Source organism: Mytilus edulis, chromosome 3 (assembly GCF_963676685.1).
Source record: "Mytilus edulis chromosome 3, xbMytEdul2.2, whole genome shotgun sequence".
NCBI classification, from domain to species: domain Eukaryota; kingdom Metazoa; phylum Mollusca; class Bivalvia; order Mytilida; family Mytilidae; genus Mytilus; species Mytilus edulis.
Genome location: NC_092346.1, coordinates 23,567,104 through 23,639,192, shown reverse-complemented (window position 1 = coordinate 23,639,192; position 72,089 = coordinate 23,567,104). Strand labels below are relative to the sequence as shown.

Here is a 72,089-nt window from a genome sequence, read left to right as displayed (position 1 = left end):
ATAATGAACCCCTACTATAAACCTCTCATGTCAAAAATTCAAGCTATTCTAACTCCTTTAAATAGTAATTATACTATAATAAGTAGTTTGTATGTTTTTTACTTGATTGAAAAGATATCATGAAAATTTTACTTGCCATGTTTTGACCCCTCTACCATGGTATATTGAACCCCCTACTATGACCTTGGATTTCAAAAAATCTAGCTGTTATAACTTTTTAACATAGTAATTATATCCCAATAAGTAGTTTGTATGTATTTGCTTGAAAAGATGTTTTGAAAATTTTACTTACCCATGGTATTTTGACCTACCTGCAGTATATTGAACCCCCTATTAACCTCTCTTATTAAAAATTCTAGCTATTCTTACTCCTTTCTATAGTAATTATACGCCAGTAGGTTTTTTGTATGTATTTAACATGATGGAAAAGATGATTTGAAAATTTTACTTTACCATGGTATTTTGACGCCCCTACCATGGTATAATGAACCCCCTACTATAAACCTCTCATGTTAAAAGTTCTTGCTATTCTTACTCCTTTACATAGTAATTATACTCCAATAAGAAGTTTGTATGTATTTTACTTGCTTAAAAAGATATTTTGGAAATTTTACTTTGGCATGGTATTTTGAACCCCCTATTTACTTTGGATTTCAAAAAAATCTAGCTGTTATAACTCTTTAACATAGTAATTATTTTCCAATAAGTAGTTTGTATGTATTTTACTTGATTGAAAAGATTGGAAAATTTTACTTATATAGCCATGGTATTTTGACCCCCCTGCAGAATATTGAACCCCCTACTAAAAACCTCCAATAAATTGCAAATTAGATTATCTGCAATACTATTTATCAAAAACAGAAGGGTCAATATACCGCAGGGGGGTTCAAAATACCATATGGGGAAAATGACCCCGGGTTTATTTTACCGCATTGTTTTTTGACCCCGGGTTAACTTTTTAGGGGGTTCAAAATACCATATGACACTGGTCGCAAACCCAAATAAAAAAGGAAGGAAGTCATTTTTCTTTTGATTGACGCAATCGTATATTTTATTTTTGGCACAAATGATACTACGTTATTCTTAAACAGTGGCGCAAATGTAGTATTAGAGAAACCAGATGCTCCACAGGGCGCAGCTTTATATGACTGCAGAGGTCAAACCCTGAACAGTGGGGCAAATGTTTCTGACACAGAGTGAATGTGGTCTAATGAACTTTAAAAAAAATGTTTTGCTTTTACGCAATACACTGTGCTGGTGAATGTTGATCCTTTCAAAAAAATATTTGAAGAAAAATTCTTTTTATAATTTCTGAAATTTGAAATGAGAAATTTTTACCTCCACCCCCCCAACCACACACGTATTCTTATTTACCCCCCTCCCACTTGTTCACATCACCCTTTCCCTTACTACAAAAAAAAAATAACCTCAATTCAAATTCAAGCAGTGTAAGGGAGGTAATCAAGTAATAAACATATACAAAACAGTATTCTTTAAATTTTAATTGGATTACCTCCCTTACGCTGCTTTTAAATTGTTTAAATTGTGATTTAACCAGAAAAAATTATTGCTCCTAATTGCTCAATGATTTTAGCCATAACCTCCCATAACCATCCCTTTGTAGGAGGGAAATTTGTGGTATAATTTCAGAGTGATTTATACAATTAAACACAAGTTATTGAGTGAAAACTACAAAATAACTTGGGCCCCTTTTTTGCCCCCCCCCCCCCCCCCATTCCTAAACCTTCGGGACCATATTATCCGGAAAACATCTGTCTGTGGACAACACTGACGACGACGACGACATGATACCAATATACGACCAACAAAATTTTAATTTTTGCGGTCGTATAAAAAGTTATGGCGCAACAGGTTGCATTATATCGCAAACGGATTTCTATCATTCATTGAATGTTGCCAATGTTACAAGTGCTACATAGGAGCATATTCTCCTAAGACGTAGTGCATCAGATCAACCAAACTGGTGATTAAAATAAGAAACATGTCTAGACTTTGATAACGATTCTACCAGACAACAGTTATCAAGTTCAGATATAATGTTATCAATAATTGTTATGCCAGTTCAGTGTGACTATTCAGAGTTCAAATTCACCAGTTTAATAATTGCAATAAATGTCTATATCGCACCATCTGCAGATAAACGTGAAACTGAATTAAAATCATTAAATCCGACAATTAAGTATAAATTTCATATTGTTTTAGATTTTCCGTCCTGAAATTTTAAAATTAAGTTAGCAAGTGTTTAAGTGAAAAAAAACAACATATTCTATTATCTGTGAAAGGGAATGCAAATATATGAGTAATAGCATGAAGATTATTTAGCATAAGATTATGCATGAATGAAATCACAGAGGTCTTTGAAAATGACTTGTGTTATCCTCTAAAAATACTAGACTCAAAACTAAGTTGCCTGCTTTTTGCAGATGACTTGTTAACTTTTTCAGAAACTAAAACAGGGCTACAGAATAGTCTCAATAATTTAGCTTTATACTGTGATAAATGGCAGATAGAATTGAATATTAAAAAGACAAAATCTATGATATTTAATAGGACATGCTCTAAACTAGAAAAAAGATTTTTAAATTTTAAAAACAGTAACATTGATAACACTCATTTTTAGGCTTATTAATTAAATGCAATGGCAACATGTCTCATAGTACTAAAGAACTTGTCAAAAAAGCCCAAAAAGCTTTATTTGGGTTGAAAGCTTACACAAAGTCTTTGAATAATTTACCAGTCATGCCACCTCTTTGATTCCCTCATAAAACCAATAATGATATATAACTCTGAAGTAACATATTTAGACACATATATGTCTCTTTTAAGGGCAAAAAACAGAGCTTTAAATTCTGGAAAAGAAGTAGATATTTTAAGTTTTGCAGAAAAAAGTCCAATTGAAAAATTACACTTGAAATTTTGTAAATTTTTACTAGGAACTAGAAAGAATGCATCTAATCTTGCAACTAGTGCTGAATTGGGGAGGCTCCCTATAGAATTTAATATTAAAACACAAACTTTATTATATTTGAAGACATTTGAATGCTGCAAGTTAAATCCTCTTTTGAAACAAGCTTACACGCTTAGTAAAAACTTAGACACAGAAGGAGTATACTCCTGGTTTACCTATGTAAAAAATATTTTAAGTGAACTTAATTTAGATATAGCACAAATTCAACTTAATACCAGTTCAGACAAAAAAAGAAATGATCTATTTAGAGTTTATATAAAAACAAGCTCTAAAAACTACTTTGAAAATTTGATACAAAATAAGATGCAAAACATCGATGAAAAAAGTAAACTTTATTTATATAAGAACCTTAAACAAAATTTATGCTTTGAAGACTATTTAAGAACATCAAACTTTACATATAGAAAATTGATAACAAAACTAAGAATTAGTGACCATAATTTAAATATAGAAAAAGGCAGACATTGTAATATTCCTAGAGAGCAGAGATTATGCCTGTAAAAACATTAGAAAACGAAAAACATTTTATATTAGATTGTAAATTAAATAGGGAACTGAGAAACAACTTTTAAAACAATTTGGATTTAAATGTTCTGTTCAAGATTTATCTGATGAATAAAAGTTGATTTTTATACTCAAACCATCAACACCTTCACACGTAAATAAATTGGGGTCCTACATCAAAAGGTCATTAGAACTGACAGGGGACACTGGAATATTTACTGTAAATAAATGATTGTGTATATATATTATATATGTGAATTATAGTTATCTTGTTTACTTATTTTGTATGTCACAAACTTCATGTTTAAAGTTTATATGGCAATAAATATTTGAATTTGAATTTGAATATAAAATGTAACGAAAAAATTCCCCAAGTAACACCTTTTAGATATTTTTTCAGTTAAACCATCATGACATTGTGTATATCATTTTTGGCTTAAAAAATGTTTAAAAAGAAGAAATCAAATCAGCCTAAAACACGTTTACTGTTGTTCTTTATCTTGAACGTTATTACTCATATTCCTCTTCAAGGTACTCTAATAACTGGGACTAGTATAGTAGTCCAAACTAATATGGACGTCAGTTTTGTTTCCCCACATACAAACAAAAGATGATATTCTAATATGACGACCTATTATCGTTATACTAATCACTATATATCTACCTTTAGCGCAAAAGCAAGAAATAATTCATTGCAGCCGTAGATTTGTTTTCATTTAAGAATTGATTGCTTCTTTTTGTAACTTCATATGGTTGTAAAAGCGTTGACCGTGCGCACATTTTGAAATGTACTTCGGTCAACGCTTTTACACCCCAGTGAAGTTTCAAAAACAAGCAATCAATTCTTAAATGAAAACAAATCTACGGCTGCCATGAATTATTTCTTAATGATACCATATGACCTATATACATATTGGATTTTGGTCCCCAATGCTCTTCAACTTCGTTCTTTATTTGGCCTTTTTACTTTTTTAAATTCGAGCGTAACCTTTTGTAGACGAAACGCGCGTCTGGCGTTTGTACAAAATTAAATCCTGGTATCTATGATGAGATTATTTACAACCACTGGGTCGATGCCACTGCTGTTGGAGTTTCACTTCTGTGTTGACACGAATTATCCTTGATATGGTCAGATTTATAAATGAACTGATTACAAAACTTTTGAATTTTTGAAATACTAAGGCTTTTCTATCTCAGGAATAGATTACATAAGCTGTATTTGGCAAAACTTTCAGGAATTTTGGTCCTCAATGCTATTCAACTACGTACTTTATTTGGCCTTTTTACCTTTTTGGATTCGAGCGTCACTGATGATACTTTTGTAGACGAAACGCGCGTCTTGAGTAAATACGAAATTTAATCCTGGTATCTATGATAAGTTTATTTTAAGTAATTGTTCAGTGAAATACAAATGTTAAATTTTTACTCCTCTGGTTCTCTGTCGCTATCATCAATAACTTCCGGCTGATTAGCATCAAGGACGTAGTCACTTCATTGCTTTGCTTGATTTCCTCCAACGTTGATGCCGTTAAAAACTTAGAAACCATATCACTGAGGAAATATGACTACAAGTACCAACAATCCGAGCACCGGTGGCCTTGCAAGTACAGTACCAATTAAGCATGTATACAGCAATCATCATATGTAATCCATAGATTTTGCGATTTGTTGCTTATATGTCGGCTAGCAATTGTAACACTCATGAGTTAATGTCCATGTTACATGACTTATATCCCTAATATCTGATAGTTTCGGGAAATCTTCAACTGCATCGTTCCCATCTATTTTTGTCACCTACCACTTCTGGGATGTAATTTTTTGTTTGATATCAGTTTCATGAGCTCATTTTTCTTCTTTGATATGTGAACCATCTTTGTACATAAGAGAAGATCTTCAGTCTCATTACCAGCATTCAGTGGTGGTCTAAATTTATTACAAATGGCACTGACAAATCCTTAATATTTACTAGCATACGGTATATTAGGGAATTGGGTAATACTTTGTCAAGCAGTCGCCACTGCTTGATTTTGCCATTTACGGACTCTCTTACCCAGCGGATCTTTGTTACCAGAATGTGTTGTGCTACCGTCTTCAACCGAAAGGAGTAGGTTCAGTAAGACCCTTTTTTGGCCTCAAAATATAGCAGTTTTAGAAAATTGTGAAAATGTAATCGTTTAGATATTTATTGCAAAGTAGAATGCTTCTGCTACATAAATATGGGCTGTTTTTGACAAAACAATGCACATATATCGGGTACTAGCATCATTAAGTCATGCTAAATTACTGAAATCTTCACAATTGTAGCATTTTAGTTAAATTTTAGACGGTTTCCGTCTGAATTGAAAGTGGCCGCATTCGTGTTCATTCATAATATTGTTATGTAAGTTGTATTTGATGATAATATATAAAGGTTGAGGATGAACACGGATGCGGCCACTTTCATTTTTGACAAAAAACATCTGAAAAGTGACGATTTTTGGCATATTTGATAGATTTTTCATATTTAAGCTTGAATCGGGGCGTTTTAAATGACTTATTAAGTTAAAATCTTCCCCATTAACTAATTGAATCAATTGAAATAGACACTTAAGTGTTTAGAAAGTGTCTAAAATCTTTCGTTAGATGAACTTGAAAATTGAGGCCGAAATCGGCCCTTACCGGACCTACTCCTTTGCTTCTCGTTATGTTTAAGAAAGCATGACATTTTAATTTGAAATCCAATTTCTTTTTATGAGATCGATACCGTATCGGAATCACCGATCAACAACCACAACTTAATCATTTTGTTCCAACCATTTCTTTTTTTCCTCCAAGTATTTTCCGAAAATTGTGTTAAAAATGTTGGCATCATCAATTACGAGTGTAGCAGTTGTCGTTTGTGATATCACCAAAAGAGTTTGTGCCAATTGACGAGTGTGGTTTTGTATAACATTTTCTCGGGATACCAATTTAAAACCTATATATTTTGGTGTAAAGTACTGCTTGACTGCATCTCTTGCGGATGATATAGCTTTCCTGATTATCTTTGCTTACATTAAACATGGTTGGTAATATCTTATTCAATACACATCGCGGAACGAAGTTTTGTCAAAAAGATTCCAATACATGTTATCATGCTTCGTACTCGGGTATCTCGAATAGCTGAGTTTGGTATGTGAGAACATAAGTCTCAAAAATCAGTTATTGTCAAGCCAGTCAAATTTAGAAATCTGTGTCATTTAAGGAAAAAGATTTATCAAAGTTGATCTTGTATTTTAGTTTTTTTAATGCAGTTTTTTTTCTTATTTTATCGTTCAATTCAACCAGTCTGCTGCGATTGAAGTCAAGTCGTGTTATCAATTTAATCTCACCTGGTCAAATTTAAAAGGACCAAGTGAGCTTTTCTCACCAACAATCATATTTTGGACTTTACATTAGGGCAACAGTAGTATACAGCTGTTCAAAAGTCATATATCGATTGAGAGAAAACAAATCAGGGTTACAAACTAAAACCGATCGAATCACATCAACTATTAGAGGAAAACAACGGAACAACAGAAACAATCGCCAATGCAACATTCATATAGAAACGAACTATTTGATAACAATTGACATTTTCCTGACTTAATACAGAACATTTTAAGAAAAAAATGGTGGATTGAACCTGGTTTTATGGCTAGCTAATCCATCCGCTAGTATGACAATGTTAAGAAATACCGCATACATGACAGGAATTATACAGCACAAACAAACACAAGAACACTCAGCACAACGAAAATATATTAATACTTCTCCGAAGATCGAAAATAGAGCAGCCATGTCAATGAAATAACAGTAAAGCAAGTTGTAGTCCCCATGTTTTATCAGAAGAATGCCTAAATGGTGACAAACAATTAGCATATATAATTATATTATCCTAGGATCCACACACTTCTAAAGATATTAAAATGATAGAAGAAATTCCAAAAACGTGCTGCTAGATTTAAGACAAGACTACAGATCTCGAGGAGCAGGGTGCATCTATCAAATCTGAAACCTCTATAAGACCGAAGGAAGCAACAACGCTGGTCATGTTCTACAAAGAGGTCGGGTGACTGATGCCGGCCATACATCAACCGATTAAGTGAAATCAGTAGAGACAGATTAAAGCAAAAACAGTTGGTGACTTCATGAGATTAAACATTGTGAAAAGATTAGAAACAAACAAGAGTGAATACGCTGAAATGTCCTGCATGTTTTACATGATTGAATTCATGTTGAAAGTGTGTATTATGTAGGTTTTATAGTACTACAAGTATTACATAGGATAAACTTAATCAATCATCACAAAAATCAAGTCACGGTCAGATGAAACATGCCAGACATGTATGTACACCTAACTATCATTGTATTCATCAAATATAGTGGTCCTATCACTTACAGTACACGAGAAACCAATCAGACCAAAAAATATTTTCATTGACCATGAACAATGAAAACGAGGTCAAGGTCGGATGATACCTGCAAGTCGGACATGAACACCTAACAATCATTCCATACACCATATGGTGGCCTTATTGTACTAGAATCAGAGAAATAGACCAAACTACAAAAATTAAACTTAGTCCAATGAACCATGAAATTGAGGTCAAGGTCAGATTACACCTACCAATCGGACATTAACGTATAACACTCATTGCATACACCAAGCCTTCTGCTTTTAGTATCCGAGAAACGGACTTGACTACGTAATTTTTACCTTGATCACTGATCCATGAAATGACGTCACCGTCAGGTGAACCCCACCTGACAGACATGTAGACCTTGAAATTAAGGAACCCATTTACCAAATGCAGTCATTCTATTACTCATAAGATACTATTTTACTTTTCTAAAAATAGTTATTTTTTCAAGCAATCACTGCACCATGAAAATGAGACCAAGGAAAATGGACATATGTCAGAGGAAAACTTTGAAGCATTCGGTGTGAATCATCCTAGTCTTTAAGCTAATAAATTACAATCCTTTAAACTAGCAGAATAATCTGCCCCAGGATTTTAATCCCTGTTTTGCATACTACATCTTTCATTACAGGAGATACAAATAAAATGCTTCGTTGAGCGTTGCCTGATACGACTGCAGAGGTTGGACCCTGAACATTTGGGCGAATTTGGCCACAATATTCACGCTTGATACTGTCTGCATTTGGATTGTGATCAAATTTTTGGTCTAATATAGGTTTCTGACACAAAGTAAATGTGGTCAAAGATCTTAAATATTTATTGAACAGTACTGTGCAATTGAAGATTTCTTCTTGAAGCTTTTCAAAAGTTCGAAATTTGAAAAAAATATATAAATCCCTTAAAAAAATTGGAAAAAAAATCTTTTTGAATTCCCCCATTAAGCAATTATACCGAAACTCAATTCCAGCCTTTCCTTTGTAGTATGGAACCTTATAATACAATTTTAAAGAGATCCATACACTTAAACACAAGTTATCGTCTGGAAACTAAAACAATGCTTGTTTTTTTGCCTCTAATTTCTGCATGATTGGGGCATTTATCCCGAAACTCAATCCCAGCCTTCCCTTTGTGATATGGAACCTTGTGGTACAATATCAGAGAGATCCATACACTTAAACACAAGGTATTGTACAGAAACTACAAAAATGTTTGTTTTTGGCCCCACTTAGGCCCTTAATTCCTAACCTGTTGACACCATAACCCCCAAAAATGAATCCCAACTTGGCTTCAACTTGTGGTCTTAAACATTGTAGTACAATTTCAGAGCAATCGAAATACTTATACACAAGTTATTATCCTGAAACTAGAAAAATGCTCGTTTTAGGTCCCTTTTAGGCCCCTAATTCCTAAACTGTTGGGGCCATCATCCCTAACATCAGCCTTATTTTTTGTGGCATTAATCCTTCTTAAAACCAGATGCTCCGCATGGCGTAGCTTTATACGACCGCAGAGGTTGAACCCTGAACGGTTGGGGCAAGTATGGACACAACATTCAAGCTGGATTCAGCTCTAAATTTGGATTGTGATTAAATAGTTGACACATCATAGGTTTCTGACACAGAATGAATGTGTTCTAATGAACTTAAAATTTTTGTTTTCTCTTAGAGCAATTCACTATGCTGTTGAATATTAATCCTCTCAAAAAAATGTTTGAAGAAATTTTCTTTTTTATTTATGAAATTTCAAATGAGAAAAATTGAACCCAATTTTTTTAATCACATCCCCCTTTCCCTTATTCCAAAACTAATCTCAATTAAAATTTCTAATGGAGTTTGCAACAATAACTACTCATTTAAATACATCATAAAATATTAAGATGTAAAAAAACTGCTTGTTATCACTGAATGGTAAAGATTATTTTAATTTATCAGTTGGTAGTAAAAAGTGAATATACATTGTATATTGTATATAACAAAGATTTAAGTTGATTCTGGACAAAGAAAGATTAACTCCAATTAAAAAAAAATCTTGCTATTGCACAATATTTTGCAATTAGATATTTCTTGCTTACTATTCTGGACAAAGAAAGATAACTCTAATTAAATTTTTTTTTGCTATTTCACAATATTGTGCAATTAGATATTTCTTGCCATTGCGCAATACTGTGCAATTGAAAAGACTTGCTATTGCACAATACTTAATATAATAATTTTAGATCCTGATTTGGACCAACTTGAAAACTGGGCCCATAATAAAAAATCTAAGTACATTTTTGGATTCAGCATATCAAAGAACCCCAAGATTTCAATTTTTGTTAAAATCAGACTAAGTTTAATTTTGGACCCTTTGGACTTTAGTGTAGAACAATTTGAAACAGGACCAAAAATGAAGAATCTACATACACAGTTAGATTTGGTATATCAAAGAACCCCATTTATTCAATTTTTGATGAAATCAAACAAAGTTTAATTTTGGACCCCGATTTGGACCAACTTGAAAACTGGGCCAATAATCAAGAATCTAAGTACATTTTTAGATTCAGCATATCAAAGAACCTAACTGATTCATTTTTTGTCAAAATCAAACTAAGTTTAATTTTGGACCCTTTGGACCTTAATGTAGACCAATTTGAAAATAGGACCAAAAGTTAAGAATCTACATACACAGTCATGACAGTTAGATTCGGCATATCAAAGAACCCCAATTATTCAATTTTGATGAAATCAAACAAAGTTTAATTTTGGACCCTTTGGGCCCCTTATTCTGTTGGGACCAAAACTCCCAAAATCAATACCAACTTCCTTTTATGGTCATAAACCTTGTGTTTAAATTTCATAGATTTCTATTTACTTATACTAACGTTATGGTGCGAAAACCAAGAAAAATGCTTATTTGGGTCCCTTTTTGGCCCCTAATTCCTAAACTATTGGGACCTAAACTCCCAAAATCAATACCAACCTTCCTTTTGTAGTCATTAACATTGTGTTTAAATTTCATTGATTTCTATTTACTTAATGCTTATTTGGGCCCTTTTTTGGCCCCTAATTCCTAAACTGTTGAAACCAAAACCCCCAAAATCAATCCCAACCGTTCTTTTGTGGTCATAAACCTTGTGTCAAAATTTCATAGATTTCTATTAACTTAAACTAAAGTTATAGTGCGAAAACCAAGAAAATGCTTATTTGGGCCCTTTTTGGCCCCTAATTCCTAAAATGTTGGGACCAAAACTCCCAAAATCAATACCAACCTTCCTTTTGTGGTCATAAACCTTGTGTTAAAATTTCATAGATTTCCATTCACTTTTAATAAAGTTAGAGTGCGAAAACTAAAAGTATTCGGACAACGACGACTACGCAGACGACGACGCCAACGTGATAGCAATATACGACGAAAAAATTTTCAAATTTTGCGATCGTATAAAAATTCATAGAGATCCATTCACTTAAACTAAAGTTATTGTCTGGAAACCAAATGTGTCTTCAGATGCAGAAGACGCTGACATCATAGCATTATACGAACCCATAAAAATGTTTGCGGTTGTATAAAAACTGAGGCTTATCAAACTATCAAGTGCAACTCCAACATAGAGACACTATTTTTAATCAGTGGGACAGTTGCATCAGTATATGAAAATATGTGTAGACAAGCTGCAACAAAAACATTACCCAAAAAACAAAAACAAAATTAATGTGACGAGTTTTGTCATAAAAGAAGACACATCTTGGCCTTTATTAATTATTAATCAACAGTGTGAAAACTTATAAAAAGAAGATAATCCTATGGTTATTTTCAATTATGTCAATATTTAAATAGTTGGTATACAGTTAGTAGCATATTATAATTTTTAACAGAAAACCTCCCATATAGGTATCCACTATTTTAAATTACTATCTTAATTTTATTGCACATTTTTTTAAAGGTGGGGCCTATGTGGTCGAGCGAGTTGAACTGTATCCCTAGCCAGTCAACACTGAGGTTGTGAGTCGAATACAGTTCATGGCAAGTGCAGTCAATTCCAATATTAATCGACTAGGATTATTAATAAAAACTGACCGCCATGAATTAGCACAATAGTGTTGAGTGTGGCATTACACAACTATCAATTAAATCAAATTGTTTGCACATTCTTTCATCACGTTATTGAGGGGCCTGATCGGGGGTCTTATCGTGATTCACGAGTTGATTTTTTTGTCAATCACGATTCATAGAAAATAAATTTCCATGATCAAGGATCCCGAAGATATAAAACAAAATCTGTAGAAAAACGGATCACGACAGCGAAAATGCACTGATCACGAAGAACGAAAATATCCCATCAGGCCCCCTGTTACTTATCTCATACTTGGGCTGGCATGCCTTTAAGGCAAACATATAGTATACAAACACACAATCAAGCAAATCAATGACATCAAATATTCTTTTAAAATGTATTTAATTCTTAAAATTGTATATTTAATAAATGCATGTCTGAATGGTTTACACAGCTACAGTTAAATAAATAAAATATCATATCTACACATAATGAAAAGTTTATCAGATTTATTATAAAATTGTATTTAAAATGAAATATGATTAAACTCAGAGCATGTATAACCCTGCTTGTTAAGCTTAGCAAACAGTACAACAACTGCATGTAACAAAATAAATATTGTGATACCATTCTCATATACATGTATGGCATGCAAATAGGAAAACATGCAAAAGTATGGTATTGGTCATACAAATGAATATCATTTATGACAGTTAAATAGACAGTGTACGTCGTTCCCTCCCGACTGGTACTAAAGTGGTTCAAACATATGCTTTGTAAAGTCACTAAATATAAATAAGTTAGCTCAGCTACAGCCATTAATGCTACAAATTCAAATATTAAATAACAGTTAATGCTGAATTCACCAAAGATTTATTTGATCAAATTCAAGAGTAACTGCATGAAGATGATCTTTTCTGTCAAAAACACATAATAAATAAGGCTCAACATGACCAGATGGACATCCAGTTTAATTGTATTAATAGTTTTAAAGTAGCGTCAACTAATCAACACAATATAAATATTCCAAACTCAGTCTATACTACTTTTCATAAGTTGTTGAAGTTTACTAAGTCTAGCATCAATTTCAGAAATCTCAGCAGATCCATTATAGTAGTCACTATCTTCACCTACAATACATTATAAAAATGAGAGTGAAATATCAAAACATTAACACATTGGATCGTATGGGAGAGTAGAGAAAATTAGTGTTGATAACAAAATGTCTTAAAAATTTAAGTAGCTTAAAGTTTGCTATCCTTTATGCACTTTGGTAATGACTTCGATGGTTTCATTTAACAACCATCTGCATTAAGGTATTTGAGTTTATAGTTAGATCTTTGCATAAACATTATCCTACCATTTAAAGATTGCATGTTCACCACAAAATGTATTTGATTCATGTGATTACTTTCTCATTGCCATTTACCCATTACCTGGCTTTAACCTTATGGATTACCCTTAAGACAAAAAGACATTTATATAAACTATATAGGTAAACTAGGGGGAGGGTTGGGATCCCCCTAACATGTTTAACCCTGCTACATTCTGTATGTATGTGCCAGTCTCAAGTCAGGAGCCTTTAATTCAGTAGTTTTCTCGTTTGAATTCTTTTTCATTTGTAATTTCAGGGTCTTTTATAGCTGACTATGCATTATGGCATTTGAAGGCTGTAAGGTGACCAATAGCTGTGTAATTTGGTCTCTTGTGGAGAGTTGTATTATTGGCAATCACACCACATCTTCTTTTTTATAAAAGTCAACAAATTGAATTTCAAAATATAAGATTATATACACGTTTTGTAAATAAAATGTATTTGTTCAAAGATCCTTGCACACATTCATGCATGATGTTATTTATGCATTAATTGTTTAACAGAATAATGCCATAATATGGTCACTGAATATGTAACTTCTATCAAAGTGTAAGTTTTCAACAGCCAAATATAATGTGAAATAAATGACTTTCGAAATATATACCTGCACTATCTACATAGTTTTCCTTGTTCTTGACACTTCTCTTTCTTTTTGTTCTGTAATCATTGTCTGGTGTACTTGATAATGGAGTGTATAGTTAAGGCAAAGTTAATACATCAACAAACAAACATTTTATTGACAATACAGATCACCAGATTGGATATGAATAAACCTTACACTTAAAACAAATTACAGGCAACAACTGATTTCTGTTCATTTTATATTAGTTGGTCTGTATCCTATACAGAGACCAGAACACTTCATTGCCATAAAAAAAAATCTCTAGTTTTAAGAGTTTATGAAAGTAATGTAATTAGTCTGAAAAATCCCTAAAAGTGATGACAAACGATAACACATTAATTAATTGTGATCAACAAATTAGTTAAACAGCAATGTCAGAAAGAAATCATTTGCTGCAGTTGACTTTTCACTTCTTCTTGACGCAGCTATGTAAGCAACTCCACAAATCAACTTCCCATCCCACCACTTTTTCTAACTTTAAACTTGGATATTCATGACAATACCTCATTAACCCTTATTTCCTTCTTTCACATTATAACAAAGTCGGGACATGTATAAAGAATAGTTGAATGTTCACTACTAATCCTAATATGTCTGCAAAATAACCTTTAAAACTAGTGCAAATGTAATCACAGTCATCAAAGCTAAAATAGTTGAAGAAATTATTTATTTTTATCTATATTGAAATCAAAACTTTAGAAAACAGCAATGTAAACCATTGCACAGTGATGATTCATGTGAGTCAATTGCAAATAAATAAAAAAAAAACATTATGTTTGAATAGCAGAACCAAATCATTCCATTATTTGACTAAAAATACTTAAAAAGGATATTCTTTCACATTATTCTTTGTCCTGCTTACTGTTTTCTGTGGCTGTAAAATAATTTAGAAATAGTTACATACTATTGATATACATTTACTCACCTTTTTGTAAATTGAACTAAATCATCAATTAGTCATAACTAACAAAAACAGACTGTAGTGACAACTAAAGATAGTTTGAATGTAAGAACAAAAGGAATTAAAATAGTTACATAACAGTTGTCAAATAAAGCTTTCCAACATATAAAAAGTATCACAAATAAATAGGGAATGTTTTTGATTGACACAGATGATGGATTGTATAATTATTATATAAAGTTATAAAAGTGATGCCACCCAAATTCAAACTTGATCTGAGTTTGGTGGTAATAAGTATAGTGTATAAGTATCATAACATTTGGTTGATGCAAACTAAAGTTACAGAACAAAAACGAAAAATTCAGCATTTTTTCTGCTTGAATTGAGGGCACAACTCTAAAACGGTTATGGTGATGGTGATGCCACGAAAAATCAAACTTGACCTTTTTTTGTTTAAATAAGCATTGTATATAAGTTTCATTACATTTGGTTGAGGCAAACTAAAGATAAAAAACGGAAACAAAATTTGGGATGTAACCATGGACGTACAAACTTACAAGGGTAAAAATTGTTACCCCCTTTGCTACGACAGGGGCATAAAAACTAAACATTATCAATGCAGTGTTCTCCCTAGGCTGTTTTAGCCTCGCGGCCGCGACAAATGACATTGGAAAAAAAAACCAGTTTATTTCTTTTTACGCCAAATGTGATGCTATCCAAAATTTCTGGGAAGAACACTGCAATGATCCATGAAAATAAAGTCAACATCAGTTAAATCATGCCAGGCAGACATGCACACCTTATAATCATTCCATACACATAATATAGTTGACCTATTGCTTATAGCATCTTAGCAGTGGACCTTAACTTAGTCTGGATACTGTCCTTTTATCAAAAATTTGTAAGGGTTCCGCGGAACCCAGTGTCTCGCCTATTTTTGCTGTAAATCACAGGCTCAACAACAATGAGGAAAAAAATCAATAAAAATATTCCTCTTGTTACTATTTTATGATTGTAAGAAAATCTAAGTCCATTTGAAAGTAAATTACAGAAAAAAACAGAGTAATCTTTTTACAAACTTTACTTCTGGATACAATCTTATGATCATAAATAAGGTTATTTCCAAGTTTGGTACAAACCCAGGATAGTTTAAGAAAGTTATTTAAATTTTAAAAACTTTAACCACAGAGTGAATGTAATGGTTCCCTGCAGAAAAAACTAAGTCCATTTATAAGTAAAATACGGAAAAAATTGAATTTTATTTTTACAAAATTTTCTTCTGGATACTATCTTATGATCATAAACAAGCTTCTGTCCAAGTTTGGTACAAACCCAGGATAGTTAAAGAAAGTTATTAAAATTCTAAAAACTTTAACCACAGAGTGAATGTAATGTTTCCCCGCAGAAAAAACTAAGTCCATTTATAAGTAAAATACGGAAAAAATGGAATTTTATTTTTACAAAATTTACTTCTGGATATTATCTTATGATCATAAACAAGCTTCTGTCCAAGTTTGGTACAAACCCAGGATAGTTTGAGAAAGTTATTAAAATTCTAAAAACTTTAACCACAGAGTGAATGTTTTGTTTCCCCGCAGAAAAAACTAAGTCCATTTATAGTAAAATACGGAAAAAATGGAATTTTATTTTTACAAAATTTACTTCTGGATACTATCTTATGATCATAAACAAGCTTCTGTCCAAGTTTGGTACAAACCCAGGATAGTTAAAGAAAGTTATTAAAATTCTAAAAACTTTAACCACAGAGTGAATGTAATGTTTCCCCGCAGAAAAAACTAAGTCCATTTATAAGTAAAATACGGAAAAAATGGAATTTTATTTTTACAAAATTTACTTCTGGATATTATCTTATGATCATAAACAAGCTTCTGTCCAAGTTTGGTACAAACCCAGGATAGTTTGAGAAAGTTATTAAAATTCTAAAAACTTTAACCACAGAGTGAATGTTTTGTTTCCCCGCAGAAAAAACTAAGTCCATTTATAGTAAAATACGGAAAAAATGGAATTTTATTTTTACAAAATTTACTTCTGGATACTATCTTATGATCATAAACAAGCTTCTGTCAAAGTTTGGTAGAAATCCAGTATAGTTTAAGAAAGTTATTAAAATTTCAAAAACTTTAACCACAGAGTGAATATTTGTTGACGCCGCCGACGACGCCGACGACGACGGAATGTAGGATCGCTTAGTCTCGCTTTTTCGACTAAAGTCGAAGGCTCGACAAAAACAGACATCTGTCTAAGTATCATTAATTTCTAAGAAGGTTTTAGAAAGTAATTGATGGCCCAAAAAAACTTAAACCACAGACAAAACAAAAATGTTTAAACTCTGACAACAAAATATAAGATCACTAAGTGTTGATTCCATAATAAATGTTATAGGCTCTACTGAAACAATAAATGTTACCAATTGATATTTTATCGTGTGTTTTTCTATGTTGTGATGTTAAACTATGTCTCAGTAAAAGGGAGAAGGTTTGGTACAATTAAAACGTTTAATCCCGCTGCAAATGTTTGCACCTGTCCTAAGTCAGGAATCTGATGTACAGTAGTTGCCGTTTGTTTATGTTATTTATACATGTTTCTCGTTTCTTGTTTTTTTATATAGATTAAACAGTTGGTTTTCCCGTTTGAATGGTTTTACACTTGTAATTTTGGGGCCCTTTATAGCTTGTTGTTCGGTGTGAGCTAAGGCTCCGTGTTGAAGGCCGTATCTTGACCTATAATTGTTTACTTTAATAAATTGTTATTTGGATGGAGAGTTGTCTCATTGGCACTCATACCTCATCTTCCTATACCTTTATAAGTAGGTTATTAATACATTACTTATTGATCTCAGGTTAATCTTACTTACAACATCTGGACTTGACATATAAGAGTTTGATGATCGATTGTTCCTGTTTGACCGAACTGAATTTCTGTTGTAAGTTCTCAGTCTTGAATAAGATGAGTCCGAGTATCCTCCATCACTGTATTCACCTTGACTGCCAACTGAAATGACATACATGTGTAATAGAAAATCTAAAAGCAAGTGCGACACTAAATTGGGGATCAGACCATTACAGTAAAGCAATTGTCCTCATAGTATACATAAAATCATATCTTTATGAATGGAACTTTTCTCAATGAATGTTTCAGATTTTTTTTTACACATATTTTATTGTATTTTAATTGTTAGCTAATAATCTTAGAAATAATGAAAAATTAGGTAACAATTAATTGTAAAATACTGATATGTTATTGCAGAATTTTATATCACTCAGTAGCCAGTGTCTTTGTACTGGCATGTTTTAAATGATAAACCAAGAGTGAAAATGTTCAAGAAAAAATTGTGTAACTACCAGAACTTAAACTAAGTTTGCAACTTTTACAGTTGCCCTTCATCAGATTGTGAATTTGGATTCCTAAAGTTTTGGTCTTCAGCATATCTGATGAAACTTACCCTAGAAACATTTCAACTGAAATTTCAATTAGCATTTATGTTACAAAGTGTTTTATGTAATTTTATATATCTATTCCAAAATATCAAACTTACATGATGACGTCCGAGATCTATTTCTACTGCCCCCTAGAATAAGAATATACATTTTATTTCATTTAAAGCAAAGTTAAGAGACAATTGACCAATACATGTACCTCAATTACAAATATGATGAAGGAGGTAGTCAATGACTTTTATAAGTCATTAAAATTGAGAAAGGAAAAGGAAATGGGGAATATGTCAAAGCAACAACAACCCGACCATAGAGCAGACAACAGCCGAAGGCCACCAATGGGTCTTCAATGTAGCGAGAAATTCCCGCATCCGGAGGCGTCCTTCAGTTGGCCCCTTAAAAAAATGTATACTAGTACAGTGATAATGGACGTCATACTAAACTCCGAATCATACACAAGAAACTAAAATTAACAAGAGGCTCTCAAGAGCCTGAATCGCTCAACTTAAATTTTTTGCTTAAATCTTCCATCAATGATTATTTTGGGTTTTCAATTTATATAAATGGTTCTTCGATTTTGTCATATCTTCTTTAAAAGCAAAAACAAGAGTGGACACACTGAAATGTCTCGTTTGTCTCGTGTTCATAATATGATTTATGATGAAAGTATAAAAAAAACATTGTATACCCCAAGCATTACATTAAATTAACTGTACTTGAGATGAAGGCGAGATAAACCCTTTCAGACATAAATGTAGTTCATACACTCATTCCATACAACAAATCGAGTTTACCTATTGCTTGGTTATTATGCTTTGCTAATTGTTGAAGGCTGTACAGTAACCTATAGTTGTTAATTTCTGTGTCAGCTGATGGATCTTGACATAATAAACATTTTCACACCTGTCAAATTTGCTATAAAAGCATTAGTTTTTGAGATATAAGCCCAAAACTGCATTTTACCCCTATGCTCTATTTTTAGCTATGGCAACCATATTTTTTGACAAAACAGAAAATAAAACACAAACTTTATTCCAGACACCTGAATGATAATTCAGCTTAAGTTTGGTGGAAATTGGTTCAGTAGATTCAGGAGAAGATTTTTTAAAGTTAGCAAATATGATGAACAAATTGTGTAAAATTGTTATTAAAGGACAATAACTCCTTAAGGGGTCAATTGACAATTTTGGTCATGGAACTTATTTGTAGATCTTACTTTGCTGAACATTTTTGCTGTTTACAGTTTCTCTTTATCTATAATAATATTCAAGATAATGACCAAAAACTGCAAAATTTCCTAAAAATTACCAATTAAGTGGCAGCAACCTAACAATGGGTTTTTGATTCTTCTGAAAATTTCAGGGATGATAGATCTTGACCTATTGAACATTTTTACCCCATGTCAGATTTTCTCTAAATGCTTTAGTTTTTGAGATATAAGCCAAAAACTGCATTTTACACCTATGTTCTATTTTTAGCCATGGCAGCCATGTTTTTTGATGAAATGGGAATTAAAACACAAACTTTATTCTAAATACCCTAGGAATCAATCAGATGAAGTTTGGTATGAATTGGTTCAGTAGTTTCAGAGGAGAAGATCTTTGAAATAGTTTACGACGACGACGGACAACGACGGACGCTGGTGATGGCAAAAGCTCACATTTCCTTTTTGGAAAGGTGAGCTAAAAATCATACAAGACTAACAAAGGCCAGAGGCTCCTGACTTGGGACAGGCGCAAAATTGCGCCGGGGTTAAACATGTTTATGAGATCTCAATCCTCCCCTATACCTCTAGACAATGTAGAAAAGTAAACGTATAACAATACGCACATTAAAATTCAGTTCAAGAGAAGTCTGAGTCCGATGTCAGAAGATGTAACAAAAGAAAACAAGAATGTGTCCATAGTACACGGATGCCCCACTCGCACTATCATTTTACATGTTCACTGGACCGTGAAATTGGGGTCAATACTTTAAAATTGGCATTAAAATTAGAAAGATCATATCATAGTTAACATGTGTACTAAGTTTCAAGTTGATTGGACTTCAACTTCATCAAAAACTTTAACCTGAGCTTCACACTATCTTTTTCTTTGTTCAGTGGACCATGAAATTGGGGTCAATACTATAATTTGACATTAAAATTAGAAAGATCATATCATAGGGAACATTTGTACTAAGTTTCAAGTTGATTGGACTTCAACTTCATCAAAAACTACCTCAACCAAAAACTTTAACCTGAAGCGGGACGAACGAACGGACGGACGGACGAACGAACGAACGGACGGACGAACGAACGGACGAACGGAGGCACAGACCAGAAAACATAATGCCCCTCTACTATCATAGGTGGGGCATAATAAATAAAATGACAATAATACATAAAAAACAACAGAATACTAGCAGTTAACTGACATGCCAGCTCCAGACCTCAATTAAATTGTATTCTTTAAAGTTGCTTTTTTTTACCATTAACATGTGCATAAATCATCCATAAATATAGTTCAAGTAAAATTAAGTTGATTAGTTTTACATAGAAAATTAGAACTATTAAATCATGGAATACACAAAACTTGCTACAAAAATATTATCAATGAATGAAATATGTAACAAAAAATATCCTTAGTTTAACCGTGAAAGAAATTATGAGAATTTGTGTTTTCATAATAAAACATCTCCATTTTGGAAAAAAATTTACATTTTGACTAGGAGTCTAATGTTTTCTTTTCAAAATTAAATGAGATCACTAAAAATTTTTTTCATTTTTGAAGATTGAAATTGAAACTGCAAATTCTATGCATTTTGAACAAGTTTGAGAAATCATGATCAATAAAACAAAATTAATAGGTTCTTAAGCTCTTATTCAGCTACTTTGAGCATTCCTTTCTTATTACTCTATTCATTTAATCAGATCAGATATGGCTTGAAATAATTCATGAACATAATCAAGAGACAAAATACAACAATTAGTGATAATGATTTATACTAACCACCTTATTATTAATTTACACAAATATATTATAAAATGTATTCCAAATACTTGCGACTCCAAATACTTGCGACTCAAAGAATCACTGAAAGTACTTTATTTTAATAAAACATTTTACATGATGCAGTCTGTAAGGCTCAAGCTTCCAGCAATTCGAGAGCATTTAGAAATACTATTAAACTGTTCCTATGCATATATTGTCCTGGTTTGTTTTGATTCTTTAGATAAATTTCAAATTTGTATTTTTATGCCCCACCTATGATATTAGAGGGGCATTATGTTTTCTGGTCTGTGCGTCCGTTCGTCCGTTCATTCATCCGTCCGTTTGTTCGTCCGTCTGTCTGTCCCGCTTCAGGTTAAAGTTTTTGGTCAAGGAAGTTTTTGACGAGGTTAAAGTCCAATCGACTTCAAACTTAGTACACATGTTCCCTATGATATGATCTTTCTAATTTTAATGCCAAATTAGAGTTTTTACCCCAATTTCACAGTCCACTGAACATAGAAAATGATAGTGCGAGTGGGGCATTCATGTACTGGGGACACATTCTTGTTTACTGATTGTATTTTCAGTGTTTGCAATAATGGAAGATAATACAGATTCTAGAAACCAATTCACCCTGTCACAGTTGTTTCAGCCTGTCAAGAGCAGACATAAGCTGGTGCTGATATTTTGTTCAGGAGGGTTTTTCATGTTGAAATTCTTCAATGGTTATTTGAGCTCTGTTCATAAAGATTTCCTGAGCGTTCACTTTAGTGCAAGATAATTTTCATTATATATGACCTAACAGCTACCACATTTTTGTACATTTACTAAAATATTCATTTTTAGCATTCCAATATGTTTTGAACAAACAACAAGAACATCCCATAAGTACATACCTGACAATTGACTATAATTTACATAACTTCTTGGTGAAGCTTTTGTCTTGACAGAATTTCCTGAGGTTTTTGATCTTGATGATCTTTGACTGAAATAGAAAAAAGAATAATTTCTAACATATTTTTTATGTATATTTATTTTTAAGTATATGCTTCAGATACAGGAATTGGAATAAGGTGAGTTCTACAATAACAAATTCCACAAAAAATGGCAACCTTGATAGGTATTGTAACAATAAACAAACAAAATGATTCCCCTTGCTCCTATATATATTTATAACTCGTCTAAACATCAACCCAACAATGTTAGATCTGTAAATTTGCTTTCACCAATTTTTTGTTCTTCCCTTGCCGGGATTCGAACCCATGCTACTGAGATATTGTGACACTAAATTGCCTGCACTGTATCTGGTGCGCTAGACCACACGATCACCTGGGCTTCATAAACTAGAGGCTCTAAAGAGCCTGTGTTGCTCACCTTGGTCTATGTGAATATTAAACAAAGGAAGCAGATGGATTCATGACAAAATTGTGTTTTGGTGATGGTGATGTGTTTGTACTGAACATCATTGCTGCTTACAATTATCTGTATCTATAATGAACTTGGCCCAGTAGTTTCAGTGGAAAATGTTAGTAAAAATTTACAAATTTTATGAAAATTGTTAACAAGAGTGCACACACTGAAATGTCTCGCCTTCTTTACTAATCATTGATATTATGTTGAAAGTCCTAAGTATAAAGCTTTATTACAACTGTCACATAAACTTAACATTAACCAAGATAGCTAAACAAAGACCAATGAACCATGAAAATGAGGTCAAGGTCAGATGAACCATGCCAGGCAGACATGTACAGCTAACAAAGCTTCCATACAACAAATATAGTTGACCTATTACTTATAGTTTAAGAAAAATAGACCAAACCACAAAAACTTAACACTGTGCAATGAACCTTGCAATTCCAAATATAGCTGACCTTTGGCATATAATATTAGATAAAAAGAACAAAACTTAAAAACTTAACTTTGACCACTGAACCATGAAAATGAGGTCAAGGTCAGATGACATCTGCCCGCTAGACATGCACACCTTACAATCATTCCATACAACAAATATAGTAGACCTATTGCATAAAGTATGAGAAAAACAGACCAAAACACAAAAACTGTAAGCACTGAACCATGAAGATGAGGTCAAGGTCAGATGACACCTGCCAGTTGGACATGTACACCTTCCAGTCCTTCCATACACCAAATACAATGTATACTAGCACTATTGCTTATAGTATCTGAGATATGGACTTGACCACCAAAACTTAACCTTGTTCACTGATCCATGAAATGAGGTCGAGGTCAAGTGAAAACTGTCTGACAGGCATGAGGACCTTGCAAGGTACGCACATACCAAATATAGTTATCCTATTACTTATAATAAGAGAGAATTCAACATTACAAAAATTCTGAACTTTTTTTTCAAGTGGTCACTGAACCATAAAAATGAGGTCAAGGACATTGGACATGTGACTGATGGAAACTTTATAACATGAGGCATCTATATACAAAGTATGAAGCATCCACGTCTTTCACCTTCTAAAATATAAACCTTTTAAGAAGTTAGCTAACGCCGCCGCCGCCGTACCCGCCGCCGGATCACTATCCCTATGACGAGCTTTCTGCAATAAAAGTTGCAGGCTCGACAAAAATTGACTATAAAGGACAATAACTCCTTAGGGGGTCAATTGACCATTTTGGTCATGTTGACTTATTTTTAGGTCTTACTTTGTTGTACATTATTGCTGTTTACAGTTTATCTCTATCTATAATAATATTCAAGATAATAACAAAAAACAGCAAAATTTCCCTAAAGGGAAACTTCGCAAAAAAATCAAAAATTGGTATTATGTCCATTCTGTATAAAAATGCTCAAATTTATAAATATTAAAGTTTTATTCCGCTAGATAAGAGATCACCATCGATTTTAAATTTTGAGTATCAATTCTCTGCCTTCCGCCATTTTGTCATCTTCCCTGATTAAAAATCACGATATGTCTATAAACCACAAAGGACCAAAACTACAGTAACCGATGTAGTCGTAATTGCGTGTCGATGTCTTGTCAATCGTACGGTTGTTTTATCTGACTACTAACTTGATACTGACAATGTTCTTATTTTTTTTAAATAATCATAATCTGTAATTTTTAAACTGTTAATATTGGAATTAATTAAAAAAGTAAAAGTTCAAATCTTAAATAAGTGTTTCGTGAAAATTGTTTTCGAAAATCTAATTCGTTCATAATTCTTCAAAGTAATAAACTTTATTCAAATAAATTTGGATCTTCCCTCATCTGATCACCAGCATGGCTAAAGGTATTACTCCCAAAGGTATTGTGAGGGATGTGAGGTGACACGTCCAGGTATTCAAGCGATTTCCTGTCGGGCTTGCAAGTTCATGCACCGTTTCACTTCTGTAGGTATTGATCAGTGTACACGGCCGATAACTTATAACTTTACATTTTGAACTATCAGGTGTATAATATACATCTCTGTCTTGCGTGTCCGAAAGTGATATAATATACTAGTCATTACTTAACTCATACGCTTGTTTATAAATAACATTTCTAGTGTAAAGAATATTATTTATAAAAATATAAATAATACCCAAAAAAAAAAGATTTGAAGAAAGAAAAATCTGTTTACATATTTTTTCCAAGGGTTAATTTGGGAAAATGTAATATATACTCGTTGTCAATAGTAAAGGACAGATTGGAACATACCAGAAATATTGATTTAAATGATGTACGCACTTGTCGACAATTCGTTTGTACGCCTGGATAGAAAGTAACGGACCTATAGCGCAATTTAAAATATATACATGTATACATTGAACATAAGAAAGAAACATACATTTTGTGTAAATTGGGGTAAAAGTTTTGTAAATAGACTAGTCCACGTATGCCAACAGTATGTAATCAACAAATTCGATAGACTATTGTATACCAAATGAAGAAGAAGAAGAAGAAGAAGAGAACCAATTTGATTTGAATACAGGTCGATATATAACTTGCTTTGGTTCATCGAAGTTATGAACATAGTAAAATCACAGATTTATATATCAATTAGATTGTTCTTGAATAAAGTAAGAAATTCGTCATCATCACAATTGTTCCGACATTCATGTAATATATATGCAACTGGACGTACACTAATAATCCCAAAGGGATGTGAATATTTTCTAGGAAAACTATTGAGTATTACAGTTTCAAATCAATTTCGGGATTTATTTTCTTTCTTGATATTCAATGACAGCAATTTAAAGAATAAACTGCTTGTCCGCTTTAGAGGTATTCTTGCAAGTTGAACAGACTTATAATGACATTCAAAAATAGGGAAAGATGACATTAAATTCGTAGTCTTTTGTTTTTAAACATCGTTGGTCAAATGGCTAAAGTATTATACGGTGTGAGACGAAGACTATTTTAAAAAGGACTTTCCCGATTGTGAACAAATTTGGTTGACGTTTTTCACACTTGAAAAGAATATCTATTCGTAATTTTTCGATTCCATTCCAAGAAGATGCTTAAATTTTCTGTCAATTTTTTAAAATATCTTTTTTTCAAATAGCTAAAATATTCATGCGTTGTGAGATTTAAAATATTTTGATGAGAACATTAATTCCTAAATAAGTAATTCTAATATGACGTGCTTCTTTAGCTTTGGGTACAAAGCCATGTTCTAATTCGAATAGAACATGGGCTGCACGTGATTGACGTCACAATTGAAATGGCAACGTCAGATGAATTTTGAACAACGATAGATCAAAATGGACATTTGTGTTGGTGTTGCTCGCTACGAAATAAAATAAAAACATTCTAAAAGTTAGTTTAAAGGTTTCTGTTCTTTTTTTATTGATAAACTGTTGATTTTTCTATAGGGTTTTTGTTCATCAAATCAAAATGACAAATTTCGAGTGTCTACTATAGGTCCGCTTCGAAGTACAAAAGTTCAAAATATTCCTATTAGAATCGAAATAATTCTATCATGCCATGCTCTATGCTCATTTTAACATGGATAGGCATTATATTTGTAAACATTGAATACCTCGCTAATGCTCGGTATTAAGATATTAACAAATATAATGCCTACCCATGTTAAAATGAGCATAGAGCATGGCATGAAATAATTATTTCTTAAATAAAGATCGCTTTGGATGGACTAAATTATATCATTGCAATTGTTAATTATCTGTTTGTAATATTAAAGGTTACCGATTCTAATTTAAAAAAGTACAATTTTTAGTTCATACACTCGTGTTTAGGAGGCTATTTTTATTTATAAATTTATTAAATTAAAATAATTCAGTATTTTATCGTTACAAAAATAATCAGAAGTCATAATTCATTTAAAAGTGAGCTTATGCAAAATATATGAAAATATGTATACAACAGCTATCCAGTTATTGTGCGACCTTATTACTCCCGTAAATTAATTTAAATTCTTTTTCTTACATTTCTGTGTGTGTCTAAAACTATAACTGACTCCCGTATATCATTCATACGAAATATTGTTCACACCTGAAATGCCAGTGAACCGTGACGCCTAGATGTCACAGAATGAAGATCAAAAGATTAGAATTACATAATGCTAATCTTTTAATTACCTTGAGTTTAACTACGCATTCAACATTCACTAAGTGTCACAAATTAATACACATTTTATTTCCACAGTACAAGCAAGTGAAAATGTTTGCTGGAATGAAGCAAAAAGTTCAGAATACAAACATGTCTTTTGTAATACACAATTGATCATGTCAGTTTCATATGTTTGTTTAAAGTATTTGTAGAAAAAAATCCTAAAAATGTTCTATTGTATTATTTACTTTAATTACTAAAATTCATATAAACAAGAATGTGTCCAAAGTACACGGATGCCCCACTTGCACTATTATTTTACATGTTCAATAGACCTTGAAATTGGGTAAAAAATCTAATTTGGCATTAAATTAGAAAGATCACACCATAGGGAACATGTGTACTAAGTTTCAAGTTGATTGGACTACAACTTCATCAAAAACTACCTTGACCAAAAACTTTAACCTGAAACTCACACTTTAATTTTCTATGTTCAGTGGTCGGTGAAATTGGGGTCAAAAATTTAACTTGGCTGTAAAATTAAAAAGATCATATCATAAGGAACATGTGTACTAAGTTTCAAGTTGATTGGACTTCAGCTTCATCAAAAACTACCTTGACCAAAAACTTTAACCTGAAACTCACACTTTAATTTTCTATGTTCAGTGGACCGTGAAATTAGGGTAAAAAATTTAACTTGGCTGTAAAATTAGAAAGATCATATCATAAGGAACATGTGTACTAAGTTTCAAGTTGATTGGACTTCAGCCTCATCAAAAACTACCTTGACCAAAAACTTTAACCTGAAACTCACACTTTCATTTTCTATGTTCAGTTGACCGTGAAATTGGGTCAAAAGTTTAATTTGGTTGTAAAATTAGAAAGATCATATCAAAAGGAACATGTGTACTAAGTTTCAAGTTGATTGGACTTCAGCTTCATCAAAAACTACCTTGACCAAAAACTTTAACCTGAAGCGGGACAGACGGACAAACTAACAGACGAACGAACAGACGAACGAACGGCTGGACAGACGGAAGAACGGACGCACAGACCAGAAAACATAATGCCCCCCTACTATTGTAGGTGGGGCATAAAAATCCACACATAAATCCTACAATCTAATTTTAAAAGTTGCATGGCTATCACTCACTTTTCCTTGGTTAATAGCTTCACCAAAAGTCGTCGATGCGCTTTAAGTAGCATTATTAAATGGTTAACGAACAAGACTTAAATGAGATTAATTTCACTCCCGACATGCAACAAGACTTAAACTACGTCACATAAGTCAGGAAGTTTTAAGAAATAAAATTAATAATTCCCAATTTTCTTCTTTATTACTTTTCATATCAAAATAAAACTTTGTGAATATGTTTTTTATGGTATTATGAACATAATAAGATGAAAAGTGAAAAATCGCGAATTATCCCTTTAAAATTACCAATTCAGGGGCAGCAGTCTACCAACGGGTTGTCCGATTCATCTGAAAATTTCAGGGCAGATAGATTTGACCTGATAAACAATTTAAGCCCAGTCAGATTTGCTCTTAATGCTTTGGTTTTTGAGTTATAAGCCAAAAACTGCATTTTACCCCTATGTTCTATTTTTAGCCGTGGTGGCCATCTTGGTTGGATGGCGGAATCACCCGGCACATTTTTTAAACTGGATACCCCAAAGATGATTGTGGCCAAGTTTGGATTAATTTGGCCCAGTCGTTTCAGAGGAGAAGATTTTGGTGAAAGGTTACTAAGATTTACGAAAAATTGTTGAAAATTGACGAAAGTAGAATCCTGACTGATTAAGGGCCCACAATGAGTGATGCTCCTGCTTGCATATAATGTTATAAAGGGACATAACTCAAGAAACATAAAAGTGAAGCCAACCATAGACGGATCTGAGTTTTGTAGTAATAAGTATTGTGTGTAAGTATCATAACATTTGGTAAAGGAAAAATAAAGTAAGAGAACAGAAACATATTTCAGTATGAATGTACTGTCAAATGCACAAAGACAACACTTAAAGCCCCTCCACTACTGTGAGGGGCATAAAAAAAGGGACAGAAGAATTGACAGACAGATGAACAAAGGAGCAGGCATCACTTTATATCATGTTTCAGTAAGCTGGTGGCTTACATTGTTCAGCAGATAGAAACAAAAGTTTGTAATAGTAGGTGCAAATCATATTGACTACATGTACTATTATACTATGCCTAATTTGTCAAAAGTTAAGACAGTTTGTCTTTAATTTTTACTTGGCAATTAGACAAACTTTTACATACAGGCTATTCATCTTACTTTTTTAAATTAATTTCTTTTTTCTTTCTCTCTTGATCTTTTATGTATGCTGTTGGATCAAACCTTGGATTTCTGGCACCTTAAAAAAATTAAAAATAGTAAATTATATGCATTTAACATAAGCTCTTTGTGATAATATAAAGAGGTAAATAATCATAATTATTTCATTCTATTAATACGAGTAATTAATCAGGGATCTCCATGGATGAAAATTGAACGATGGAGGAACTTTCACCATCACAAACCATGTCTACGCCATACAGTGTAGCATGATTGAAAGTATTTCATCCCTTCATGTAAGGAATGGTGAACATGCTTATTCATTGCTTATTTAAATTATATTTATTTGAATTTTCATTATGGAAGTATCAATATTTTCATTACTGGTAATTGCCCTTTGTAACCATTCAAATACCAAGCTTTCATGCTCCGCCCTTAGTCGAGAATGACCAAAAGCTGTCATGAAGGTCCCCATGTTGTTTTCTTGCTATTTTTGGTAATAGTTGGGGGGTTAAAAATCATGTGGAGCTTATTTTTCACGGACACTGTCAAATTCAGAAGTCATAAACCCATTACCAGTATGGCTGATTTGCAGCAGCAACAAAACGATTTGTACTGGTAATGTAAAGGGTTGAAGAGATTTGTAAAGCAAACGTTGACAAATGAAAAGGTTTTTAATGACTTTATCTAGCAAATAATTGACTGATGCTATGCAACAAGCATCTTTCTTGAGTCTGAATACAAACCGGAAATGCGGGATGTATCAATTTGATTGTAAACTACGAAATGAATTTCGGAATTAAGATACAGTATTTCTTCACAGTAAATATTTTAGTTTTTAGTTTTTAACTTTTAAAGTAATTCTATATTATCATTACAGCAGTACTCGAGTAACTTGCGATGAAGTAATATTAATATTCTACGTCTTATTTTGTACTTAAACTAGAGGCTCTAAAGAGCCAGTGTTGCTCACCTTGTTCTATGTGCATATTAAAAAAAGGACACAGATGAATTCATGTGTTTTGGTGATGGTGATGTGTTTGTAGATCTTACTTTACTGAACATTCTTGCTACTTACAATTTTCTCTATCTATAACAAACTTGGCCCATTAGTTACAGAGGAAAATATTTTGTAAAAAATTACCCAAATTTACCAAATTAAAGGGAAATTCCGCGATTTTTTACTTATCATCTAATTATAATTGTTCATCTTAACATAAAAAAACACATTTGCAAAGTTTTAAATTTATATTCCTTCTAATAACGGAGAAAATCAAGTATTTGTAACTTTTTTGGTTGAATTCTCGAGTGGGTCGTGACGTATTAGCCCGATTTATTGAATTCTGGGAAAAAATAAAATCTGTTTAACTCTTATAGCTTATCGACAATATACATAATTAAAAGCGCACAGCTGACGAATGGTCGAAGTTATTAACCACAATATAAGAATGAACGAAAATGAATATGCATATACCGTTTTGTATTGATTGAATTAAACTCCTATAAAATTATCTCTAGTAAATGTTTTTGAATAAATTTAATTAATTATTGTTGAGATTTTTTTCATAAAATATTTATTGAACATTTTTACTGATATTGAACTGAAAATATTTCAGTTCTATTTACCGTTATTGTTTTGATAATCATTTCAATGCAACTAATGTGTGAGCAGAGTGTGTAAATTATTTTGTAAAGGTCACTGTATATTTCTCGGCTTGAGGTCAATTCGTTTACCTTGTAGCTATTTAGTCGCAGGTGTGAGTTCAAGCGTACACAGGTATAAATGTTGTTATTTGGAAGGGATAAACAGAAAGGATTAGAAAGAGTATGCTGTCACGATATTAATACACTAAGATTTAATACACGATGAGAATAAAGATACAAAAATTAAATTGTGTAAATTAATTGAAAATAAAATTCAGATTCGTAATTCCGAAAGTGTATAAAAATAAAAGGAAACAATTTTTGATTACTTTCTTAGCAGCAATTGGCGTAAAGATTCAAATATGAAGCAAAAAATAGTAGTTTTAATCTTTTATAAAAACTAAATGCAATATTACCCAATTTGATATACCATTATACATCTGTTTGATATCATTGACTTTAACGGAATTTCTTAACTTGTATTCAAATCTGGCTGTGTTTAAATGCTAATAAAACTATTGCAATTTTAAAGTTTTTAATTGACAAAAAAATACAACATACAACATGCATGATTTTTTTTTAGTTTCTTTTTAACATTTTATTCTTACATAATTAAATTCATTTGACAATCATTTACACGAACTTTTTGTGAAAAGAATATCAATTATCTAAGCTAAGGCATTATTTCTTTTTAGGATTTTTGAGGATTTTTTTAAAAATTCTATGATAATATTTGTGCAATGTTGAACATGATAGCCGTCATTAATCCAAATAAGTAATACATTAGTTGTAATAAAAGTTATATTTTAGTCATGCATAACTGATATTGACGAATTTATAATAGTTCGTCCATACATCGTTGTTCTTGAAACAATCATTATTAGTATACATGTAAGTTTCCTGACGTATAAGAGCCATTGAGGATGAGCTCCAGAGAAATCAGACTAATGGCGTTTCGTTCGTTTGTTTGTTGGGAAAGGAGAGGAAATGCAACCGCTTGTACAGATAAACGACAGAATTACCATACAAGCATTTATAGTCAACACAATCAGAAAGAGTTCCCATCGTTAGACGGGGAATATGAAGGCTTCCAAGAATGAACAAGTGACATGTCTAACTCTAAACAGTTAGAAAACAGACTATCGACATCGACCGCTTGTTCTTAATATTTGAAACTGTATGCATATATATACGTATACGTTTATGATATATATAGTGATGAGTTCTTGCGTCTGACAAAAACTAAATTCCTTCATGGTTATATCTTGCCATACGTTTATATTGGTTTGTAAGGTGATTACTCACAATCGTTATTTGAAAATCCTGTTTGTGAGATGTAGATTCATTTCAATACAGAAATTTCGTCTATATATTTCACAAGTGTATAACACGGAGAAGCTCTGAAGGTCCATTACTCCCATTTTGTTTGGGTGTGAACCATCGATGTTTACAGCAATATCACAGAATAAGATGATGATGGTAGAAAGAACTATGGGCGTCATGTGGCAAATATTACATGCATATCGGACAATGAGTTGTCAATCTGTATGAAAAGATTTCCAATACAACCATATTATTGAGAAGGAATGTTTACATGCTATACTCTCGTACTAGTATTACAGGGTTCTTGTGGCGTTCACCTTAGACACACATCTTTTTAACGATGTTTAAAAAAAAGACAGAACCAATTTAATGTCATATTTCCCTATTTTTTAAATATAACTAAAAGTCTTTTATCTGACAAGAATACCCCTATTTAGCGAACAAGTAATTTATTCTTTTTTCTGTTATTGAATACCAAGAAAGAAAATAAATCCTGAAATTAATTTGAAACTTTGATACTCAAAAGTTTCCCAGCAAAATATTCACATTCCCTGGGGATAATTAGTGTTCGTCCAGTGGCATATATAACAATTGTGATGACGAATTACTTCCTTTGTTCGAGAACAATCTTATTGAAATATAAATCTGTGATTTTACTAGGTCCACAGCTTCAATGAACCAAAGCAAAAGTTATACATCGTCCTGTATTTAAATCAAATTGGTTCTCTTCTTCTTCTGGTATACAATAGTCTATCGACATTCGATGATTACATACTGTTGGCATACGTGGACTAGTCTATTTACAACACTTTTACCCCTATTTATTCAAAATATATGTTTTTTTCTTATGTTCAATGTATACATGTATATATTTTAAATTGCGCTATAGTTCCGTAACTTTCTATCCAGTCGTATAACACATCGTCGGCAAGTGCGTACATTTTTTTAAATCAATATTTCTGGTCTGTTCCAATCTGTCCTTCACTATTGACAATGACTATATATTACATTTTCCCAAATTCACCCTTGGAAAAAATATTTAAATAGATTTTAATTTCATCAAATCTTATTTTTTGGGTATTATTTATATGTTAATGAATTATATTCTTTACACCAGAAATGTTATTTATAAACAAGCGTATGAGTTTAGTAATGACAAGTTAGACAGAGTTGTATATTATTCATCTGATAGTTCAAACTTGCAAGCCCGACGGGAAATCGCTTGAATACCTGGACGTGTCACCTCACACCTCTCACAATACCTTTGGAAGTAATACCTTTAGCCATGCTGGTGATCAGATGAGGGAAGATCAAAATATATTTGTTTATTACTTTAAAGAATTATGAACAAATTAGATTTTCGAAAACAATTTTCACGGAACACTTATTTATGATTTCAACTTTGACTTTTCACCTAATTCCAATATCAACAGTTTAAAAACAACAGACCATAGTAATTTAAAAAAAGTAAGAATATTTTTCGTATCAAGTTAGTTAGTCGGATAAAACAACCGTACGATTGACAAGATATCGACACACAATTACGACTACATCGGTTACTGTAGTTTTGTTTCTTTGTGGTTTATAGACATATCGTTTTTATTAATCGGGAAAAAAGACAAAATGGCGGATCGCAGAGAATTGATACTCTAAATTTAAAATCGATGGTGATCGCTTATCTAGCGGAATAAAACTTTAATATCTATGAATTTGAGCATTTTTATACAGAATGAACATAATATCAATTTTTGATTTTTTTGCGAAGTTTCCCTTTAATGAAAATTGTTAAAAATTGATTATAAAGGACAATAACTCCTTAAGGGATCAACTGACCATTTTGGTCATGATGAATTATTTGTAGATCCTACTTTGCTGAACATTATTGCTGTTAACAGTTTATCTATATCTATAATAGAATTGAAGGTGATAACCAAAAATGGCAAAATCTCTATAAAAATTACCAATTGGGGGCAGCAACCCAACAACCAGTTGTCCAATTCATCTGAAAATTTCAGGGCAGATAAATATTGAATTGATAACAATTAATCCTCTTGACAGATTTGCTCTTAATGCTTTGGTTTCAGAGTTATAAGCCAAAATCTACATTTTACCCCTATGTTCTATTTTTAGCCATGGTGGCCATCTTGGTTAATTGGGCGAGTCATCGCACATATTTTAAAAGCTAAATACCCTGATAAGGATTGTGGCTAAGTTTGGTTAAATTTGGCCCAGTAGTTTCAGAGGAGAAGATTTTTTGTAAAAGATTACAAAAATTTATGAAAAATTGTTGAAAATTGACTATAAAGGGCAATAACTCCATAAGGGGTCAATTGACCATTTTGATCATGTTGACTTATTTGTAACTCTTACTTTACTGAACATTATTGCTGTTCACAGTTTACCTCTATCTATAATAATATTCAAGATAATAACCAACTAGAGGCTCTAAAGAGCCTTTGTCGCTCACCTTGGTCTATGTGAATATTAAACAAAGGAAGAAGATGGATTCATGACAAAATTGTGTTTTGGTGATGATGATGTGTTTGTACATCTTACTTTACTGAACATTCTTGCTGCTTACAATTATCTCTCTATCTATTATGAACTTGGCCCAGTAGTTTCAGTAAAAATGTTAGTAAAAATTTACAAATTTTATGAAAATTGTTAAAAATTGACTATAAAGGACAATAACTCCTTAGGGGGTGAATTGACCATTTGGTCATGTTGAATTATTTTTAGGTCTTATGTTGCTGTACATTATTGCTGTTTACAGTTTATCTCTATCTAAAATAATATTCAAGATAATAACAAATAAACAGCTGCGCCACGAGCGCATGATACGCCCGACGTCTTGTGTGGAAGTTTTATGCAATAATCATAAATAGTTTCTGAGAAAGTTTTAAGCAATAACCATATATTGTTTTTGAGACACGGCGGGGACATGTGAAATCCCCAACCCTGTTTTTTTTTACAAAAATCTAAATTTCACTAAAATAAAATTTTGAATCAAAACCAAAAAGTATACAGATCTTTAGATTAATATAACAAAGAAGTGTGTAAAGTTTTAAGCAATAATCAAAAATTATTTTTGAGATACGGCGCGACATGTAAAAAAAAACCTCCCCTATTTAACAAAATACTCAATAACTCCAAAATAAAGTTTTGAATCATCACCAAAAAGTATACAGATCTTTAGATTAATATAACAAAGAAGTGTGTAAAGTTTTAAGCAATAATCATAAATGGTTTTTGAGATATGGCACAACATGTAAAAAAAACCTCCCCCTTTTTTACAAAATACTCAATAACTCAAAAATGAAATTTTGAATCATCACCAAAAAGTATAGAGATCTTCAAATTAATATAACAAAGACATGTGTAAAGTTTTAAGCAATAATCATAAATCGTTTTTGAGATATGGTGCGACATGTAAAAAAAACCTCCCCCTTTTTTTACAAAATACTCAATAACTCAAAAATAAAATTTTGAATCATCACCAAAAAGTACACAGATATTAAGATTAATATAACTAAAAAGTGTTTAAAGTTTTAAGCCATAATTAAGAATCGTTTTTGAGATACGGTGCGACATGTGAAAAAACACACCCCTGTTTTAGTTACAAAGTGCCGTGACTCAAAAAGTTTTAATCTTATTTTCACCAAAAAGTATACAGATCATTTGACCATCATAAGAAACAACTATGTTAAGTTTCATGAAATTTGGATAAGTCGTTCTCAAGTTACGGTGCGACATGTTTACGCCGGACAGACAGACGGACGGACAGACAGACGGACAGACAGATGGACACTGGAAATTTGTATACCATAATAGGTCCCGTCAAAATTTTGACGGGCGTATAAAAACGGCAAAATTTCCTTAAAATTACCTATTCAGGGGCAGCAACCCAACAATGGGTTGTCCGATTCATCTGAAAATTTCAGGGCAGATAGATCTTGACCTGATTTACAATTTTAAATTGTCAGATTTGCTCTAAATGCTTTGGTTTTTGAGTTATAAGCCAAAAGCTGCATTTTACCCCTATGTTCTATTTTTAGCCATGGTGGCCATCTTGGTTTGTTGGGCTGGTCACTGGACATATCTTTTAAACAAGATACCCCAAAGATGGTTGTGGCAAGTTTGGATTAATTTGGACCAGTACTTTCAGAGGAGAAGATTTTTGTAAAAGATTACTAAGATTTATGAAAAATGATTAAAAATTGACTATAAAGGGCAATTACTCCTAAAGGGGTCAACTGACCGTTTCGGTCAAGTTGACTTATTTGTAAATCTTACTTTGCTGAACATTATTGCTGTTTACAGTTTATCTCTATCTATAATAATATTCAAGATAATAACCAAAAACAGCAAAATTACTTAAAAATTACCAATTCAGGGGCAGCAACCCAATAACGGGTTGTCCAATTCATCTGAAAATTTCAGGGCAGATAGATCTTGACCTGATAAACAATTTTACCCCACGTGAGATTTGCTCTAAATGCTTTGGTTTTTGAGTTATAAAAAACTGCATTTTACCCCTATGTTCTATTTTTAGCCATGGCGGCCATCTTGGTTGGTTTGCTGGGTCACCGGACACATTTTTTAAACTAGATACCCCAATGAAGATTGTGGCCAAGTTTGGTAAAATTCGGCCAAGTAGTTTCAGAGGAGAAGATTTTTGTAAAAGTTAACGACGACGGAACACGACGCCAAGTGATGAGAAAAGCTCACTTGGCCCTGTGGGCCAGGTGAGCTAAAAATGGCAAAATTTCCTTAAAATTACCAATTTCGGGGCAGCAACCCAACAACGGATTCTCCGATTCATCTGAAAATTTCAGAGCAGATAGATCTTGACCTGATAAACAATATTACCTCATGTAAGATATGCTTTGGTTTCAGAGATATAAGCCAAAATCTACATTTTACCCCTGTGTTCTATTTTTAGCCATGGTGGCCATCTTGGTTGGTTGGCTGGGTCACCGGACACATTTTAAACTAGATACCCCAATGATTATTGTGGCAAAGTTTGGTTTTAATAATTTGGCCCAGTAGTTTCAGAGGAGAATATTTTTGTAAAAGTTAATGACAAAGGACGACGATGCCAGACGTTGGACGCAAAGTGATGAGAAAAGCTCACTTGGCCCTTCGGGCCAGGTGAGCTAAAAAGGGGGATGCTGATGGCGTAAGTCAAAATAAAAGCACGTGTTTGACTTGTTAAACAGTTTTCTTTGTAACTGGGTTATTAATTAATTTATTTAATCTAAATTATCATAAGCATTTGCTTAAACTTAGTTAAATAATTCAATAAATGAATCGTCTATCTTCAGATAGTATTCTCCTGTCTGGTTTGTTGATCTACATGTACAAGCTCAGGTACAGGTGATTAGCAATCTTAATCCGGATATCCCTCAGGCGTAAGAACTGTATTGGATTATAATATAAAAAAAAGTGTTATGCAATTACATGCATTTGATTACAATTGCTACAAAAATAGCGTTGGGCTACAAAAAACAGTAACAGTTTTGAATGATGGTGGAAGACAATTTAACGATGGCCTGGATCATTTGACGATGGCGCAGATCATTTGACGATGGCGCAAGATATTTGAACGATGATGGGGCGCCATCATTAAACAAGCCATGGAGATCCCTGATTAAGAGAGAAAAACAGGATATATGAAGGATGAACAATGTAAAATAATATAGGAACAGTGGGATATTATGTAATTTGACATCAATAAATGTGTGTAACTGCTTTAAATAAACAACCATTGAAAATAAATAAATGCAATAAATATCAGTTGTTGTTGAACTAAAGAGAACTGTTCAAATCCAGGTAAGAGGTTGCCCATATGCTGCTGTAAGCTATGATATTCCTGCAACTCCCAAGATATAAGTTGGGGAGTGATTGCACAGGGTTTTGATAAATTAAATATGTAATGCAAATGAAACTTTTGTAGGGTTTTTATTAGAATAATCCATGAAATGCAAAGTTTTTAAAACAATACCTTACAGTATCATTTTGTTTAACAGTTTTATTTAATTGTTTTTATCTAAGATTAATTTTACCAGCAGGTGAAGGAGATGGAGTTCTACTTCTTGGTCTATGTACATTATTCCTAAATGAAGAAGATGACTTGTCACTTAATCTACTTCTATCAGGAGCTGATGATGGTCTCTCTTTTGAAGATCTTCTTTCTCTATTTAATGAAGAATTCCTTACTGACAAACGATCACTTGACCATGATCTGTCTCTAGATAATGACCTCTCCCTTGATATTGACCTTTCCCTTGAATTATATCTTTCCCTAATTGGAGGTCGTGATGATCTCTGAGGTGGTGGTCTGATTCTATCTCTACAAAAAAAAATTGCATCTATATTTATGTGAATTTAGTTTTTTTAAAGGGTTTGATTGACCCCTGTGTTGTGTCCTGCTGCAATCAGTGTTAAAATGTAACAATGTTTTCCCAAAAAAACTGAATTAAAAAATGTGCTCAAGGTGCTATTTCTCTTGATTATAAGTGTTTGACAAAGTTATTCAAGTTTAAAAACCTTTAATCAGACAGTAGAATTTACTAAAAAATTGAATGCAAAAATTATGTCAATTTGTTAATATTGAAAAAAGGAACAAATGAAAATTGTATACACTAGATTGTATATCTTATATAATATATATAAAGTAGTAGAAATATTGAAAGCCTATTTGTTTCTTTGGTTCTTTTTTATTTAAATGCTACATTTTACTTAATGAAATATAACTGAAGAATGTTTATGCTACCTTTTATATACTGCTAATTCATTTGTTAAACTTTTCACTCTTATTCTAAGGTTTCTCTCTGATGCCCTCAGTTCCTCAACCTATGAAAAGTTAAAAAAAACATGTTTCCATTAATGACAGTGTTTATTTTCATCATTTCAGTGGATTATGACTTCTTAATGAAGGAAATATCTTAAATAAATTACCCTTTACCCGAAAAGAGTAGTCAATAAATACAATACTCAAAGTAAATCAAAGTAATTGTGGATGGGTTCTCTTTCACACATAAAATTATTGGTGCGCTTTAATGTACATGTAGTATTCCATACAATAATATGGTACAGTATAGCGGGTTATTTTTGCAAGGTGTAAATTTTCAAGTATTTACGTGGATAGAACCACATCGCCAAAATAAATTCCACCAATTTAAAAGTGTACAAGCAAAGGTATTGATGAAAGTTTTGAATCTGCAAAAATAATAAGCAACAAAATATTTCGTACTTTATTCAAGGTAAAACGGGAAATATTACACCTGCGAAAATAAACTGCTATACGGTAATACATGTATTCATTTAGTTAAATGTATAAGATTCAATATTTACCTGACTGACATTTTTTATCAAAGTTAATTTCCTATTAAGGGACATGAATTCGGAAATTTTGGTCTTGAATCTAATAATTCAGTGAATAAATTGTATACACTTTTTAAAACAACATTAATGGATTGTTCAGCAAACATATACCAAACAAGATCATGCTTCTAATGACTATGGTATGGTGGAGTCTTTGAAAACCATACTGTATCTTCTTACTCATATAATGTGACCTACTGTTTTGTATGAGTTCAATCACTTACTTCCTCCAGTAAATCTCTATATTCTTGACTTCGTTTGGTTGTTGATCTTTGGTGTCTTGTTTTTTCCTTCATTAAGTCTTCCTCCAAACTTTTAGTAAGAGCTTTAAGAATTCTGATCTCTTTCACAGCATTTCCTGTGGAGGTAGTTTTGACTTCTCTTCGGAAATGTAGAAACTCAGCCTCTAGCTCTTCTTTCTCTTTAAGCATCATATTGTAGCTGGAAGTAATCATACTCAACTATATTTTGTATTTCATAAAAATAAATTTTCAAAGTTTGTGGAAAATGTTGGGTCAAAATATGTGAATTTGTTCACAAAACAAAGGTTACCTATTTTTGTCTTTAATTATTAGTCAAATTAAGATTATTTTTTTTTATTTACTTGTTATTTGCTTTGAACTTACTGTCAGTAACTCTGAGTCCTCTCATATTTGTACTTTATTTTTACTGTTGTTAGAGATGAGGGATGGACACTTACCCTGCCACGGCTGGTCTGTTTTTGTATGATGAATTTCTGTTCTCTTTTGATCTGATGAGTTTAGCTTTTTTGCAGCTGATTTTTAAAGTTTGATCTGATGTTGTGCTGTTTTACGACTATCTAAGGTTAGGGAAGGGTTGAGAGCTCACAAACATATTTAATCCCCCCACATTCTTAATGTGCCTGTCCCAATTTAGGAGTTAGTAGTTCAGTTGTTGTGGTCATATTTGTTTTTTTCATAAATTGTTTTACTGTAAATTATGCTGTTAGTTTTCCCAATTGAATGGTTTTATATCTTCAATGTCAGGACCTTTTATAGACTATTTACTATACAATATGTTTTTTTCTGATTATTGAATGCCTTACGATTGCCTATAATTACATACATCCACTTGATTTGAACTTTGATGTATAGTTGTCTCATTGGCAATCATACCACATCTCCTAATTTATACATTGATACAATTTTTACTCAGATGATACAGTGTTCTATTGATAAGACTGAAGAACCTTAATGGTCAAACTCGTTGTATTACAGATCAAGAAATCCAAGAAAAGAGGTGAGATTTTTAAGAAAATTGAAAACATCAATTGCTTTGTTTTAAGAGTTAAAATTCTTTTAAAAGCGGCATATCTAGATGCCATATATCCAAAGATTTGACTATTTTATTACATTAGGTATTAATGCCGCCAAATAACTATATATATAATAACTTAATTTAAAACCGGAAATGTCCTTTGTGAAATTTCTTTGTTTTCTCTTTACTGTAAATAAACTATGTGAAAACAATCTGTAATATATAGATTTTGATAATGTTTCACAACTTTGTCTTTTATAGAAAAAAACTTTATTCCTTAGGAAAACCAGACAAATTTAAAAAATGCATAGGTAAATAAACAATGTATAGAAATATTCAGTTTAAAACTCACTCTTTCTGTAACTTTTCAAATTCCCTGTTACCATGTTTATGTTCACCACTACCACCCTGCAAAACAATCAACACAATAAGTATAATATACAAAATGTACCTGATTAGGCTGTAACTTTCATTTGGAATATGAAACATCATTATTAAAATGTTGACACAGAGATATGTCTTGGTTGTATATATTTTGATAGTAAATTGTACACAAACTTTTACCAGTTGTTTACCTCACTACTCAAAATAAACTCATCATAGATACCAGGACTAAAATTTTGTATGTCATTCAGATGAATTATTGAAAAATTTGAATGTTTTTTTCTGGAAATTTCTATTTATAATTAGTGTTACCCTGGATAAACAGTATGATAATGAGAAGGGTAAAGAATTACATCTACCAATTCATGATTCCTTTAGGAAAGTAGTTCAAAAGAAAAAGACTTTATTGGCCAATTAAACACTCTTGAAGCAAGAAGGAAGAAATTTTCAGAACTATTCCATTATTTTTTCTCTGTTGGCAAAAGAGCTGCACAGCTGAAAATGTGGTAAGTTTATACATGGATGGATGACCTGGAAAGCACTTACTTTTATCCCTATATTGTTATAACCTACCTGTTGTCTGAAAGCTTTTATTTCTGATCTTTGTTGTCTTATAACTTCTTGTAATGCTCTGGGATCTGGTTTCCCCATATATGGCAAAGGTAAAGGATAATGTATTCTATCAAATTCAACAGTGTATGTCACAATGAGGTAGCGCTTAGAGTTCAAAGACACTGTTTTACCATGAGGAACATTTGATTTTGGAACACTTCCAGTTTTTCTTTGTCGTAATGATTCTAAATCTGCATATGTCAATAAATCCAAAGAAACACTTTCACTTGACTGAAAAATATAAATAGTTAAATTATTGCAAAACACTCAAAAGTGAACATACATAAATATATGGTGAGTGGGTGGTATTCTCATAATGTCAAACAACAACTTAGTCCCTTGCAACCCTACCTCTGGATCAGCCTCTACTTCCCAGTTCATTTTATGGAACTTTATTCTGTCACACCTTCCATTAATCTGTTAGTCTGTAACTTAAATTTCCAATTTGACTGATTTATTGTAGTTTGCTTAATATTCAGTAAATGTCAAGTATTCATACATATTTTTGACTGGATAAATCAACAATCAATTTAACAAGTAAGATTCTGCAAGGGGTTTATGTCAGAAAACTGCATTATTTTGGCTTGCAAAAGGTCACTACTTATATGGAATATAAGTTTTGAGATTGAATATCATAAATAATTGACTGAGGTATACAAAGTTATATAGAAAGCAAAATTAAGGACACGAAGATCAATGTATTTAATTTGTACATTTGTATTTGTGTATTAAATAAACAAGCACATTTTATAAACAAAGCACCCATTATCTGGAGACATAACAAGACACAAAAATATGTTTTAGGGAAATTATTTCCAGTATTTTGGAATTCTGTAATACATGTATCCCACAATTCTGTAATGCTTGATTTGCTGCAAATTATACTATTACTAAGATAAATTTGAGGCAAAAATATCATGAAATTCAACACTATACATATAGCATTGTTTTAGAATTTTCTCCAAATTTCTGTTGTCTAACTAGTAAAATAAGCTACACTGTACATTATGTTTTAGTGGGAAGTGTTGAGATAGAACAGTAAAGTTCTGACTTAAGGGAGCCTGGTTTTGGTTGCTTTACTGTAAAGGTCAGAAAAGGATCTTGTTTTAAAACAGTTTTTTTTATAGTCAGGAAGGACCATGTTTTAAGAGTCTGGTTTTGGCTGTTTCTTCAAGTAATTATCAAATTATCATGGTTCAATCATAACATTTGACAAAAGCTGTTTTACCATGTTCAGTGTTCCAGCTAGGATTTCAAAAGGGCAGTGCCAATGCTGAAAAGGGACATGTAATGCGTGATACGATATATAATATGAAAAGGGCATGTTTTAATAAAGATATTAATCAAACATTGTGTTTATTCGTTAAAATCACTGGTTACACAAGAACAACATCATTAGCCCATATAGAACTCTATCTTTCTACCTTTTAGGCTGAAAAACTTGTCAAGCAGCTTGTCACAAAAGTTTTTAGATCATTGTGTGGCACAGCTGAGCTTTATATGCGGTATGTTTTGAAAGGTGACCTGCTTCATTCTGTTTCTATGGTCTGACACACTTTGCCAGTTTCACCTTTCTATCTCTGCTGTTCTCAATGGCAATACAGTACAAAACAGCTGTGCTCAGTACTAGTAAATGCACAATGTTAGGATATAGCAACAGTGAAAATTTGTATTAAAAATAAAGAATACAGAAAAAGATGACCAAGACACTCTACAAACACTGCTACTAAGACCCTCTTTAACTTTTCCCATAACTCAAAATACCTAAACATATATATTCTTAAGCAAGAATTATGTAGACATGTTTTAGAATATGTTAAGTGGGTTACTCAGTGCTAGGAAAAAATCAGATTGAGTTATTTTTCTTTTCGGGTGTGCTCCTTCTTTGGAGGATTATAAACAGTACGTAGAAGATGTACATATGATCAACAATATCGCGGATGATTTTGTTATTTTCGTATAAAAAATGAGGGTAGTCAATGACAAATACATCTGAATTTGCTATTTATTTCACAGAAAACAAGTAAAACAATGTCTTCAACGAGTTGATTATGGTTTTTTCTTATATTACGTTTTCTCCATGAAACTACGGTAAACATTGCAAATTGTGTCCAAGTTGTCGTATGCACATTTCTTCAAAGAAAATTGCAGACTGACCGATTCTATTTGGATGAATTAATGTATGATCATTAATGACCCATCAGATAAACGATAGAATTTCCTAAAACAACAGATTATGACACCAGTTGTAACCGTTGATTAGCTTGGAGTCGTAAACAGTCATAAACTTTTCGCCAGGTAAAATTTAGTAATTAGCGGATCATATCAATAGGAACAAAATAATATACAATCGATCTTCAAAAAAGGCAAGGCGCCCCGAAAACTGTAAAAAGGGCACAGGGCTTCACTCAGGAAAGGGTGGGCGCCACGGCCTCTGAAAACGGCCTTGGTGGAACACTGATGTTTATATACAAGTTTTTTAAAAAAAGAATTGTTGGTTGACATGTTCATGGTAATAAAAACAAAATTCCATTAAGGACTGCTCAAAAACAGAGTCATCCAAGACAGCCTACATACACATTTCTTTTTGCCTCATCAAAATACAGCTTTACCAACCTGTGTAACTGCAGATTCTAACATGCTAACAAATATATGAAATTGCTTAAAATTTCCTGTTTTATGTGTCAAATCTTCTATATCTGAAATAAATGACAATTCAACAATTAAATTCCTCTTTAATTTTGCATTTCAAAATAATACAGGGAAATTGCATTGATACATTGTACTGGATATCATCACCACATAGAGAATATCATATTCATTGTACATGTTGTACGAGAATGCAATTACCATTTATAAAACACCAGTGATTGCATTTTTACCTAACTAGGACTTTTTAAAAAATAGCTGTCAGTTTTGTTTTAAATGCTAACTGACACCATTGTCATACCAAAGCAACAAATCATAAAATGCAAATTATAAACATGTTATTAACAATTGTTAACCATACAGCCTTCAGGAATGGACAATATTCTTTTGTAAGTTTAATTTAAAAATGTACATGTAGTTTAAAAAAATATCTTACAACAAAAAATATTTTATTTGTATGATGTTTCAAGGTGTTGCTCTTACATTTTTTTTTATACATTAAAGCAATGTACATGTACAGATTTTATCTATCGTATTTACATGTATCCTTCAGTCACATAATTATATATATACAAACTTTGCTAGAAGGAGGAAGTTGCAGAAACCAGATTGACAAAGTCCTTATAGTACAAATGTATGGTATTAGAATTCTTATTAGCCAAACTGAAAGTCCTTCTGCATAGCAATTTAATAGCGACAAAAAAGTCAATATATATAGCTATATACAATCATGTATGATATCAGATTGTGTATACAATAAAGGAAATATTTACATCAAACACCAAGGGCTATTTAGTTTTTAAATCTTATCAATGGACATGGTCTTGCTCTCTAAAAAGAAGCAAAGAAAAAAAAATGTTTACAACTATCTTGAAGATTGTAATTTGTGTGATAAAAAGCAGCTTTTTTCCACAGGCACTTGTCTCAGAAAAAAAATCCTATATACCTTAATATAACACAAGGTACTTAACTTGCATTTTCAAAAAATGTCAGGCGGTGACGAAATTCAGTTATATGCCGCTTTCTAGGCTGTCAACCCCACTAAAACTTGTTATGTCGGAAATCTAAATGGATTTATATTTACAATGGTGTATAACACGCCTACATTTGTTGTTGGAATCATCCGTAGCAATCCTACCAAAGAATGTCAATCGTAATAATTTTTCCAACCGCTGAAAATTTGGCAATAAACGTCTCGCAGTAAATGATTAATTATAAAAACTGTATTAGAAAAATCTGTTATTTTATGTCTGAATAGAACTTATCACCCAGTTAGTAAAATTGTATAAGATACCGTGAAAAAAAACCTAACAAGTCTTATTTGTGGTATGTCTAATAAGTTATAATTACGAGTTTCCTTTTTTAGATTCAAATTTTCCCATGACGCCAATGTCATTCAGACTCTCTCTTAACTTTACGTATAAAAATGAAACAAGATCAGATAACTCCGAGAATCATTTTGACTTTTCCATAAAATTGACCAATCGGAAACCGGGATATATAAGTAGACGTGACGCGTTTATTGCCAAATCATCAGCGGTTGGAAAAATTATTACGATTGACATACTTGGGTAGGATTGCTACGGATGATTCTGACAACAAATGTAGGCATGTTATACACCATTGTAAAGATAAATCAATTTAGATTAACGATATAACAAGTTTTAGTGGGGTTGACAGCCTAGAAAGCAGCATGCAACGGAACTTCATCACCGCCTGACATTTTTCAAAAATGCAAGTTAAGTACCTTGTGTTATATTAAGGTATATAGGATTTTTTTTCTGAGACAAGTGCCTGTGCTTTTTTCACTGAAATTAGAGGACCTGACTTCTAGTGTGGGCTTACACCATTGTACACTATGATAATGATTAAAAAAGTTAGAATATTTCAGTTTGCCCTAACCCTTACCAATTGACATTTTTACTCTTCATGCATATGATATCTGATTAAAAAAAACCTATTTTTCACATCAGGAAAGTAAAAGATTTTGAGTAGGCAGTTATTTTCTGGGTAGGTAGGGTTAGGGCAAACAAACATATATATGTTTTATGGCCTTAACACTCTTACAAGCAGAATCAAATGTTGCCCTCCACTGATCAGCTGTTAGTCTATCTTCCACTTCCACTGACAAAGTATTCCCTGCTTGCACAATCATTGTAACAATATATTCCACACCACGAAACACATACGAAGATGTCACTGTAGTTTCCTCTTCCATTGTTGGTCTTTTTCTATAAATACATTTGTAAACTTGGTTATAAATACATTGTATATATATATATGTATATGTAATACATACATGTCATGTAAGTATGAATCAAGTCAGAGATTTCAGGGTGATATCTAATTTATATGCATTTTAATGAGAACCCTGACCAAGTATTTGTTGTTTCTAACATTTCTGTCAGAGCATCATTAACCAGGGTTTGATATATAATCAATTTGTACCTTGATCATTTCATACCCTTGCAAAAAGCCATTTCATAAATAATAATGGACCTCTTTGAAGATATTTATTTGTAACCAATGGAATATTTAAATGTATGCCATTTTGTAGGAATTTGTACCTCACTCAGGCCTCATCATGGGATATATACATAAGTGTGCTATTTTGTACCTCATGGAATATTTATATGTTTGTTATTTCATATGGCATGGAATACTTATATGAATGTCATTTCATACCTTGTATGGAAGATTTGAATGTAATTCATTTCGAACCTCAAAAAGTCGGGGGGAAAAAAATCTCTACCTAGCTACCTACCCTATTTTTTTCCCCAGCATATTGACAGTAAACACACATACTTTTTTGTTTGGCCTTTATATAATATTCTACTAACTACATTTATTTTTCAAGCACCAGCAGTAATGGTTAATAATCATATCTGTTCTAAATCTAATTCCCCTGTAAAAAAACCCATTATATTAAGCAAGGAATGTAAACAAGCATACATTTAAAAGCTACCCCTTCTCATAGTTAAGATTGTGATATTATAGACCTTATTGCTATTTGGGAATCAGCACTTAAACGATAGACGTCATACAGAAATCACTTTTCTATTGTGGTGTGACCATGTCACTCAGACATTCAGATTGTGATGTAGACATTTCATGGGAACCTTTGTGGTATCCAATAATGGTGGTAAATAACAATAATATGCATAGCTGACTATGCGGTATGGGCTTTGCTCATTGTTGAAGGCCGTACGGTGACCTATAGTTGTTAATGTCTGTGTCATTTTGGTCTTTTGTGGATAGTTGTCTCATTGGCAATCATACCACATCTTCTTTTTTATATTGGTTGTTGAAATAGGGTAACACGAATGACCGAATACCACTTGTAATTTTAATATTAGTATATATTGGTGACTTTTAAACATTGGTTATTGAATAATATATTATCGATATATTTTATAACTTAAAAATGATTTACAGAAAGCAGATAATTTCGTAAAGATCATTTTAAATTTAGTGTGTACATCCAACATGGCGGCCATTGTGATTTCCGTGGTCACCATGTTGGATGTACACACTGAATTTAAAATGATCTTTATATGAACTTATCTGCATTCTGTAAATCATTTTGAAGTTAATACATGATAATATAGTAAAACTATTATTTACAATGTAATAATCAATGTTTAAAATTCACTTATATCATGTATATGTACTAATATTAAAATTTCAAGTGTCACTCGGTCATTACAAGTGCTATTCAGATATTAACCGTCTTGTTCAGTCATTCGAGGTTCCTGTTGAAATACATGCGTATAAAGTTAAAAAGGTTGCAAAAAAATGTATTTAGACTGCTACAGTTCATAAATAGAAACATTGATGGCAAATTCAACAGATATCCACTGAAAACATCATTCAGAACATGAGAACAATGATTTGTAAAGATTTAGGGGAATGACTGACTTTTATTTTTAAGGTACAGAACTTCCAGTAACTCGAATGACCAATATTCAATATTAGCACATATTGGTGACTTTTAAACATTGATTATTAAATTATAGTATATTATCAATGTATTTTATAAGTTAAAAATGATTTACAGAAAGCAGATAAGATCATAAAAAAACTTTTTAATTTTAGTGAGTACATCCAATATGGTGACCACGGAAATCACAATGGCCGCCATGTTCAATGTGAATCTGGGTCCGTTCGCGCTGATTCACGTTTGCCCTAGTACCTGTTCGCCCTGATACCCTTTCTCCCAGGGTCGGTTCGCCCTACTTTTTTTTTTAATTGTTGTCCAGTTGCATAATGTTAATTATTTAAACAGAATATGTTAAAGTTTGTTGAAAAATTTACCGAATATTTGTATTGCAGCAACCAATATATAATTTTCCCTTTGATTTGCATAGTATACTGGAATACAATGTATTAATTTAGTAATTAGTTAGTATAGAAAGTCCCTGGTTTATCATAACAAAATGTTTGTTTTTATTATTAATCCATCAAAAGACAAGTATCACAACAATCAGTGAGAATTATTATGTCATTGAACAATTAACAATCCTAAAAAAGCTTTTTAGCCATAAACTTTTAAATAATTCCATACGTTTTCCTAAATTTCAAAAATATATACGGTACCATATAATTATTTAAATAAGTTTAACCAACTTCAATGACCTGAATATTATTTAAGTAGGGCGAACGGACCTAGGGCGAACATGTTATTAGGGCAAATGAACCTGATACCGTTCGATGTACACACTAAATTTAAAATGATCTTTATGAACTTATCTGCTTTCTGTAAATTGTTTAATTAATGTTAAAAAGTCACCAATATGTGCTAATATTAAAATTTCAAGTGTTATTCGGTCATTCGTGTTACGGTGCAGTCCGGTGTATCCGCGCACCTAAGACTTATGACTTCACTTCATTCAACTGATAAAACCAATAATTGGATAATATTGTGTGAATACATTCATAAAATACTTTTATTTCATAAAATTATCAGTTTGTAGGGTTTAACCCTCAATATTTTGTGTAATATGTGTCTAAAAGTGGGGAAACCCCTGTTCTGAGAGTTCCTCCAATATCCGGTGATTTCGCGCATGCCTTCCAAAAATAGCACATTTTGAATAGAAGAAAGATTTGCTGCTATGAAAGGTAGCTAAAATCAAACCAAGCACACTGCCAAGGATGCAGAGCAAAAATTATTTCTATCTGATAAAAATTTGACTTAAGTAAAAATAAATTTTATATCTGATTCTGTATTTTTTTTAATGGACATTGGCCAAATATTGTAAATCTAGGGATTGCAGTTATTATTTCAATCTGGAACTTATCAATTTTATTCCTTTTTTATCCCTTTGGAATGCTAACACAATAACAAGAACAATTGTACGGTGTTGATATAACCTAATCAGCTAATGAGCGGTATCACCAGCCGCACGGACACCGGGGACTCCAAAAAATTTTGTACCAGTATTGTAACTTTAAAAAAAAAAAAAAAACAATACTGGTACATTACTGATATACCAGTATTGTAGTTGTATTGTTGACTATACTTTTTAAAAGGTGTATAATGAAAAATGAATTTTAAGCAAAATTAGATATTGAAGTTCATTGGGAGATTAAATGAACTCAAAAAGATTACAGAGCATGTAGAGGATAATTGTGAAAATCAATTAACCAGTTAAAAATAATTACTATAGTCTGTACTTGTACAAATAAACAAAAGATTATTGTAATGAACTTATATTATAAAAACAATTGTTAATCATATACATAATTGCTAATAATTTTATCATCGTGATCATATTTCTATATTTTATTTATTTCAATTGAGATAAAATAAAATGAAATAAAAGTTTAATTCAATTATCTGAGTTATTATTGATTTTAATAAATTCAAGCAAATTATTAAACTATAACACTGTAAATTCAGCATTTACATGTACATGTAAAAATGTATGCCATCGTATATCAGGGGTCACCACACTTCAAAATAATAGGGAGAAGTCACTTCTCCATGGCAGCCAAACAGGGAGAAGTGAAGACCCAACAGGGAGACTTCAGGGAGAAGTGAAGGCACAACAGGGAGACTTCAGGGGAAATCGACAGATCGCGTTTATACTTTTTATGAATAAAATATTCTAAGAATCTACACCTTTTTGTTACTTTCTAATCATTTTTGCATGACAATTGCTAAGGAAGTTCATTTTGTAAGTCCTTGTCTTGCCATGCTTGTAGTCTGAAATACTTTTTTATTTACATGTACATGTACATGTGTACCTATGCAAATTGTCAAAAAAAATCATGACATAAGGACCGTTAATGGCATAAGAGCTATGGTTATTCTGGTAGGTCTAAATGAATTAAAGATTTGACATGGATCAAATTATGCTGCATTTCAAAGACTTTAACCTTAAACCATGATTAAACCAAGTCCAAGAACCTTTTGAAACAAAAATAATAATCAATTAAAAACCAATTGTTCAGAGAACAATTGAAGGTCTTTCCACCAGTTAATATATATTTAGATATTAAAATATTAAAAAATCAGTCTAAAATGTCAGTTAATATGGCTTTATGATGTATAGATATGAATTTAAAGCAAAGGTCAAAATCTAGAACGTCAAATTAACCTATGACCTTGACCTCAATTTCCAGGTCACAAACTGAGGATCTCAAATCAAAAGACCCTAGGTCTCTAATATGTATGGTTAATAAGTTATATCACTTTACACATAATTTTAGATATGAAAGGGGCAAACACTCCCATTCATTGTCTACGCACCCTTTCAACTAAAATTACTAAGTTACGACATGTCGCAACTAACAATTTAGTCAAAATTGTCGATATCTTATACAGTTTCTGGAAATTAGTGGAAATAAGCCCAATTCAAAAATTAGAATATGACCTTGACCTTGACCTAATTTTCATTTTTTTGGACCAAGGACATCAAATCAAAAGATCCTAGGTCTCTATCACTTATGGTTTACAAGATAGAAATGCATATCACTTATATCAAATGCATAAGGGGAAATAACTCTCATATGGAGCATTCATATCGCTTCAGTCAAAATAGGACAAATCATGAGAAGGATATAACGAGCAATTTTGTAAAATAAATTTGTCGTAATCTTTTACAGTTGCGAAGGAGTCGTGGACACAAGGAAAACAGTGTTTGGGGAGATAACTCCTACAAAGAAAAGTATTCGGTTACGCAGGGTAAATTTCAAAAGCGCATAAACTGTTCGATATCATATACCAAATATCTAAGCGACATATTGAGAAACAAATGTTTATCGCAAGAACAAAATTTGGCCGAAGAAAAAAAAAAAAAATTAAAAACCAATTGTTCAGAGAACAATTGAGTGTCTTTCCACACCAAGGAAAATTGGATAAGAAGGTAGTTTCTTCATACTGATGCGATAAATAATGGTTTAATTATATTTTTGAGTGATATAAGGGAGATAATATGCTACTTCCGGTGAAATGAATGTCACTTCCGGTCTAATAAGGTAGCTTCTTTCACACTGATTCCAAAAATATATAGTTTCTATATACTTTTGTATGTAGAATGGGAGATAATTGGCCACTTCCGGTTTGTTGAAAGTCATTTTTAGTCTTCAGTAATCAGTTTATGTATCTATATGACAAACTATATGGATTTTGAGTACTTTTATGTGAAACAATTGCAAAAAAAGCTACTTCCGGTTTTCTCAAGGTCACTTCCAGTAGCCATTTTTCAAGGTCATTTGTCACTTAACTTTTTTTATAAGGTCAAATGTCTTTATAATGAACTTAATTGAAGTTATAATCAAATAACCTCATATCAAGACATTTCAGGGGCACTAACTCCTATAAGATGCCATTTAATTGTATAAGACTAAATGTAGCATATCTTCATTACAATAAAGCAGACATTTTGCACTTGTTCTTTTATATGTATCTCTCAAAGTGTCGGAAAAAATGGAAAAACATGCGAAAGTCACTATTGATAACTTGACCTTGACCTTTGACCTCATTTTCTAAGTAAGGACCTAGGGGCCTCAAATAAAAACATTCCAGGGTTATACGGTTAACTGTTTATGAGTTAGAATAACATACAGAAAAATTTATTTTGTAAAGGTAGATAACTCCTATAAAATTTCATCGAATCGCTTCAATCCAAATGGGGCAAAAATAACTGAGGATGTAACGAACAATTTGTAAAAGGAATTTTGTCGCTATCTTTTTTTGTTACAGAGGAGATGCACACAGATGATAAACAGTGAATAGGGAGATAACTCTTACAAAGAAAATGGTTCGCCTTAGCAGGGTGAAATTTAAAAGCGCATAAACTATACGATACCATATGAGAAATATCTACGCGACATATTGCGAAACAAACATTTATCGCAAGAACAAAATTTGGCGGAAGAAAAAAAAAATAATAATCAGAAGAAAAACAATAAGTCTTTCCACAGAAAAGTGGAAAGACTTAATAATCAGAAGAAAAACAATAGGTCTTTCCACAGAAAAGTGGAAAGACCTAATTAAGAAAAGTTAAAATACGGTTTCACTGTCTTTCAAAGCTACGATCATGATTCAAAAATGTATTTGTTCTTAAAATAATATTTTATAAGAATTCAGACAGAAAACTGTTTGAAATGTGTTGAAAACGTAAAGTAAAACTGTTAATTTAAAATCGTGTACATGTAATCGCACACGTTTGCGGCATTTTCATGGAAATGCCGATTTCCAAAATCAAGTTGCCGTAAGAAATGTATGTAATTGATTCTAAAACACTACACGAGTGTTTAAATATGACTAAATCACAAAAAGTTACATCGGAAAAGTCGTATTTTTCATAACCGGAATTGAATTGGTACTTGTAAATTAAAAACAAATACGGTGCGATCCGCGTCAAAAATTCTTACTTTATATTTTTCAAAAATATAAGACTTTGAAAGTAAATATTGCCGTTCCTTATCAAATTCATGAGCAGATATTCATTGAAATACTGTTTAAAGGACCTTTAGCTGAAACAAAGCACATGTATCAGTCTACATGGTCTGTTAAGGAAACAAAACCCTGAACAAAAAACCGACTGCGTTTTGTAGTTTATAATCGTTGTGCTGGTTCCCTGTATTAAACTACCAACGTTGTTCAAAAATACAAGCGGATACCAGTTGATAATATTCCGTTTTTGAAAAGAAATCTGAATTTTTTTATGGGGCATCACGTATTGTCAGTAAATATAAGAAAATCAAAATTAATAGTGCATATCAATATGGATTAGGTAAATGATGAGAGTTGAAAAGATGAAATGGTGCCATCTACAATTTTCAATAACAAAGATGGCAGCCAATAAACAATCATAAAAAAATCGAGATTTTTCTTTTTTCTTGCTTATAGTACATTGTACATCCAGGCAACCAATTTTTATGTTGAAGTATGATACTATCGCGGAGAAATCAGTTCTGAATTTGAGGAAAACATGCCTTGTATTCAATACCTATCTCGGTCGTTTACATTTGAATCGAGAATTCTCAAAAACCATGAGGCGACATTGGGGAATTTTACTGAAAATTGAGGGCGACATAAACTTCTCCCTGGAGCTTCTTTAGAGCGAAGTGGGGAGACCTAGAGGGACTTTGTCGCTCACTTCGCCTGGTGTGGTGACCCCTGGTATATGTTTTACAGATATTTTAATACATGTATACTAAGATCATATGCATTTGTTGGTCTTTATTTTCTTATTAATCTTTCTCAATAAACATGATAAAAGATATCAATATCCATTAAACATAAACAGTTGCTTAATGGGGAAACCTGATTATAATCAAATTAACTACATGTAGTTTGTCTCCAAACATGTTAACATGGTTAAGGGTAGTTAAAGAAGTTGATTCAGGACCATTGGTAATACAATTTGTAGCAGATCTATCTACTGGTACAAATACTCAAATACTAATACATGTATTAGACAAGCACTCCTACAGTAAGAGCCGTACAGGTGCCTTCTATCTAGTAAGCGTAAGAGAAAGTCAACAGACTGAATACTTATTATCAATATAGGAAGTGGGGGTTGCAGAAATGCCATCTGAAGAAGAAATAGACAATTCTCAGATCTGCAGTGACATCACAACATGTAACTGACCAATCAATGATTAGCATTTTTGTTATGTAAACAATGTTGATAGGTGATGAGGATAAGATTCCTCTAGATTTTCCATAGACTTATTGCAAATTAATTTAATTGATATATATCATAACCAGTTGAATATAGTAATTTTACTCTTTTAATACTGTTAAAGACACTATATACTATCTCCAATTTGATTTTTAACATACTATAACCTCTGGTTAAAAAATAATCGGCAATATAAATAATCAGTTATCCCCTTCAAATAGATGAAAAATCTAGAGGATTCCGGATTTCATCACCTCCTGACAAGTGTAAATGCCAGGATGTCCGGATCTGAGAATACCAATGCTGATGATACAGAAGCTATTACAGCATTAATGTCAAAATAAAATTCACTTAAATATACAGTAATATTGGGTCTTGGAAAGAGAGAGCTGGAAGAAAACATAGAAAAAAGTAAAGAGTTTGTTAAAATGCTGAGACAGTATGGTTCCCTTTTAAAATAAAAAGATTTAAAACTTTCTTTGATTACAATCACAGTATACCATCTATGGCATCATAAGTTAAACATACAATCATTCCATGTAAAATTGTCATGCCATACAGTATGTTAATATCATTATGCATATGTATATGTGACGTTAATTACATGTACCTGTGTATATATGTATTGTTTATCTAAAAAAAAACACAATACTGGTACAAAAATTTTATGTGAGTATTGTGCACAATACTAGTATACCAGTATTGCGATCACAAACTACAGGAGATCCAAATCCCTCCACTGTAGCTACCCCAGAACTTCAGAAAGAATCACACTTAAAAAAGAGTGTACAACATATAGAATCTTACCCAATACTGATCGTTAAGTCTGTTATTTGTGTTGCAGAAACCAAAATCTTACATGAAAGTTAGCCTTATTAGATAAGAAATATTCATATTTGAAAGGCCGTTGATCTCAATGATTTCGGTTTGACTAGTCTCAACATGTTCGTCACACATTTGTTTTTGACAGTTTATATTATACTAGGAACATTTAACGCGGGGAAAAACAAGATTAAGCAATACTGTGACTCTAGAACCAAGGCTTTTAGTATCATACGAAGGGATTTTGAGACAGAATGATAGTAAAAAAGCAGTAAATTAAAAACTGCCGCCGCAAATCCAGGTGTCGGCCATGTTTGTGTGACGTAACATGTAAACAAATAGAATAAAACTCGAATACTTTTCGGAATCACAAAATTCCGTAAAATGGTAACACAAGTGTTCGTCCCAATCTTCACTCGCCCCTTCTAAGAAAAGTACCAGAGATATTTATAATTATAAGCATGATGTCATTGTGTATATGTTACAGTGAATTTATAGAATAAGGAACTACGCATACTAATAATCCCTGAAATTTTCAGAATTATGTTTAGTCTCTGATAACTGGCTTTCGTGATGATATATATGATTACTAAAATTTTCAGGTCACATGATAAATCATTAGAAAAAAATGTCAAGGATTAAACCAAGGATTTGTATAGTTACTATACAAATCCTTGATTAAACATAATAACTGGAATGAAAAGACATGGAATAAATTTTTTTCTATAAAATTGTATTTAAGCATCTTAAAAACAAAATAATAAAATCTGAATACTTTAAAAACTTGAAATCATTAATTTTTACAAACTTCATTGTAAATTGATGATATCTACGTATCTACGAATAAGGTCTGGATTGGGTCTTTCATTTCAATTTAATTTTTCTCTTTTCGTGACTCAATTTGCACATTATTCTCTGTTCTTATTTTTTGTCGGCCATTTTTGTTTATTCTATATCCTTAAATTAAGACCTTTGTGTTGGAAAGGGTGTCTGTTCCCTTTTCTGCCAACCCCATCCAGATCCTCCACTATTGATCATTTGAGCTTCTTGTCGTATAAAGTCTATAAAGGAAAAGGAATACGTGTCTCTTGTCAGATTATCACTGGAACCAGTATCAACAAAAATATGTCCATAGATTGAAAATGGTCCAAAGAAAGACACAAGTCATTTTTCTAACAGATATCACGACACTTCATCTGTTACTAACAGGATTGAACATCTACAATGGACTACCCTACAAGAGCGAAGAAAACAAAGCCGATTGTTAAGGAGCCATAAGCTTGATAACAACTATGTGAAAATAACCTGATACTAAAGGAACGCCCTTCCAGAAATAACAATAGAAAAGAACCCAGAATACCATTATGCAAAACAAAAGTCCAGAAGGAGTTGTTTTGTCCTAGAATAATCAAAAAGTATAGAACACCTTGCCAAACTGTAAGGTCTCGGCCCGAGTCGTGAATATTTCAAGGCTGAGCTCCATTTTACTTGCACCTGTATATACATTTCGCCCAGTGTTTTGTTTTTGTTTATTAAATTTCAAAATTGTTTTCATGTGCAAAAAATGTGGCAGGATAGTCTCAAAGTTGACGATGGCCGCTTAGTGGAAGAAGAAGCAGTCAAATGTATCTTCATATCATACACGTACGATCGTATCGATCTTCTTCAATCGATATGATTGTGCAACGATTGATCAATGAAATCAACACTATCAACGGTATCTTCATACTATGAACGGAGCAAGATCGTGTTCAATCGATACGAATGTGCCACGGTTAAGTCAACTCCATAGTATATTTTACCGGTAGTATAGATTTATTCAGGCGAATCCAAGAACACATACATTAAGTAACAATTAAGACAAGACAATACTATTCTTTTGAAATAGTATCATAATCAGACATTTTAATGACAGTGTTTAGAAAAAGCCTGGGATATTCAATAAACACCTACAAAGTACAGCTAGCTTATTACCAAATTGGGTCTCTTGTTTGAAAATATAATTATTTCCAATGGGATCCCTTGTATAAAAATAGAATTTAAATTATTGTCAAAACTTGATTTCACCAAAAAGAAATCCCCCCAAAAACAAATGTTTTCTTGAAATATATAAAAAAATCTACAGTTTCTATATTTCTTGCTGTTGTTTTTAGTTGTTCTTTAACTGCAGTCGTAAATAATCATAGATACCAGGACTGGAATTTTGTATTCGCACCAGAATCGCGTTTCGTCTATATATAAAGATCCGTCATTTACGGTTGAATACAAAAAAGTTAAAAAGTTAAATAAAGTAAGAAGCAGTTGAAGAGCATTTTCCTCCATTGCCTAACAATTTTAAACTGAAAAATGCAAAGAATAATTGAACAAAATTGCAATACAAACAAAAACGGCAGATTTAATAACTCAGCAAAACCGGATTGAATTCGGGTTTTTGAAAGACCCGAATGACATGAATCTATACTATTAAACGAGAAGACCTCATTTTGTGTGTCGCTTCTCTTTCTTCCACAATAAATTAATCATCATGCCTCTGTTTTATTTAGGTAACATGCATAGTCGCATTTGTCATCCATTCTTATGATTATTCAGATTGAGTTATAATGGGAGAAAAACGACAAAATAGGTGTCAGACCACCAATTACTCCCTCCAATTTAGAACGTAAAAGTAGTCCTACTCTAACACAAAATAGTGCTTTTGATGTCATTGTTTACCTAAACTAACCCACAAATTTGCAGAAATGAAACTTTTGGTGAAAGGGAAATATATTTAGACCATTTTGAGCCAAGATTCACTTGTCTATGAGTTTGCATTAAAAATTCAGGATTAATGCGCTACATAGTACACTAATTTAAGATTTCCAGAAAACCGGGAGTTATTTTGGTAGTACCTGTCTTTTCAAGATCAGAAATTTGTTACAAGACTTTAAACATTGGTTGAAAATTGGCATGTAGAAAGGTGACACATGTACAATTCAGGATATACCTGGTTTCCTTGAAGTTAAACTTAAGGTAAAATATTTAGAAAGCTGTGAAAATTGCAAAATTTGGTTGAACAGATAGGGATTTTTAATTGGTGGTCTGACACCAATAGGTGTTCGGATATTGTTTCCGTTATCAGACTGACTTTTAGTTATAGATAAGACTTCCGGTTTTAAACAAACACAAGAACAATCAATCGTATGATAGATTACAAAAATGAATAAGCCAATCAGAGCGTTATCCATATCATGGTTTTTAGAGCCCAAGAACCACAACTATTATACCTCCTTTCGCGTTTATCCACCTGTAACATCGGCACTATCATTTACTATGTTTAGTGGACCGTGAAATGGGGTAAAATCTCTAAATTGGCATTAAAATTAGAAAGATCATATCATAGGGAACATATTTACTAAGTTTCAAGTTGGTTGGACCTCAACTTCATCAAAAACTACCTCAACAAAAATTAGAAAGATCATATCATAGGAAACATATTTACTAAGTTTCGAGTTGGTTGGACTTCAACTTCATCAAACACTACAGCAACAAAAACTTTAACCTGAAGCGGGACAGACTAGAAAACCGTGACAATTCCCATAAATGGGGCATAACATTTATTGTTGAAAGTGAAAACTTTAAGTTTAACCTGAACCCGGACAGAAGGACGGACGAACGGACTAGAAAACATAATTCCCATAAATGGAGCATACACATTTATTGTTAAAAGTGAAAGTAGTGAGGCCAAAATGAAAGTAGGGTAGAGATTAGAGGGAGGCAAGACTTATTCGGGACGTCGGGATCGGGTGTTTTTAAGCTCGGGATTTCGGGATTGATCTTTACGGGATGCGGGGGGAAAAAAATTTCGGGATGTCGGGATATGAATTTCGTTAAAATACGCACCTCGGGATTTCATGTTTTTAAGCCCGGGATTTCGGGATCAGCAGTTTGAACTTTCATTTATTTCATGTTTGAAGCGCGGCAAATTTTTTAATTAAATTTGACTTTTACCAAAAAATGCAGTGTAGGGGAAGAATAATTGTGGTATAAGGCCAGAAACACGAAAAATAATTGAATTTGACAGAAAGGAAACACATAACGGACTTTGGAAAAAAGGGAGAGGGCTTTTGATACCTTATATGAAATTCTCCAGTCATGCATATTAATATCTTTTACAAAAATTCAGCCTACAACAGTTTACACGCTGTATATGCCCGCGATTTCGCGGGTGTGTTCTAGTATCAATTATATGGCCATTTTGTAAATTTCCTGTTGACAAAACTTTGAATTTTTCGAAAAACTAAAGATTTTCTTATCTCAGGAATAGATTGCGTTATTTGGCACAACTTTTTTTGGAATTTTAAGTCCTCAATATGCTCTTCAACTTTGTACTTGTTTGGCTTCATGTCTATTTTGATCGGAGCGTCACTGGTGAGTCTTATATGCAGACGAAACGCGTGTCTGTCTTATTAAATTATAATCCTGGAACCTTTGATAACAATATAATCACTGGTACTGCAAAGGGGGACGGGGTTAATATAAGTTGCAATAACTTGTTTCCAAGTACACTATAAATGAATATGTTTAAACTAATAATTCAACTTTCATAACATAGAAATACTTGATTTCTCATCGACAACATAATATTGAAGTATTGGATTTTAAATAATTAAGCAATTAGTCGGTATTTCAGTAGGCATTAATTGTGCCCAGATTGGCCGACATGTGTTTGTACTCATATGAAGCAGAACTCGCACAGAGCCATCTTAGAAGCAAAATGAAAAAGCATCTTGATTTTTAACTTCACATCCAGATATTTTGACAATGTACTTCCTCTCACAAACACACATTATATTGAGTGATTCTATCTTGTTTTACTCAAATGAATTTGAGACTAAGCATACGACTGTAACTTTGAGGTCTGCTTTGCATCTTAGTCCATGATAAAGTCATCGAACAAACTAAAATCCATAACACACATGCATGACAAACATATTTCTCGTTCGTAACATACCCTCTGTCCCATCGTATGGCGTATAACGGTGTCTCAATTGTTCTAAAGCTTTACGGTCGTACACGAATTCGCTCCTAACATGACCTATACATTTATGAATTTAATGACGATGTCCTATTTCAGTTTGTGACATTTTGACTGAGTATAAATTCGCATGATGGATGATGCTAGAGACACTTATATTGTAGACGAAACCGGTTTTACATCTTTTGGAGTTTTTGCGACTCACTCAGGTTGGTTTTCAACTTTTATGTGTATCTTCTTGATATATTTATGAGTTTTTGACATTTTAAACTAATATTGCTTCTCATTTGACGATGCGGAGATTATCTGAATGGCGATTCATGAAATAGTGGCACAAATTATAACTGTAAAATCTTATTGATATCATTAACATAAAATTTGCGCTACAGTGCTGTGCACATAAAATATAAAAACACGTTGTCTTAGATCAGACAGGTGTTTGGCTGACATATTAAAATGATTTTTGAAATTACATAATACTGCTTAATGTACAGTCTTATGAATGAAAATCATGAACGTTCATGTAAGCGCGAGTTTCAAATTTCAGGAACTATGTAAAATATCAAAGATTATTTTTGGGGGGTCCTCCATGCTCTTCAACTTTACATTTGTTTGGCTTCCTAAATTTTATGATCTGAGCGTCATTGATGAGTTTTATGTAGATGAAACACGCGTCTTGCTTTTCAAATTATAAGCCTGGTACCTTTGATAACTATTTACACCACTGGGTCAATGCCACTGCTGATGGACGTTTCTTTCTCGAGGGTACCACAAACCCAGTAGTCAGCACTTCGGTGTTGACATGAATATCAATCGTATGGTCTTTTTTATAAATTTACTGTTAGCAAAAGAATGAATTATTCGAAATACTAAGTAATTTCTTATCTCCGGCATAGATCACCTTAGTCGTATTTGGCACAACTTTTTGGAATTTTAGTTCCTCAATGCTCTTCAACTTTATACTTGTTTGGCTTTCTAACTTTTTTTATCTGAGCGTCACTGATGAGTCTTATGATGTAGTCGAAATGTGCGTCTGTCGTATCAAATTATAAGCCTGGGGCCGTGTCAACGAAGCTGTCCTAGAACTAGGACATGTTTTCGGATGGTCTTAGGACACGTCTTAGTCCTAAGTCAGGTTAACGAAGGTGTCCTAAAATAAGATATTTCATAAATTTGGTCCTAAAGTTGGGATATATAAATAGGTGTCTAAGGATAGTCCTAAAGGTTGCGATTTCCGAAAACGAAATAAAAACAACAAATATGGCATACATTCATTAATAAAAATACTAATACAATACTAAACTATTATAATGTTAAAAAAAAATAAACTAATTAAATTTTTGTTTTCAATATTTGTTAAATATTCAATTGTGTTTAACTATTTTCAATTGGTAGACAAATTTAATATTTAAAATACTTCCAGATATAAAAAAAAAAAAAAGCGTTCATAGTATTTAGTTCAAGTTTTTGGAATAATAAACACTAGAACACACCCGCGAAATCGCGGGGAAATAGAGCGTATGTAAACTGTAAAAAAAAAATATGCTGACTGGAGAATTTCAGGAGAGGTATCAAAATTCAAAGGTACTTAGGGACTGGGCACATTGTTTTGCCCTCCTCCTATTTTCCAAATACCGATTTTTATACCTTCTGTTTTTCTGTACTCTATGAACATGCATATATACTTTAATTACCGTCAATACAGAGAATTTCAGGAGAGGTATCAAAAGTCAAAGGTACTTATATATATTTATATATATACAACTCGTCTAAACATCAACCCAACAATGTTAGATCTGTAAATTTGCTTTCGCAAATTTTTGGTTCTTCCCTCGCCGGGATTCGAACCCATGCTACTGTGATATCGTGACACCAAATCGCCTGCACTGCAGCCATCCCGCTAGACCACACGACCACCTGGGCTCTCATAGTATTTAGTTCAAGTTTTATATATTATATTCATAGACCACACGACTTATGAATATAATTATTTTCTGTGACTGTATCTTACATTAATTTGTAGGATCCTTTACTATAGATAATTTAGCTGATCTGTAACAATAACATCTTCATGCCTTATATATCATGTACTGTAGTACGCCGCTAGATTAAAACTGACGTGGAAAGGTAACACATGCCCACCGAAAGCTCTTTTTTTGAGAGCCCAGGTGGTCGTGTGGTCTAGCGGGACGGCTGCAGTGCAGGCGATTTGGTGTCACGATATCACAGTAGCATGGGTTCGAATCCCGGCGAGGGAAGAACCAAAAATTTGCGAAAGCAAATTTACAGATCTAACATTGTTGGGTTGATGTTCAGACGAGTTGTATATACATTATGTACACAGCCATGTATCACCATCATTGATGGCGATCCGATGGATACATCTGTTGTAGGGTTGTCACTGACTCAGACGTACTTATGAATATAATTATTTTCTGTGACTGTATCTTACATTAATTTGTAGGATCCTTTACTATAGATAATTTAGCTGATCTGTAACAATAACATCTTCATGCCTTATATATCATGTACTGTAGTACGCCGCTAGATTAAAACTGACGTGGAAAGTTAACACATGCCCACCGAAAGCTCTTTTTTTGAGAGCCCAGGTGGTCGTGTGGTCTAGCGGGACGGCTGCAGTGCAGGCGATTTGGTGTCACGATATCACAGTAGCATGGGTTCGATTTGGAAAAAAATTGTTTATTATATGGGGAAGCATGAGAGTAACGCCCCTCCCTTATGAAAAGTTCTGGATCCGCCACTGTAAACTAATTGATAGTAAATAGCAAATATTATTCATTTTCGTTTTCCTCCCAAAATAACCCAAACTGAAACACGTTAAGCAAGGATGATACATGCTAGTACTCAAAATGATAGCAGAAAGCAAATTCATATACTTTATTTCATAGTCTTTGTATGTTCGAAGTACAGAAAAACACAAACCGGAAGTCTAATCTGACTTAAAGTTTTGTCCAATGACGGGAAAATATCCGGACGCATCCTTTTTCGTTTTTTATCCCAAATAACCCAAACTTAATGATCATAAGAATGGATGACAAATGCGACTATACATGTTACCTATAGGACACAGAGGCATGATGATTAATTTATTGTGAAAGGAGGAGAAGCGACACCAAAAATGAGGTCTTCTCGTTTAATAGTATAGATATTACAAGAAATGTGTGTGGGTGTGCTAGAACTTACTTAATGTACATATCTAAATACATTGGGATAATGCGGACTAGTCATTTGGGGAAGTGCTTTACTTTAAACTAAAATGCTTTTCTGTACACAAATTTATATGAAATGGACATAGTAACTCTTCAAAAAGTATGTTTGACGATGTCATATCGTTACGCTCATACATTTTGTATATGGAATAAATGGTGTTGTCCTTTTTGCTTAAACAATACCATTATCATGAGTAACATTTTTTGCACCTAACCAAACGGTGCAATGTTAATTGAAATGTGGGGGAAAATGACTTCCTTTTACCTAATCCTTATTCAATAATGCAATGAAATCGAGTGGACCCAAAGACAAAGCAATTTACATACTAACATTAAATTGTAGCACGAATATCTCATTTAACAAAGTTGTGTGACTCTTTAGTTTTGTTGTCGTTTGCAATTCATTATATTTTCTTTTATCGTGTATAATAATGTATTTACTAGTATTACGTTAAGGTTTATGTACCCTTCTGTAGCCATTTTTGTACGAATTTTTCAAACCTCAATTGTATCAAAACTAAAGATATAATAAATAATAGAGATAGGCCATTTAGTACATGTTCCAAGGGGAAAGTTGATGTAAAGCATTATTGTTCACTGTTCCATTGCATTTAATAGAAAAAGAGGACTTTGTGGCAAATAAATCAAGATTTTTATAGAAAATCCACAGCCTTTAATACAGAGATTTTTGTTATAAAATTTGAAACATAAATTACTCACTTGATTTTCTATGATGTGCTAGTGTTTATTTTTTACAAAAAGTTCTAAGTAACCTGTAAATTCCAAAACACCTCGTGCTGAGTCACTGAAGTCGAGCGCACCCTAAAAGGTGTACTTGATTTTGGCAATATTTATACTTGTCTTAACCAATAACTACATTTATAAAGTTGTTTGAAGGAAATCAATGCTAGCACTGCATGCAATAATCCTATATCTATCAGTCATCAAATTGCCACATATGAGAGTACAAGGATAAAGGCTGTGGATTTTCTATAAAAATCTTGATTTATTTGCCACAAAGTCCTCTTTTTCTATTAAATGCAATGGAACAGTAAAAAATAATGCTTTGCATCAAGTTTCCCCTTGGAATATGTACAAAATGGCCTATCTCTATTATTCATTATATCTGTAGTTTTGATACAATTGAAGTTTGAAAAGTTCGTACAAAAATGTCTACAGAAGGGTACATAAACCTTAAAACTTTTATTTTGCGTAAATTGTTTTCCTTTACACCTGTAGTGAAATACAAAAAAAATATATGTCATTGAATTTCCTACATATTTTTTTTCAATTGTAAAAATAAATGTGTTAGGATGGTGCTAGGACCACCGTAGTTAGGAATGTCCTGCGATAGCTTTGTTTTACATCCTAATGTCTCAGACACGTCCTAAGACCATCCATAATAATGTCATAAGACCTATCTTAGGACATATTCTAGGATACTTTCACTGACACGGCCCCTGGTATCTTTGATCACTAATAACCATTAAAATCCGAAATCAATGGAATCAATAGAACAAAATAATATTTGGTAACTATGCAATCCCCAGAATCGTTTGTGACCATCTTGTGCGATTACATTGTTTTGGAATCATATTTTGTATTCGGACCTGTGGTATTCTTTTCCGTTGTGTTTGTAAGCTTTACTAAGTAGATCCAAAGGTTGAGTTTAAGGTCTATCAAGTTCGCTCCAAAGATGTTCATTGGTGTTCAAATCCGGCGACCTTGAGGGCAATGCAAATACCTATTATATTGTTTTGAGTTTGGCAATGTCACTGTGCTAAAACGGCTGTGGGTGACTTAAGTTACCCACACATCCCAAGATGGAGCCGCCTGACGTCGGTAAGAAAGTTTGCTCCTACATAATAACGATACCACGAATACCACAGAAATGTTCCGTAATTAAAAAGTTATATCAATCTTGTAGGAAAACTCCGCAATGTAAAACGTGAATAAAAACTACAAAATAAACTATTATAACACGAATTTCCAAAACACTTATGATGTCCGTAACTTGACAACAAGTCCGTAACTTTTTTCATTATACCAATAGGTTTGTCCGTAACTTTAGCATGATGTCCATAACTTTTAAAGAATCGAAATTCGATATTGTTTAAAAGAAATGATAAATAACGAAAATACCGAACTCCAAGGAATATTCAAAACGGAATTTATCAAAGGCCTATATATTTTGCACTTTTTAAGTTCATCAAGACGGTTTTAATTAGATTTGTCATTATGCTAGATAAACCAGAAATAATGTTTGTTCCTTGTGTATTTAATCACAATTCCCTAAAGTAAATTAGCCGAATTATCCGTGCAATATGATCAAATATAGCATCATATACTTTAAACTACTCGCTCCAATCGTAACTACTCGCACATTCTCGCTACGCAGTACAATTTCTTTGTGCAATCAGAATGGTCGAGTAGTTCCGATTGCGTTCGCTCAACATGGGAAGTGACGATGCGCACGAATGATGTTCACTAAAACGAAGTTTTTGATTCAACTGCAACGAACTCGAAAGTGATCTATTAATGTTATGCTGAAATTTATGATGAATTCCGTTTGTAGACAAAATATTGAACTGTTTATCAGTGAACTATGTAGAATACTCATATCCTAACTTATTCAACGTCTGAATGTTAAAAATGGTTTTGGTATGAGAAATGTACTTAGCACTACAATGGTATTACACTAGTAAAACTATTGTTGATTCTTCAGTCGGTCTTTCTAATACCTGCGTCTTTACAGAATGACTTGAGCTAGCCTTGAATACTTGCAGTAGAGGTTGTAGCGGTGACTGTTTTAATACGTAGAGAGAACATCTGAATATACCAATCAAGGGCTAGAGTACCCTGGTGAATGTTAAATTTTCGAGCGACTTTAAAAGAAGGGCGAAAGATAGATACCATATAGTGACAGCCAAACTCATAGATAGAAAATAAACTGACACGCCATGGCTATAAAAAGAAAAAGACAAAGAGACAAATAATAGTACACAAAACATAACATAGAACACTAAAGACTCAGCGACACGAACCCCAGCAAATACTGGGGTAATCTAAGGTGCTCCAGAAGGGTAAGCAGATCCTGCTCCACATGTGGCACCCGTTTATAAGATTTCCGATATTAATTTTGAATGAATCAACAAATGTGAAGATTTAAATCCCTTTATTAAAAAATGACAAAGGTGCGTCTCTGTGGTTAAAAGGAAATCATTAATGATGTTCGGTGTAATGTAGTGTTTAATCGAAGATAATAGCTAAACGATCATTTATTTCTTCTGCCTTGTTTATTAGAAAAGAAAATTGAAATAGTGAGAACGAGTGTCTGTTATTGTTGTAAAAGTAGTGAGACTGGAAGAACCTCGATGATAAGCAGTTTTATTCATACCCAAAATAGTTCAAAATTCAGAATTGGCGTTTTTTTAACGGATTTTTTTATAGTGAAAACACAGACCTTAAAAAAATGCTACCATTATCACCTATGTAAAAGTGAAATCACAAAATACAGGGGTGGTGTCCTCGAAAGTATCCTAAGATTCGTCCTAAGTAATAGATAAGACCAATTTTACGATGGACTTAGGATCGACTCTTAAGTTGTGTCTCGAAGCTATCTCAGACGCATCTTATGTTAGGACGTCCTAAACATATCCTATGTGCGAAATTCTAAATAGTTAAAGTAATTGTTTGATAAAACATTTAGTAAAGACAAAACCAATTGATAAAATTGTTTACGAAATTTTTTAATAATATGTATTTAATCAAATGCATGATTTTAAATGTAATTATACAAAATATATCAAAAAGGATTGTGATTTAAACTGGAAAATAATTTGTTTAGAAATGAGAATATTGAATTAGTAGTGTCATCGTATCGTATAACACGAAGTTCAAAGTTTAAAATCATGCACCATTTCTTTATACGAGTTAATAACCGATGGTGCGTTTCATTTCATGGCCATCTTCACGTGAATAATAGAGAAAAAAGCATGCACAAAGTTAGGATGTCGATATGATGATCTTAAGACACCTAATTGGTTGTCCTAAAGTTAGGACAAAAAATGTGATATATATAAGTTATACCTACCTAAGTCTACCTAAGTGTTTCCAAACGCAGGAGATCAGCTTGCTCCTCTATATTTGGCTCTATTTCACTGTCACTATCACTGTTGATTACTGTGCTACCTCCGATCATGAAGTTGTAATCTACTGTGTAGTCATAAATCATAGGATGTTCTTTCCAATATTTATCTAGTCTTCGTTCGAATGTTTTAATGTTTTTGGCAGTTACAATTGTCTCAGGAAAACTGTTCCAGACTTCCACTACTCTGTTGGTAAAATAATACTTTCTAACATCCAGCCTGCTCCTGTTCTTGACTAACTTCAATGAATGCCCTCTTGTTGTTGAACCACTACTTAATGTGAAAATACCACTTGATTCCCTTTCATCATAGATGTGATTGAGAATCTTGTACGTCTCGATCATGTCTCCTCGTAGTCTACGATATCTAAGTGTTGGTAATTTCAAGAGTTTTAATCTGTCTTCGTATGATAGATCTTTCAGGTTTGGAAGCATTTTTGTAGCCCGTCTTTGTACGTTTTCGACTGATTCAATATCCTTTTTCTTATACGGACTCCAAACACTGCTGGCATACTCTAGATGGGGTCTAGCTAGTGCTTTGAATAGTAAACAGAAACTCTTGTAGTCTAAATACTTAAATGACTTACGGATTAGTCCTACTAGTTGGTTGGCTTTGTTAACCTGTGTTTGTATATGCTTGTCAAATTTAAGCTTAGAGTCTATGTTTACACCTACATCTTTCTCACATTCCACAGTTTCAAGAGTTGTTTCTGCACCATCATGTGTTGGCATCTTGTATCGCCCATCTTGGTTCTTCGTTTGTTTCGTGGATATTGGCAGTAATTTGCATTTATCTGGGTGGAACCCTAACAGCCATTTCTCACTCCATCTGAACAACTTGTCTATGTCTTGTTGAACTATGTCTATATCATTTGGGGTTTGTATATCTCTATATAATTTAGTATCGTCTGCACACATAAGGGTAAATCGTTTATAAAAAGAACAAACAGTGTTGGTCCGAGAACTGACCCTTGTGGTATGCCACTAGTTACATTATGCCACTGTGAATAATTTCCATTAACTTGTACTCTTTGCTTTCTACCATGTAAGAAGCTCTGGACCCAGTTACATGTTTGGTTACTAATTCCATACGATTTTAACTTGTTAATTAAACGCTTATGTGGAACCTTATCGAAGGCCTTCATAAAATCAGTGTAGATAGCATCAATAGATCCTCCATTATCTAGAATTTCAGTCCAATGGTCTAGTACTTTTAACAGTTGTAAACCTGTTGATCGTCCCCAGATAAATCCAAATTGTCTATCACTAAATAGGCCGTATTTGTTCATATGGTCAACAATTCTCTTTCTTATTAATTTTTCCATGATCTTACATATAATACTTGTGAGGCTAACTGGTCTGTAGTTCGACGCAAGCTTTTTATATCCCTTTTTAAACAACGCTGTTATCTGACCGATTTTCCAACCTTCTGGTACAATACCGGATGAAAAAGAACTATTAAAAATGATACAAAGTGGAAAGTCAATTATATCTGCAAGTTCATATAAAACTTTAGGATGTACCTGGTCAGGCCCTGGTGACTTTGACGTTTTTAAGTTTTTAAGTAATTTGTTAATTTCTTTTGGTTTAAAGACTTCATCACTAGACGGTTCATCGTACTTAATATATTTTGCTTGCATTTCCTATCATGATTTTCTTGATAGAGGGTTACTGCTCACAAGGAAGCTATTAAATCAAGAGTTCCAAATGGTGAAGTTGAAATCATCCCTTCGTAAATTTTACGGACGCCATCACGAGTTGGTTGACCGTTATGGAATAACCATTTCACAAATGATATCGGATATGTTCCTCACGTCGTAACTACAATCCCCTTCCCTTTCATGAATTTGACCTACCGAATTAGACTATTACCGGATTTGTAATCACATAAGCAACACGACGGGTGCCGCATGTGGAGCAGGATCTGCTTACCCTTCCGGAGCACCTGAGATCACCCCTAGTTTTTGGTGGGGTTCGTGTTGTTTATTCTTTAGTTTTCTATGTTGTGTCATGTGTACTATTGTTTTTCTGTTTGTCTTTTTCATTTTTAGCCATGGCGTTGTCAGTTTGTTTTAGATTTATGAGTTTGACTGTCCCTTTGGTATCTTTCGTCCCTCTTTTAAAAAAGTTTCATCCTCATCATCTTCTTTAGTGAATACACTTGTGAAAAATTCGGCAAGTATTTCAGCCTTATCAGTGCAATTGCTTGCAATAAACGTTTTGCCATCTCTTTTATCGTGAAGTTCAGAAATACCACTTTTCGACTTTCTCTTTGAGTTAATATATGACCAAAAATGTTTACAATTTGTCTTTGCTGATTCAGCAATATCTTTTTCACGGTTTTTACGTTCTCTAATTACAGTTGATTTTGCCTTGTTCCTAGCTTTAGTATACTCCCTATAACTATCATTGTCTCTCTTATTTGAATACTTTTCCCATGCTCTATGTTTTTTCCTTATTACTCTTCTAGCCTCTACACTTAAAGGTTCTTTATTAAACTTCTTTTTCGATACTTTCATTTTAGGAATATGGTTGTTCATTGCTATTTGTAATCTATCCATAAAAGCACTAACCTTTTCTTCAGTGTTTTTGTCTGTTAATAATTCTTCCCAATTAACATTTAAATCTTGACGTAACATTTCAAAGTCTGCTTTAAAGTAATTAAACTTTTCCGACTTAGATACTTCTTGTTTAATATAACATTTATAATCAAAAACTAAAACGTTGTGATCACTATGCCCTACTGGCTCTTGATATTCTATATTGTTAATAAAATCTTTATCATTTACCAATACTAAATATAATAGTGATGGTTCCTGGTTTATGCGATACCTCGTAGGTTGATCTACCATTTGCTGGAAGAAGCAGTCTCTTATACATTCTAAAAAGTTTTCACTTATACTGTCTTTGGCGGACCAAGTTTCCCAATTTATAGACGGAAAATTAAAATCTCCAGTTAGAAGTATATGTGTATATTTTTCTTCTAAGTTACTTATTTTCAATAATAGTTCATTTAATAATCTATGATTCTCTTCTGTTGATGACGGACTTTTGTATATACATCCTACTAAAAGTTTATCATTATTCATTAGATTAATCTTAGCACATGTGAATTCCTTAAAATCGTGATTAAAAGTTATCTCCACTGCTTGCAGCTCTTGCTTGATGTACATTATTATACCTCGACCATTATTTGGTGGAAAATTTTCTGGGAAAATGTCATAACCCTCTAATGCTAGTTCTGATTTATTCACTACATATCTACTGTTCTTCGGAAGAACTTCTGTAACCATAATTATATCTGGGTTTACTTCATTGTTCATAAATCGTAATTTAAATTCATCGATCGTGTTAATAAAGCTATCAACATTTGTATAAATACATTTCAGTTTCGTAAAAGTATTATAGTCTTTTTGTACATTAAAATGCTTATCACCACAATTCTTCAACACATTTACATTATTTACATTGTTCAATTCTTTTAATTTTCTTTTGGCACTCTTATTATTTTCCTTGCCCAAGGGGGCCCTCTTACTATGTATAAGTGTTTCCCCGACTTATGATTTTCATTTTTCTCTTTAGCTTCTGTCAATTTAGCTTTGTTTTGTTCTCTTTCAGTCTTAGTCATATCGTGTGTAACACTAATGTTGCCAAATTTACTTTCTTTGTCAACTGCTTTCAGCTTTGTTAAATTTTTCATAAGTTTTTTTTTAATATCTACATTTTCTCATGTTACCTTCATTGGCCTAGGCTTCTCTGCATTTTCTTCTCTCTTTCCTATTCTGACAATATTCTTAATACCTTCAGCATCAGTTTCTAAGTAATTGACTAGCTGGGTAACAACTAAAGTATCAGCCCTTTTACGTACGTCTGGGAGTTTGTCTGTGTGTTCAATAATGCCATGTATTATAATGTTTTTTTCTTTATTTGTGCTATCTCTTATTTCAGATACCCTTTTTTCAACTGATTTTTCTATGTCACTAGCAACATCAACTGTTTTACATGTACCTGTACCTATAACTGTTTCCAAAATCTCTTTAACTTGTTCAGGGTTAACCTTTGTTTTCATTTCCGACTCAAGAGACGTAATACGGTCCTCCATTTTTTTCATAAATTCTGAGCACCTTTCTTCAATTTCTCTACCTGACTTAATGTTTTTCATCACTTTTGAGTCACAATAGGGGCAGAACCAATGTAATGCTGGGTTTTTAAAGCTCTCATACTCGACCTTGGACAGATTTAAACATTTCGAACAATAATATTCGGCACAGTATTCGCATTGTACAATTCTATCATTTTCATCAGAGAATTCTTTATTACAAATTTTACAGTTCCATGCTTCAGTTTCTGTGTTATTTACACTGGATGTTGAATTTGTA

At 32.6% G+C, this 72,089-nt stretch overlaps 2 protein-coding genes across 3 annotated transcripts; both read right to left on the bottom strand.

Moving 5' to 3' along the window:
* Positions 1-12,329: 12,329 nt before the first annotated feature.
* Positions 12,330-55,668, bottom strand: LOC139514230 (centrosomal protein CCDC61-like). Of its 2 annotated transcripts, XR_011662585.1 has the most exons (16): positions 55,305-55,668; positions 46,429-46,592; positions 44,329-44,411; positions 41,674-41,943; positions 41,069-41,124; positions 39,663-39,879; positions 38,828-38,907; positions 38,118-38,404; positions 29,086-29,164; positions 22,166-22,254; positions 18,399-18,431; positions 17,718-17,854; positions 14,775-14,815; positions 13,924-14,009; positions 12,811-13,074; positions 12,330-12,753 (listed from the first exon to the last, which is right to left on the bottom strand). XR_011662585.1 is itself a non-coding variant. In XM_071303095.1 (15 exons), the coding sequence occupies exons 2-15, from the start codon at positions 46,577-46,579 to the stop codon at positions 12,977-12,979; spliced, it is 1,707 nt and encodes a 568-aa protein (XP_071159196.1). In that variant the 5' UTR covers positions 46,580-46,592; positions 55,305-55,668; the 3' UTR covers positions 12,330-12,976. The 2 variants fall into 2 exon arrangements, 1 of the variants encoding a protein (XP_071159196.1); XM_071303095.1 differs by having other exon boundaries at positions 12,330-13,074.
* A 14,120-nt stretch (positions 55,669-69,788) lies between these two features.
* Positions 69,789-71,003, bottom strand: LOC139515114 (uncharacterized). Its single transcript, XM_071304676.1, has one exon. It carries the CDS (start codon positions 71,001-71,003, stop codon positions 69,789-69,791), a length of 1,215 nt encoding a protein of 404 aa, XP_071160777.1.
* Between the last annotated feature and the right edge of the window lie 1,086 nt (positions 71,004-72,089).

Coding starts and splice junctions, on each gene's coding strand:
- LOC139514230 (XM_071303095.1), bottom strand. CDS start 46,579: ATGGAAGAGGAAACTACAGTGACATCTTCGTATGTGTTTCGTGGTGTG. Junction 41,125..41,673: donor TAAAAGCTTTCAGACAACAG/GTAGGTTATAAC, acceptor ATTGTTTTGCAG/GGTGGTAGTGGTGAACATAA. Junction 22,255..29,085: donor AAAGAAATTAATTTAAAAAA/GTAAGATGAATA, acceptor TTTCTATTTCAG/TCAAAGATCATCAAGATCAA.
- LOC139515114 (XM_071304676.1), bottom strand. CDS start 71,003: ATGGTTACAGAAGTTCTTCCGAAGAACAGTAGATATGTAGTGAATAAA.